The 71919-nt window shown below is 50.7% G+C and overlaps 1 protein-coding gene across 1 annotated transcript; it reads right to left on the reverse strand.

Annotated features, from left to right (window-relative positions):
* Positions 1-22366: 22366 nt before the first annotated feature.
* On the reverse strand, positions 22367-35154 carry LOC119979513 (tubulin beta-4B chain). The gene is made up of 4 exons (XM_038821844.1): positions 35005-35154; positions 32536-32644; positions 27777-27887; positions 22367-23703 (listed from the first exon to the last, which is right to left on the reverse strand). Exons 1-4 carry the CDS (start codon positions 35059-35061, stop codon positions 22643-22645), a joined length of 1338 nt encoding a protein of 445 aa, XP_038677772.1. The 5' UTR covers positions 35062-35154; the 3' UTR covers positions 22367-22642.
* Positions 35155-71919: the final 36765 nt, after the last annotated feature.

Here is a 71919-nt window from a genome sequence, read left to right on the forward strand (position 1 = left end):
GTGCCCGTTGTCATTGTTCGACAGGCCGCGTCCCGCTCTCATGTTATATGAATGGCTGATGGCTCCATCGTGCGAAGGAATCGACGGGCACTGAGCAAAGATGCCTGCCCGCAACCACTTTCTCCTCCATTTCCATATGTTGAATTGCCACCTCCTGATACCTCGCGCCACGAGGCCACCAGTCAGGTTTCCATCCCGCCTGTCAAGGCGCCGTCGTCCCCTCTGCCACCTCTCCGGTCGACCAGGATCAGACACAAGCCTCAGAGACTGGACTTGTGAACGTTTGTTTTGTTTGCTCTGTTCTGTTGTCCTCCGTCAGTCGTTAGACAGACTCATTCACTTGTAAATACATTCACATATGCCAACAAAACACAAAAAAAGGGGAGATGTCATGATATGCAAACATGCAGCTAATGAACACATAGAATAGGACACGACCAATGAGCAGTCAGGATACTTAGGGGTGGTATCTCACTATAAAAGGGATGAGGCACTCACACCCTACCTCTTTCCACAGACCAACATCTACAGAGTGAGACAGGGTGTATCCTCAGCATCACACCCCAGCACGTAGCTTAGAGCAAGATTGGTTCAGTTAGACTGAGTTACTACATTTAGATTAGCAGAGAGTCGAACTCATTGGGAACTGTGCTAATAGTTCAATAAAACACATTGAACTCACTTCAAAGTCTGGAGCATCTTTTACTCAAAACTGCATCAAGTGGCAGCATGTGTTATTCCAAATTACATAACACAACAAGTGAGAGGGGACTGAGAGACACCAGTCAGTGTGCAGATATCTCCTTGAGAGAGTGAGGGGACTGAAAGACACCAGTCAGTGTACAGATATCTCCCTGAGAGAGAGAGAGGGGACTGAGAGACACCAGTCAGTATTCAGATATCTCCCTGAGAGAGAGAGGGGACTGAGAGACACCAGTCAGTGTACAGATATCTCCCTGAGAGAGAGAGGGGACTGAGAGACACCAGTCAGTGTACAGATATCTCCCTGAGAGAGAGAGGGGGGACTGAGAGACACCAGTCAGTGTACAGATATCTCCCTGAGAGAGAGGGGGACTGAGAGACACCAGTCAGTGTGCAGATTCCTTGAGAGAGTGAGGGGACTGAAAGACACCAGTCACTGTACAAATATCTCCCTAAGAGAGAGGGGACTGAGAGACACCAGTCAGTGTACAGATATCTCCCTGAGAGAGAGGGGACTGAGAGACACCAGTCAGTGTACAGATATCTCCCTGAGAGAGAGGGGGGACTGAGAGACACCAGTCAGTGTACAGATATCTCACTGAGAGAGAGAGAGGGGACTGAGAGATACTAGTCAGCGTACAGATATCTACCTGAGAGAGAGGGGATTGAGAGACACCAGTCAGTGTACAGATATCTCCCTGAGAGAGAGGGGACTGAGAGACACCAGTCAGTGTACAGATATCTCCCTGAGAGAGAGAGGGGACTGAGAGACACCAGTCAGTGTACAGATATCTCCCTGAGGGAGAGGACTGAGAGACACCAGTCAGTGTACAGATATCTCCCTGAGAGAGAGATGTACCGGCATTGGAGACAGTCCAGAGAAGGTTCACTCGATCGATCCCGTGTATGGAGGGAATTTCTTAGGAGCGGTTGGGTAGGATGAGCGTGTACTCATTGAAGTTTAGAAGAATGAGAGGCAACATTATTGTGAGTAATAGGATTCTCAGGGGGCTTGACAGTGTGCATGCTGAGAGGTTGTTTCCCCTTGTGGGAGAGTCAAGGATCAGAGGGCGGCAAAATCTCAGAGTAAGTGTTCCATAAGACCATAAGACAGGAACAGAATTAGGCCACTCAGCCCATCGAGTCTGCTCTGCCATTCAATCATGGCTGATATTTTTCTTATCCCCATTCTCCTGCCTTCACCATTTAAGACAGAGATGAGGAGGAATTTATTTCTTCCAGAGGGCAGTGATTCCGTGGAATTCTTTACCGCAGAGGATTGTAGTGTTTGGGTCGTTAAGCGTGTTCAGGCTGAGATAGACAGATTTTTAATCAGTGAGGGAATCGAGGGGTATTGGAATATGGTGGGAAAGTGGGAGTTCAGGATTATCCCATCCGATTGCTCACAATCTCATTGATCGGCGGTGCAGGTTCGATGGGCCAAATGGCCTACTTCTGCTCCAATGCCTTACAGTCTTACGGTAAGACCAGACTGTCACTGCGCTCCCTATGAGCTTCTGAAGGCAAAGTGGTCAGAACCATGGTCGACACTCCTGTGAGGGCTAACCACCATTTGGTACAATTAGATTTAGATTTATTGTCACGTGTACCGAGGTACAGTGAAAGGTATTGTTCTGCGTACAGTGCAGGTAGATCACTCCATACATAGAAAACATTGGACATACGTAAATACACAATGTAAATACATAGACACAGACATTGGTGAGGCATACAGGAGTGTAACACTGCACAGTAGACAAGATGTGTGGAGAGATCATGGAAAAAGAGGGTCATTCAGGAATCTGGTAACAGCGGGGAAGAAGCTGTTTTTGAATCTATTGGTGCCTGTTCTCAAACATTTGTATCTCCTGCCCGATGGAAGAAATTGGAAGAGTGAGTAAGCCGGGTGGGAGGGGTCTTTGATTATGCTGCCCACTTTCCCCAGGCAGTGGGAGGGGTAGACAAAGTCAATGGATGGGAGGCGGGTTCGTGTGATGAACTGGACTGTGTTCACGACTCTTTATAGTTTCTAACGGTCTTGGGCTGAGCAGTTGCCAAACCAGGCTGTGATACAGCCAGAGAGGATGGTTTATATGTTGCATCTGTAAATTTGGTAAGAATTGATGTGGATATGCTGAATTTCCTTACTTTCCTGAGGAAGCATAGGCGCTGTTGTGCTTTCTTGGTCGTAGTGTCAACGTGCGTGGACCAGGACAGATTGTTGGTGATGTTTACACCTAGGAATCTGAAGCTGTCAACCATCTCCACCTCGGCACCATTGATAGGCAGGGGTGTGTACGACACTTCCTGAAGTCGATGACCAGCTCCATAATTTTGCTGATATTGAGGGAGAGATCATCGAGTCATGGAAAAAGGCCCTTTTGTCCATCATGTCTGCATCGGCCCATCAATCACCGATCTATTCCTAATCCCAGTTTCCAGCACTTCGTCCGTAGCCTTGAGTGCGATGGTATTTCAAATGCTCGTCTAAATACTTCTGAAATGTTGTGAGGTGTTCCTGCCTCTACCCCCCCCCCCCCCCTTTCAGGCAGCGAGTTCCAGATTCCCACCTCCCTCTGGGTGAAAAGGTTTCTCCTCAAAATCCCCTCTAAATCATAGAATTTATTTACAATGAGGCCATTTGGCCCATCAAGTCTGCGCCGACCCTTGGAAAGAGCACCCCACCCAAGCCCACACCTCCACCCTGTCCCCCAAACCTAGTAACCCCACCTAACCTTTTTGAGCGCTAAGGGCAATTTAGCATGGCCAATCCACCTAATGTGCACACCTTTGGACTGTGAGAGGAAACCAGGGCACCCGGAGGAAACCCATGCAGACTCCGCACAGAGTGACCCAAGCCGGGAATTGAACCTGGGACCCTGGGGCTGTGGTGCAACAGTGCTAACCACTGTGCTGTCGTGCCGCCCATCTCTAAATCTTCTGTCCCTCATCATTTTGAGCACCTCAATCAGCCCCCCCCCCTCAGCCTTCTCTGCTCAAAGGAAAACAACCCCAGCCTAGCCAGCCTCTCTTCATAGCTGAAACGCTCCAGCCCAGGCAACATCCTGGTGAATCTCCTCTGCACCCTCTCCAGTGCAATTACATTCTTCCTATAGTATGGCAATGAGAACTGCGTACAGTACTCTAGCTGTTGCCTAACTGGTGTGTTATACAGATCCCATCATAACCTCCCTGTCATGTGAGTGTCCCTTTAAGAAATGTTTTTATCTTATTGTAGCCACCTAAGATGGGCTAACAAAATGGAGAACTGCTAAGGCTGTAGGGAGAAAACAGTCTTAGCCAGGACAAGCAGTTTGCAAAGGCTAATTAGCATTCTGCACGTATCGAAACTAGTTTATGGCCAGGTGCAAGATCTCTACCAAAGGTGTAAATAGCAAAACGATTTGCATAGTAATGAGGCGATCCAGATCTGGGCCCACACAATAGAAACATTTGGGTTTGAATGGATACTTTGAGTGGACGCCCAGACGAAACGGCACCAGAAGTATCCATCACAAAAGACCCTAGAGACCGCCCCACCCATCGAGAAGAGACCCTCAGATTGGGGGATTTGTAAGATATCGATTGGGAAATGGCCCAATCGATATATGGCAGGTAAAGGCCCGCCCCGAAGAGGCACGGACATTGGGGGACCTATAAAGGTAGACCCCGCACATGGTTCTGTCTGTTGTGCTCCGGCTCCGTTGCTGTTTTGCTCTGGCCTCGCTGTTGTTTTTGCTCCGGCTCCGCTTCTGACTCCGACTCCAGCCTCCAGATCCTGTCTTCCATCACCAGCCGTTGAGCACCAGCCATCGTTCAGTAAGTGCCAAAAAGACGCTCGCTACGTGAACCCGGCATTGCTTATACATTATCCGACTATTAGAGAACAGAAGGTGCAGCCCAGAAAGGAACAAAGGCCTTGTCCCCTGACCTTGCTGGTTCCTACTTAGATAAGTATTTAGTCGTTTAATAGTAGAAATAAGTATTAGTCTTTAGCGTATGCATGCGTATTTATTATATTTGTATAATAAATATCAATCGTTTGAACTTACTAATCGGTGTATAGTTTTATTACTTTGAACCTGACCTTGAAATACTTGTGAGGTGTCTAAATACGGCACCTGGCGACTCCGAGCTGAAAATACATACACAGAGCTGTAGTAGTGTCAAGCACACGGCCTTTAAATGGAGGCGTGTTAATACACTCCAATAAACGCGTGATACACTCAAGTAAAACGTGCAACATTATCACATGACTTCAGTGATGTCATTGTGTGGGTGGAGCTGTGCTGTGGCTCTGTGAGTTTTTACTTTCCCTTTGAGTTTTGGAGCTGGTTTGAACTGAACAGGTTGAAAGAAATGTTTCTCTGTCTTCATTTTAAAAGCTGTTTTCAGACTGCTTGATAATTTAAAAGAGATAATTGCTTTCTGGAAGGAATTCAAACCGGCTGATGAAAAGGCAAACAAGAGTATCAATAACAACAGTCTGATACCAGTGAGAATGCCTTCTGCTGGGCCACACCTTTGAAAAGGGGTTTCTGCTTTATTTGGATTTTGTTATTGAATTGGAACAGTTAAAGGGGAATTCATTAAGGGTTATACATAGATACCTTTAGCTGTGTGGGGTCTTAATGTTTGTAACTGATAAAAATTCTTACTGTGTGTATTTATACAAATATTAACTAAATTTGTAGAATAAATTTTGTTTTTGATTAAAAGCACCTAAGAACTCTGTTGAATAACACCTGAAAGGCAGGATCTTGTGCTCATCGTACCCAAAATCAATAAACAGTTGTAGGTCAGGTGAACTCCATGATATACTTTGAAGTTATCTAAACCCTGGCCCATAACACTCCCTGCCCTTATGTTCTGTGCCTCGGCTGATAAAGGTGAGTATCCCATATGGCCTCTTAACCACCTTATCTACCTGTCCTGCTGCCTTCAGGGATCTGTGGACATGCACCCCAAGGCCCCTCTGGTCCTCTGTCCTAGCATCCTACTCTTCGTTCTGTATTCCCTAGCTTTGTTAGTCCACCTGAAATGCATCAGCTCATAATTTTCAGGGTTAAATTCCATTTGCCACTGATCTGCCCATTTGACCGACCTGACTGTATTGTACTGTAATCGAAGAACATAACAACTAGGAACAGGAGTAGGCTATCCGGCCCCACAAGCCTGCTCTGCCATTCAATAAGGTCATGGCTCACCTGCCCGCTCACCATAACTCTTAATTCCTTTACTTTTCAAAAATCTATCTTTGTCTTAAAAACATCCAATGAGGTAGCCTTAACCGCTTCACTGGGCCGGGAGTTCCACAGATTTACAACCCTTTGGGTGAAGAGGTTCCTCCTCAACTCAGTCCTCAATAGGTTCCCCCTTATTTTGAGGCTATGCCGCATAATTCTTGTTTCACCCACCAGTGGAAACAACCTCCCTGCTTCTATCTTACCTATTCCCTTCATAATTTTTATGTTTCTATCAGATACCCCCGCATTCTTCTAAATTCCAATGAGTATAGTCCCAATCTACTCAGTCTCTCCTCATAAGCCAACCCCCTCAACTCCGGAATGAACCTAGTGAATCTCCTCTGCACACCCTCCAGTGCCAGTACATCCTTTCTCAGGTAAGGAGACCAAAACTGTACACAGTACTCCAGGTGTGGCCTCACCAGCACCCTATACAGCTGCAACATAACCTCCCTGCTTTTAAACTCCATCCCACTCGCAATGGAGGACAAAATTCCATTTGCTTACTTAATTATCTATTGCATCTGCAAACCAACATTTTGCTATTCATGCACAAGGACACCCAGGTCCCTCTGCACAGCAGCATGTTTTAATATTTTATCATTTAAATAATGGTTCATTTTGCTGTTATTCCTACCAAAATGGATGATCTCGCATTTACCGACATTGTACTCCATCTGCCAGACCCTTGCCTACTCACTTAAATCTATCTACATCCCTCTGCAGAATTTCAGTGTCCTCTGCACACTTTGCTCTACAACTCATCTTAGTGTCATCTGCAAACTTTGACACATTACACTTGGTCCCCAACTCCAAATCATCTACGTAACTTATAAACAATTGCTGTCCCAACACTAATCCCTGAGGCACACCACTAGCCACTGATCATCAACCAGAAAAACACCCATTTATCCACCCTCTGCTTTATGACAGTTAACCAATCCTCTATGCATGCTAATACATTTCCCGCAACGCCATGCATCTTTATCTTATGCAGCAGTCTTTTGTGTGGCACCTTGTCGAATGGCTTCTGGAAATCCAGATACACCACATCCAACGGTTCCCCAATTAGTCAAATATGATGTGCCTTTCATTAACCTATGCTGTGTCTGCCCAATGGGACAATTTCTATCCAGTTGTCTTGCTATTTCTTCCTTGATGAAAGATTCAAGCATTTTCCCCACTACATAACTTAAGATAACTGGCCTATAATTACCCGGCTTTTGTCTACCTCCTTTTTTAAACAGTGGCATTACATCTGCTGTTTTACAATCTACCAAAACCGCCCCAGAGTCCAGCAAATTTTGGTAAATTACGAGCGCATTTGCTATTTACCCCGCCATCTCTTTCAGTGCCCTGGGATGCATTTCATCAGGGCCAGGAGACTGGTCTCCCTTTAGCCCCATTAGCTCCTTAGCGATAATGATCATTTCTAGGTCCTCACCTGCCATAGCCTCCTTGCCATCAATTATTGCCAGGTTATATGTGCCTTCCACTGTAAAGGCCGACACAAAATACTTGTTCAATGCCTCAACCATTTCCTCATTTCCATTTATGAAATCCCCCTTCTCATTCTCTAAAGGACCAATGTGGACCTTAGCCATTCTTCATTTTATATATTTCTAGAGCCCTTTGCTATCTGTTTTTATATTCTGAGCTAGTTTACTCTCATAATCTATCTTACTTTTCTTTATAGCTTTTATCGTGGCTTTCTGTTGACTTTTAAAGATTTCCAATCCTCTAGTTTCCCACTAATCTTTGCCACTTTGTATGCCTTTTCTTTCAATTTGATACCCTCCTTTATTTCCTTAGATATCTATAGCTGATTATCCTTTTTCCTACATTCCTTCCTTTTCACTGGTATATACTTTTGCAGAGCACTGTGAAAAATCACTTTGAAAGTCCTCCACTGTTCCTCAATTGCCCCACCATAAAGTATTTGCTCCCAGTCTACATGAGCCAACTCGTCCCTCATCCCATTGAAGGCGCTTTTGTTTAAGCACAAGACACTGGTTTGGGATTTTACCTTCTCACCCTCCATCTGTTTTGGGGTGTTTTCTAGAGCTGTTGGGGAGGGTTTAAACTAATGTGGCAGGGGGATGGGAACCGATGCAGGAAGTTGGAAGGTAGTAAAACAGGGACAGAAGCAAAAGGAAGTAAGGGGAAAAGTGCAAGGCAGAGAAGACATAGTCAAAAATCTAAAAGGGCGACAGTACAAGGTACAGTGACTGAGGGGAGCACAGTGAATAGGCCCAGTAATAACAAAAGGAATAAAACTGGAGATGTTAAGATTCAAAACAGAGGTAAAAAAACCAACATAAGTGTACTTTACCTGAATGCTCGTAGTATTCGGAATAAAGTAAATGAGTTGATGGCACAAATCATCATAAATGACTATGATTTAGTGGTCATTACTGAAACATGGTTAAAGGATGGTCACGACTGGGAGTTAAATATCCGATGCAGTATCAAACTATTCGGAAGGACAGAGTGGATGGTAAGGGAGGTGGTATTGCTCTGTTATTTAAGGATGACATCCGGGCAATAGTAAGGGATGACATCGGTGCTATGGAGGATAAGGTTGAATCCATTTGGGTGGAAATCAGGAATAGTAAGGCGAAAAAGTCACTGATAGGAGTAGTCTATCGGCCACCAAATAGTAACGATATGGTGGGGCAGGCAATAAACAAAGAAATAACTGATGCATGTAGAAATGGTACAGCAGTTATCATGGGGGATTTTAATCTACATGTCGATTGGTTTAACCAGGTCGGTCAAGGCAACCTTGAGGAGGAGTTTATAGAATGCATCCGCGATAGTTTCCTAGAACAGTATGTAATGGAACCTACGAGGGAACAAGCGGTCCTAGATCTTGTCCTGTGTAATGAGACAGGATTGATTCATGATCTCATAGTTAGGGATCCTCTCGGAAGGAGCGATCACAATATGGTGGAATTTAAAATACAGATGGAGGGTGAGAAAGTAAAATCAAATACTAGTGTTTTGTGTTTAAACAAAAGAGATTATAAGGGGATGAGAGAAGAACTAGCTAAGGTAGACTGGGAGCTAAGACTTTATGGTGGAACAGTTGAGGAACAGTGGAGAACCTTCCAAGCGATTTTTCACAGTGCTCAGCAAAGGTTTATACCAACAAAAAGGAAGGACGGAAGAAAGAGGGAAAATCGACCGTGGATATCTAAGGAAATAAGGGAGGGTATCAAATTGAAGGAAAAAGCATATAAAGTGGCAAAGATTGCTGGGAGATTAGAGGACTGGGAAATCTTTAGGGGGCAACAGAAAACTACTAAAAAAGCTATAAAGAAGAGTAAGATAGAGTATGAGAGTAAACTTGCTCAGAATATAAAAACAGACAGTAAAAGTTTTTACAAATATATAAGACAAAAAACAGTGGCTAAGGTAAATATTGGTCCTTTAGAGGATGAGAAGGGAGTTTTAATAATGGGAAATGAGGAAATGGCTGAGGAACTGTCTGAGGAATGGCTGAGGAAATGTCTGCACGTCCTCCCCGTGTGTGCGTGGGTTTCCTCCGGGTGCTCCGGTTTCCTCCCACAGTCCAAAGATGTGCAGGGTTAGGTGGATTGGCCATGCTAAATTGCCCGTAGTGTCCGAAAAAGTAAGGTTAAGGGGGAGTTGTTGGGTTACGGGTATAGGGTAGATACGTGAGTTTGAGTAGGGTGATCATTGCTCGGCACAACATCGAGGGCTGAAGGGCCTGTTCTGTGCTGTACTGTTCTAAACTGAACACGTTTTTTGGGTCGGTCTTCACAGTGGAAGACACAAATAACATGCCAGCGACTGATAGAAATGAGGCTATGACAGGTGAGGACCTTGAGAGGATTGTTATCACTAAGGAGGGAGTGATGGGTAAGCTAATGGGGCTAAAGGTAGACAAGTCTCCTGGCCCTAATGGAATGCATCTCAGAGTGCTAAAAGAGATGGCTAGGGAAATTGCAGATGCACTAGTTTTTTTTTTTTAAATAATTTTTATTGAAGAAATTTTTCAAAATACAAACATTTTAACCCCCCCTACATTTACATTTAAATTATAACAAAACAAAGTCAAACCCCCCTACTTAACAAGAAAAAGAAAAAAGTCCCCCCCCCCCTACTCGCGCGTCCCCCCACCCCCCCCCCCCCCCCCCCCGCCGGCGAACCGACAGTCAGACCAACTTATCATTTCTAGCAGCGTCCTCGGGCAGGCCTTGCCCGTGCCACCACCGCTACCGTACTTCCTTCGTCTTTGTCCCCCCTCCCCCCCCCCTCCTCCCCCCTCCCTCCCGCCCTCCCCTCCCCTCCCGGGTTGCTGCTGTCACGGCCTCAGTTTCTATCTCTGATCCAAGAGGTCTAGGAAGGGTTGCCATCGCCTGAAAAACCCCTGCACCGACCCTCTCAGGGCGAATTTGATCCTTTCCAATTGGATGAAGTTTGCCATGTCGTTTAAACCAGGTGTTAACACTCGGAGGCCTTTCGTCCCTCCACTGAATCAGGATCCTCCTCCGAGCCACCAAGGACGCAAAGGCTAATATTCCAGCCTCCCTCGCCTCCTGTACCCCCGGTTCCACCCCAACCCCGAAGATCGCAAGTCCCCATCCTGGCTTGACCCTGGACCCCACCACTCTCGACACCGTCCCTGCCACCCCCTTCCAGAACTCCTCCAGTGCCGGACATGCCCAAAACATATGTGCATGATTCGCAGGGCTTCCCGAACATCTAATACACCTGTCTTCACCCCCGAAAAACCGACTCATCCTTGTCCCCGTCATGTGGGCTCTATGCAGTACCTTAAATTGAATGAGACTTAGTCTCGCACATGACGACGACGAGTTGACCCTCTCCAGGGCGTCTGCCCATGTCCCGTCCTCTATCTGTTCCCCCAGCTCTAACTCCCACTTATCTTTCAGCTCCTCTACTGGTACCGTCCTCCACCTCCTGCATAATCTTATAGATGTCCGAGATCTTCCCCTCCCCGACCCAGACCCCTGATAGCACCCTATCACTCACCCCCCTGTCGGGGAGCGCGGGGAACCCCGCTACCTGTCGTCTGGCAAATGCCTTCACTTGGAGGTACCTGAACGTGTTCCCCGGGGGGAGCCCAAATTTCTCCTCCAGCTCTCCCAGGCTCGCAAACCTCCCCTCTATAAACAAGTCCCTCAGTTGTCTAATACCCGCCCTCTGCCAGCTCTGGAATCCCCCTCCTGTGTTTCCCGGCGCAAATCTGTGGTTCCCTCTTAGTGGTGCCCCTATCAGACCTCCCACTTCCCCCCTGTGTCGCCTCCACTGCCCCCAGATCTTGAGGGTGGCCGCCACCACCGGACTCGTGGTATACCTCGTGGGAGGGAGCGGCCATGGTGCCGTTACCAGTGCCCCTAAGCTTATGTTGCCGCAGGACGCCCTCTCCATGCGCTTCCAGGCTGCCCCCTCCCCTTCCATCATCCACTTTCGTACCATCGATGTATTTGCCGCCCAGTAATATCCTGAAAGGTTGGGTAACGCCAGCCCTCCACTATCCCTACTCCGCTCCAAAAAGACCCTTCTAACTCTCGGGGTGCCATGTGCCCACACATACCCCATGATACTACTCGTTACCTTCTTGAAAAAGGCCCTGGGGAGGAAGATGGGCAGACACTGGAACAAAAACAAGAACCTCGGGAGGACCGTCATTTTAACTGACTGCACCCTCCCTGCCAGCGACAGCGGCACCATGTCCCACCTCTTAAACTCCTCCTCCATCTGTTCCACCAGTCTGGAAAAGTTCAACTTGTGGAGGGTCCCCCAGTTCTTTGCCACCTGCACCCCCAAATACCTAAAACTTTTAACTGCTCTTTTGAAGGGGAGCCTCCCAATTCCCTCCCCTTGGTCTCCCGGGTGTATTACAAAGACCTCACTTTTCCCCAGATTTAATTTATATCCCGAAAAGTCCCCGAACTCCGCTAGTATCCCCATTACCTCCGGCATTCCCCCCTCCGGGTCTGCCACATACAACAATAAATCATCCGCATAGAGCGAGACCCGATGTTCCTCCCCTCCCCTTGTCAGTCCTCTCCACCCCCCTGAACCCCTCAGTGCCATCGCCAACGGCTCAATCGCTAATGCAAAGAGTAAGGGAGATAGGGGACATCCCTGCCTAGTACCTCGATGGAGCCCAAAATATTCTGACCTCCTCCCGTTTGTTACCACACTTGCCATCGGAGCTGAATAGAGCAGTTTTACCCACTTGATAAATCCCTCCCCAAACCCAAACCTTTCCAACGTCTCCCACAAGTATTCCCACTCCACCCTGTCAAATGCCTTCTCCGCGTCCAGCGCTACCACTATCTCCGCCTCCCCTTCCACTGCTGGCATCATAATCACATTTAACAATCTCCGGACATTTGTGTTAAGTTGGCGTCCCTTCACGAACCCCGTCTGGTCTTCATGGACTACCCCTGGCACACAGTCCTCTATCCTGGTTGCCAGGACCTTTGCTAACAGCTTGGCGTCAACATTCAGGAGGGAGATGGGCCTGTAGGACCCGCACTGGACCGGGTCCTTGTCCCGCTTCAAAATCAAGGAGATCAGGACCTGCGACATTGTTGGGGGCAGAACCCCCCCCTCTCGCGCCTCATTAAAGGCTCGCACCAGCACTGGACCCACCAAGTCCACAAATTTCCTGTAAAACTCCACCGGGAACCCATCCGGCCCCGGCGCCTTCCCCGCCTGCATCTGGCCTATCCCTTTAATTAGCTCCTGCAGCTCTATCGGCGCCCCCAACCCTTCCACCAGCTCCTCCTGTACCTTTGGGAACCCCAATTTGTCGAGAAAGTTCTTCATTCCCCCTCTCCTCTTCGGCGGTTCAGACCTATACAATTCCCTATAGAAGTCCCTAAAGACCCTATTCACCTCTTGCCCCTTCTGCACTACATCCCCACCCCCCTCTCTCACTCCCCCAATCTCTCTGGCTGCATCTCGCTTACGAAGCTGGTGTGCCAGCATCCTGCTCGCCTTTTCCCCGTACTCATACGCCGCACCCTGCGCCCTTCTCCACTGCATTTCCGCCTTCCTAGTGGTCAGTAGGTCGAACCTGGCCTGCAAGCTACGCCGCTCCCTTAATAGCCCCTCCTCTGGTGCCGCCGCATATTTCCTATCTACTTCTAGGAGCTCCCCCACCAGCCTCTCCCTTTCCTGCCTCTCCTTCCTCTCTCTGTGTGCCCTTATGGAGATCAGCTCTCCTCTAATCACTGCTTTCAAGGCCTCCCAGACCGTCCCCACCTGCACCTCACCTGTGTCATTCGTACCCAGATAGTTCTCAATGCCCGTTCTCACCCTTCTGCACACCTCTTCGTCCGCCAACAGCCCTACATCCAGGCGCCACAACGGGCGTTGGTCCCGCGCCTCCCCCATGTCCACGTCCACCCAATGTGGCGCATGGTCCGATATCGCAATGGCCGAGTACTCCGTGTCCTGCACTCTCGGTATCAGCCCCCTGTTCAATACGAAAAAATCGATCCTAGAGTACACTCTGTGGACGTGGGAGAAAAAAGAATACTCCCTCGCCCTAGGCCTACCAAATCTCCATGGGTCTACCCCTCCCATCTGCTCCATGAACCCCCTTAACACCTCTGCCGCTGCCGGCCTCCTATTCGTCCTGGAACTCGATCTATCCAGCCCAGGGTCTAACACCGTATTAAAGTCCCCTCCCATGATCAGGCCCCCTGCCTCCAGTCCCGGGATGAGGCCCAGCAGGCGCCTCATAAAACCCGCGTCGTCCCAGTTCGGGGCATACACATTTACCAGTACCACATTCTCTCCCTGCAGCCTACCCCTCACCATCACGTACCTGCCCTCCTTGTCTGCCACCACCTCTGCCGCCACAAACGACACCCTCTTTCCCACCAGAATCGCCACCCCCCGGTTCTTGATATCCAAGCCTGAGTGGAACACCTGTCCCACCCACCCCCTTCTCAGGTGGACCTGATCTGCTACCCTCAAATGAGTCTCCTGCAGCATTGCTACATCAGCCTTCAGTCCCTTCAGGTGTGAGAAGACCCTTGATCTTTTGACCGGCCCATTCAGCCCCCTTACGTTCCACGTGATCAATCGGGTCGCAGAGCGACCCGTCCCTACTCCCTGTCGATTAGCCATGTCTTGTCCCTTGCTCGCCCCGGGTCATCCCTTCTTTTCTGACCCGCTTCCCATAGCGATGCCCCCCCCCCCCCCCCCCCCCCCGGCTCTCCCCTTCTCGTCCCTGGTCTTTCCAGCAGCAACCCGGTGTCCCCCCCCAGCCCCCCCCCCCCCCCCCCCTGGCTAGGACCCCTCCTAGCCGCGATGTACCCCACATCGTACTCCCGAGAGTCAGCTGGTCTCCGCTGACCCGGCTGCTCCTGCCACATTCCGACTCCTCCCGGTTCACCCCATCTGCGCCCGTGAAAGATCCCCTTAAAACCCCCGAGAAAGACCCGCATAATCAACCCGCTCCCCCCCGTCCCGTCTCCCCAACTTAACGATATAAATACCCAATGGCAACTAAATACATAAATACTTAACTACATACTTAAATAACAAAATAATTAACTAACTATCAACTAACAGTGTGCCCAACCATCACCCTCCATCAAACAGTATAAATAACCGCAGATAACCATAACCCGAAAAGAAAAAAAGAACAAAAAACCCCCCCAAGCACCCAAAGAAAAAGGGTAAGAGGGGTAAATAACTACGGGAAATTGGAAACGGGAAAAAACACCCCATAGGAAGCCAACGACCCACAATAGAGATTTCAACAGTACAAATATACAGAAACACCCAACAACTCGAAACCTTCAAAATATTCAGAAAAGTCAACCGTTCGAGAAAAAACACCCCAAACAATCCACGAAACTGTTACCCAGTTCCGACCTGGCCTGAAAAAGAAAAGGGCCACTTGCTCAATCAAGAGTCCCCCGGCGGCTACGACCGCCGGTGCTCCCAGGTTTTAGTTCGTGTCCAACTTTTCCTCTTGTACAAAGGTCCAGGCCTCCTCTGGGGACTCGAAATAATGATGTTGGTCCTTGTAGGTGACCCACAAGCGCGCCGGTTGCAGCATTCCAAATTTGATCTTTTTCGCGTGTAGCACCGCCTTTGTCCGGTTGTACCGGGCCCGCCGCTTTGCCACCTCCGCACTCCAGTCCTGGTACACCCTTACCGTCGAGTTCTGCCACTTGCTGCTTTTCTCCCTTTTTGCCCACCTCAGGACTTTCTCTCGATCACTTAGCCGCTGGAACCGCACCAGCACCGCCCTCGGGGGCTCGTTTGCCCTAGGCCTCCTGGCCATGACCCGGTATGCCTCTTCCAATTCCAGGGGCGCCGGACCGGCCCCTTCCCCCATCAGGGAGCTCAACATCTTCGCCACATATCCCGGGAGATCCGACCCCTCCAGGCCTTCTTCCAGGCCCAGGATCCTCAAATTTTTCCTCCTCATCCGAGTGTCCAGCTCCTCGAAGCGGCTCTGCCACTTCATGTGGAGTGCCTCGTGCACCTCCACCTTTGCCCCGATGACTGTGGCCTCCTCCTCCCTCGCGGTCATCTCCTGCTGCAGATCTTTAATCGACGCCTCTTGGATCGCCTGGGCTCCCACCAACCTGGTGGCCGTCGCGTTCATGGACTCTAAGAGCTCCACTTTCATCTCCGTGAAAAAACGGAGGAGAGCGGCCTGCTGCTCCTCCGCCCATTTCTTCCACTCCTCCGATGCACCGCCGGCCGCCATTTTGATTTTCTTCCCCCGCTTTTTTTGGGGAGCTGCTGCTGTTTTTCTTGCCGCTCCACTCCGGGTACCGACCATAAAATCGGTCTAGTTCTCCTCAGGGGACCTTCCCCCACCGGGATTCGTTTTTTCAGCGCCGTTGGGGCCCTCCAATTGGCCCAAAAACACCTTTGTTGCAGGAGCTTCCAAATGTGCGGCTTAGCTAGTCATAGCCGCAACCGGAAGTCCCCTGCAGATGCACTAGTGATAATTTACCGAAATTCACTAGACTCTGGGGTGGTCCCGGTGGATTGGAAATTAGCAAACGTGACGCCACTGTTTAAAAAAGGAGGTAGGCAGAAAGCAGGAAATTATAGGCCAGTGAGCTTAACTTCGGTAGTAGGGAAGATGCTGGAATCTATCATCAAGGAAGAAATTGAGAGGCATCTGGATAGAAATTGTCCCATTGGGCAGACGCAGCATGGGTTCGTAAAGGGCAGGTCATGCCTAACTAATTTAGTGGAATTTTTTGAGGACATTACCAGTGCAGTAGATAACGGGGAGCCGATGGATGTGGTATATCTGGATTTCCAGAAAGCCTTTGACAAGGTGCCACACAAAAGTTTGCTGCATAAGATAAAGATGCATGGCATTAAGGGTAAAGTAGTAGCATGGATAGAGGATTGGTTAATTAATAGAAAGCAAAGAGTTGGGATAAATGGGTGTTTCTTTGGTTGGCAATCAGTAGCTAGTGGTGGCCCTCAGGGATCCGTGTTGGGCCCACAATTGTTCACAATTTACATAGATGATTTGGAGTTGGGGACCAAGGGCAATGTGTCCAAGTTTGCAGATGACACTAAGATGAGTGGTAAAGCGAAAAGTGCAGAGGATACTGGAAGTCTGCAGAGGGATTTGGATAGGTTAAGTGAATGGGCTCGGGTCTGGCAGATGCAATACAATGTTGACAAATGTGAGGTTATCCATTTTGGTAGGAATAACAGCAAACGGGATTATTATTTAAACAATAAAATATTAAAGCATGCCGCTGTTCAGAGAGGCTTGGGTGTGCTAGTGCATGAGTCACAGAAGGTTGGTTTACAAGTGCAACAGGTGATTAAGAAGGCAAATGGAATTTTGTCCTTCATTGCTAGAGGGATGGAGTTTAAGACTAGGGAGGTTATGTTGCAATTGTATAAGGTGTTAGTGCGGCCACACCTGGAGTATTGTGTTCAGTTTTGGTCTCCTTACTTGAGAAAGGACGTACTGGCGCTGGAGGGTGTGCAGAGGAGATTCACTAGGTTAATCCCAGAGCTGAAGGGGTTGGATTATGAGGAGAGGTTGAGTAGACTGGGATTGTACTCGTTGGAATTTAGAAGGATGAGGGGGGATCTTATAGAAACATTTAAAATTATGAAGGGAATAGATAGGATAGATGCGGGCAGATTGTTTCCACTGGCGGGTGACAGCAGAACTAGGGGACAAAGCCTCAAAATAAGGGGAAGTAGGTTTAGGACTGAGTTTAGGAGGAACTTCTTCACCCAGAGGGTTGTGAATGTATGGAATTCCTTGCCCAGTGAAGCAGTTGAGGCTCCTTCATTACATGTTTTTAAGGTAAAGATAGATCGTTTTTTGAAGAATAAAGGGATTAAGGGTTATGGTGTTCGGGCCGGAAAGTGGAGCTGAGTCCACAAAAGATCAGCCATGATCTAATTGAATGGCGGAGCAGGTTCGAGGGGCCAGATGGCCTACTCCTGCTCCTAGTTATGTTCTTATCTGTATTTTAAATTCAGCCACATTGTGACCACTCATTCTGAGAGGATCCATAACAATGAGATCAATAATTATTCCTGTCTCATTACACAGGACCAGATCTAGGACCGCTTGTTCCCTCGTAGGTTCCATTACATACTGTTCTAGGAAACTATCGTTGATACATTCTATAAACTCCTCCTCAAGGCTGCCTTGACCGACCTGGTTTGACCAATCGACATGTGAATTAAAATTCCCCATGATAATTGCCGTACCATTTTTACATGCATCAATTATTTCTTTGTTTATTGCCCACCTCACGGATGTTATTATTTGGTGGCATATAGACTACGGGGACGATTCTCCAAACACCGCGCCGGACCAGAGAATCGCTGCATCACGCCACAATGCCCTGACGCCGGTGCGCGAATCTCCGAGGTGCGGAGAATCGGCGCTATTTGTGCTGGCGTGGCGCTGGTCGTGGGCCTCTGGAATCGGCGGGGTCGCCGATTCTCCAGCCCGGATGTGCCGACAGAGTCCTGCCGGCGCCGTTCACACCTGGTCGCTGCCGGTGGGAACTCTGTGCGAAGGGGTGGGGGGTGCCCTGTGGGGGCGGGGGGGGGGGCTCCTTCACCGGGGGGGGGGGCTCCGATGAGCTCTCGCCCGCGATTGAAGCTCACCGATCGGTGAGTTGGTGCGGCGCCCATTTGGTTCCGGGAAAGGAGGCTGGAGCGGCTTGAACCACTCCAGCGCCATGCTGACCCCTTGTGGGGGCCAGAATGGGTCGTACCCGGGCCTGGTTTGAACCGTTGTGAAATGCGACGGCGTTCACAACAGCGCAAACGCTTGGTCTCCATATTGGTGTATCGCCCCCTACGCCTATCAGTGACCTTTTCCCCTTACTGTTCCTTATTTCCACCCAAATGGATTCAACCTTTTTCTCGAAAGAACCTATATCATTTCTCACAACCGCTCTGATGTCATCCTTAAATATCAGAGCTACACCCCCTCCCTTACCTTCCTATCTGTCCTTCCGAATAGTCTGATATGCCTGGATATTTTACTCCCAGACCTGACCATCCTGCAACCATGTCTCTGTAATGGCCACTAAATCATTCTCATTCGCATTGATTTGTGCCGTCTACTCATTTACCATGTTTCGAATGCTGCGAGCATTCAGGTAAAGTTCCCTTATGTCAGTTCTTCTTCTTTATTGTCTTGGGAGTGTCCCTTCAAGAAAGGCTTTTGTCTTATCACATGGCTTCAGTGATGTCATTGTGTGGGTGGAGCTGGGCTGTGGCTGTGAGGTTTTTGTTTTCATTTTCAGTTTGACTTCTGTGGACTACAGACACGGAGAAAGATGTGTTTTGGCCTGTCTCTCTCTATTTTCATTCCAGTAAAAATCACCTTGGTGATGGCCTCGTGAGGGTTATTAATTGTTGGGAATGACTTCATGTTCCCCAGTGCCTAAGTCAGATTCTTGCGCTTTTTTCAAGAAAATATATTTCATTCCAAATACAAATAACAAACACATACAGCAACCCAAATGAACGTTATTCAAACAGTTTGTCAATTTTCCCCCTTTTTCTCCCTTAAACTACCCAACACGCCTTCCCCCTCCACCCACCCACTGGTGACTAATAGATCTTCAAATAAGGACAGAAAAAGGCCTCCATTATACATAAAACCCGTCCTCCAAGCCCCTAAGAGCGAACTTGACCTTCTCCAGTCTCAAAAATTTGTACCAATCCCCCAAACACACGGCGACTCCCAGCGGCCGACCTTCAACTCAGTAAGATTCACTGCCAGACAATCAGAGAGGCAATGTCGCGCAACACTCCACCCCCCCCCCCCCCCCCATCCACTCCAGCAGATCCCACAGACCCTGACACCCGAAAACTGGTCACCAAAGGGAGGGAGAAGAGAAAATGAGAGAGAGACAGAGGGAACAACAGAGAGTGAGACAGAGAAGGAGAAAGAGGGAGACAGAGAGAAGGAGACAGAGATTCAGAGAGAGAGGGACAAAGAAAGAGAGACAGAGAGAGTGAGACAGAGCAGATTTTCCAGGGAGTTTCCCAGCGGCTCTGCTGCCGGGTTCCCCGCCGCTATTCAAACTCCCTGAAAAAACCGCCACAAATGAACTTAGAAATTTTTCTGGAGAATCGTGCACAGAGTAAAGCTCCCTCTATACTGTCCCCATCAAACACTCTCAGGACAGGTACAGCACGGGGTTAGATACAGAGTAAAGCTCCCTCTACACTGTCCCCATCAAACACTCCCAGGACAGGTACAGCACGGGGTTAGATACAGAGTAAAGCTCACTCTACACTGTCCCCATCAAACACTCCCAGGACAGGTACAGCACAGGGTTAGATACAGAGTAAAGCTCCCTCTACACTGTCCCCATCAAACGCTCCCAGGACAGGTACAGGGTTGCCGAAGGATACATAGATAGGGAGGATGTAGTGGGTTTGCGGAGGTTAAAGAGATAGGGAAGTGCGTAAGGGCTGGAGGAGGTTACAGAGATAGGGAGAGGTATAGGGGTTAGAGGAGGGTTCAGAGACAGGGAGGGTTGCAGGGGCTGTAGGAGGTTGGGGAGGGAGGGAAGGGTGCAGGGGACTGGAAGAAACAAATTTACTCTGACCCCTGTCATTACTAGCCCAAATTCTGAACTGTTGATCCTTCGACCCTGTTCCCCATTCCTTGAACTCATACCTGATGAATTGGGGACTTGACCCATAACACAAGAACAAGAGCATGTCCCATTACAATCCGTTGGGCCCCGCTCCTTAGCAACATGCTGGCCAGAGAACTAAATACAAATGCACGTCTTTAGTGTTCAAAACGCGGCAAGAAAGAAGCCAGAGATCATTAAAAGCAAAAATTCACCTTTATTGAATTGCTTAGGAAACGATTCACTGCATTTGAAAAACTTAAAAAAGGAGACAACCGCCAGCAATTGAATTGTAGTGTCATCCGAGACCATCTGCAGGCTTTGAAGCCTGGTGTAGGCCTCAGGCCCTTAGCAACCATTGCTTAGAAATATGGAGGGGTGCGGATGGGTGGGTGGATGGAGGATGGGTGAAGTGAGCTCAGCTATGAATTGGGTGTCATTTTACACCTCGGTAGGTCCTAGTTCCTCGGCCCTAATGGGTCCTTTGAAAACCCTGTCCAAAAAAGATAAGCCAAGATGGACTTCAGCAACTTGAGGTGAGCAAGCTGGGGCCTACGGCCCAGTTGGCATTGTGGATCGAATCCCCTCTTGGCCCGGACTGGGGAGCGGGGTTAACCTAGAATAGAATAGAATCTCTACAGTGAAGAAGGAGGCAATTTGGCCTATCAAGTTCACACAGACTCTCTGAAAGACCATCCTACCTAGGCTCACTCTCCCACCCTATCCCTGTAACGCCACCTAACCTGCACACCCCTGGAAATTATGGGGCAAATGAGCATGACCAATCCACCTAACCTGCACATCTTTGGACTGTGGGAGGAAACCAGAGCACCCGAAGGAACGAGCACACACGGGGAGAAAGTGCAAACTCAACAGACAGTCACCTGGGGCCAGAATTGAACCCGGGTCACTGGAGCTGTGAGGCAGCAGTGCTAACCACTGTGCCACTGAGGCACCCTCAATTACGACGCGAGAGCGAGGTCGGTAACCAAAAGGCTTTAATCTACAGAGAACTGAACAGTATCCGAGAGAAGTGTGCTCACCACATGGAGCCTTCTCCTATATACCGTTTCCTGGGGGCGTAGCCAGAGGCGGAGTCCCCCAGGGTTCCAAGCATCTTAAAGGGGCAAGGTATTAAAGGTCAGGTACCGTTTACAGCAGCTATTAATACCGTTCATCACAGCCACCATGCTGCCCGCCATGTGCCTCCTTGCCACCTCCGGGAGCTGAATAATCCATGAGGAAAAATATCCCCCCCCCCCCCCCCCCCCCCATCCACGGTTGATCAGTTTGGGCCTGCAAAGGGTCCCAAGCCAGCCCCCTGGGCCTGAGTGGACAGAATCGACCATCCGCCGAGGGAGGGTGAACTGGGGGCAGCTGCCGCTATATCCCCCATCTCGGGGTGGGGGGCTTGAGGGGGCTGAGTCTGGGTGAAGGAGCGGAGAAAGGCTGGGACTGATGTTCAGGCCTCGCCAGCCACGTCATGTGCCAAGGTGTCAGGTACAGACAGCTGCTGCCCCCCCCCCCCCCCACCTCACCTCAGCCCGAAGCGAGCACTGAACAGGCCATTGTCAATAAATCTCAGGTTGTGTAAAAAGGACAGATGCGCGCACACACAGGAAGCAGAGAGATCACGCAAAGTCACGCACAAAATAGTCACTTTGACTTCCAGGTCACAATTGGGGCCCATTTATTTCATCCCCCTCATCGAGAGATGGAGGCAGAGAACGCGAGAGGCAGAAAGAGGGAGAGAGAAAGACAGAGAGAGAGGGGGACAGACAGAGAGGGAGAAAGACAGAGAGACAGAGTGAGAGAGAGACAGAGAGCGAGTGAGAGAGAGAGATAGAGAGCGAGAGAGAAAACAGAGAATGAGAGAGAAAGATAGAGAATGAGACTTGGACAGAGTGCGAGAGAGATGAGTGAAACAGTGCAAGAGAGGCAGAGAGAGACACAGAGAGAAAGGGACAGACAGAGAGAGAAAGACAGATAGACAGAGATTCAGACAGACCGAGAAAGAGACAGACATAGGTGAGACAGACAGACAGAGAGAGACAGCCACAAAGATAATGACAGAGAGAGACAGATAGAGAGTGAGAGACAGAAAGACAGGGAGACAGAAATACAGAGTGAGAGAGAAAGACAGAGAGTGAGAGAGAGACAGAGTGAGAGTGTGACAGAGTGAGAGATACAAAAAGAGAAAGAGAGAGAGGCAGAAAGAGAGAGAGAGAGAGAGAGAGAGAGAGAAAGGAACAGAGACAGTAACAGAGAGAGACAAAGAGAGGCAGACAGAGAGAGATAGAGAGAGAGGCAGACAGAGAGAGAGACAGACAGACAGACAGAGACAGACAGAGAGAGAGAGACAGGGAGAGAGAGAGTGTGAGAGACAAGACAGACAGAGGGAGATGAAAGCACAAGGTTATCTCCTCCAGTCTGTCGGCCCCGTTATCCCTTCCAAAAAAATCCCTTCACCCTCTTCTCTTCCCACCTCCTGGGAAACCCGAGCTCGTTAGAGAGATAGAGAGACAGATAGAGAGAGAGAGTTCCCTCGCGCACTCAGGCTGCGTCCTCGCCCTCCTCCTCCTCGAACTCAGCCTCCTCCTCGGCCGTGGCCTCCTGGTACTGCTGGTACTCAGAAACCAGGTCGTTCATATTGCTCTCGGCCTCGGTGAACTCCATCTCGTCCATGCCCTCGCCCGTGTACCAGTGGAGGAAGGCCTTGCGACGGAACATGGCGGTAAACTGCTCGGAAATGCGTTTGAAGAGCTCCTGGATGGCGGTGCTGTTGCCGATGAAGGTGGCGGCCATCTTGAGGCCTCGGGGTGGAATGTCACAGACGGCCGTCTTCACGTTGTTGGGGATCCATTCCACGAAGTAGCTGCTGTTCTTGTTCTGGACATTGAGCATCTGCTCATCCACCTCCTTCATGGACATGCGGCCCCGGAAGATGGCGGCCACTGTCAGATAGCGGCCGTGTCGGGGGTCGCAGGCCGCCATCATGTTCTTGGCGTCGAACATCTGCTGGGTCAGCTCGGGCACCGTCAGGGCCCGGTACTGCTGGCTGCCCCGGCTGGTCAGGGGTGCAAAGCCGGGCATGAAGAAGTGAAGGCGGGGGAAGGGCACCATGTTGACTGCAAGCTTGCGCAGGTCGGCGTTGAGCTGCCCGGGGAAGCGGAGGCAGGTGGTGACGCCGCTCATGGTGGCCGAGACCAGGTGGTTGAGGTCTCCGTAGGTGGGGGTGGTGAGCTTGAGGGTGCGGAAGCAGATGTCATACAGGGCCTCATTGTCAATGCAGAAGGTCTCGTCCGTGTTTTCTACCAGCTGGTGGACGGAAAGCGTGGCATTGTAGGGTTCTACCACAGTGTCGGACACCTTAGGCGAGGGCACCACACTGAAGGTGTTCATGATGCGGTCCGGGTACTCCTCGCGGATTTTGCTGATCAGCAGGGTGCCCATGCCCGAGCCTGTGCCCCCGCCCAGTGAGTGGGTGAGCTGGAAACCCTGCAGGCAGTCACAGCTCTCCGCCTCCTTGCGTACCACATCCAGCACTGAGTCCACCAGCTCGGCACCCTCAGTGTAGTGACCCTTGGCCCAATTGTTGCCAGCACCACTCTGACCTGGAGAGGGGGAGGGACAGAGATGAAAGAAAGACAGAGAATGGGTGAGAGATAGACAGACAGAGACAGACAGAGAGGAAAGGAGAGACAGGCAATTAGACAGAAAGCGAGAATGAGAGAGGGAAAGAGACAGAGAGGCAGAGAGAGAGACAGAGGGAAGCAAAGAGAAAGAAAAGGAGAGATGCAGGGAGATACAGACAGGAAGAGGGAGAAAGACAGAGAGAGACAGAAAAGGAGAAAGAGAGACAGAAAAGGAAAGAGACAGAGAGAGATATAGAGAGACATATAGACAGAGACAGTAAGAGAGAGAGAGGGAGCAACGGAAAGAGGCAGACAGACAATGAGAGAGTAAGACAGATGTAGAGGGAGAGAATGAGAGGGAGAGACAGACAAAGAGGGGGAATGAGAGAGGGAGAGAGAAGTGTGAGTTCAAACCTTAACGGCAGTAAGCTCTGATATTCTCAGTAACTGAACACAATAGAATGTCCCAGGGAGCTGTGAAGAACAATGACCAAAATTCAAACCGGAGCTGGGAAGTGAAACTCTATCAACAGAAATTAAACTAATGAAAGACAGGGGCCGGGATTCTCCCCTACCCGGCCGGGCGGGGGGTCCCGGCGTAGCGGAGAGGCGAGAACCACTCCGGCGTCGGGCCTCCCCAAAGGTGCGGAATTCTCCCGCCCCGCCGACCAGCGCGAACGGCCTTTGGCGCCCCGCCGACCGGCGCCACAGCTGGCCGAAAGGCCTTCGCCGGCCAGCGTGAGTCCATGCATGCGCCGGAGCGTCAGCGGCCGCTGACGTCACCCCGGAGCATGCACGGTGGAGGGGGTCTTTTCCGCCTCCGCCATGGTGGAGGCCGTGGCGGCGGCGGAATTAAAAGAGTGCCCCACGGCACAGACCCGCCCGCCAATCTGCGGGCCCCAATTGCGGGCCAGGCCACTGTGGGGGCACCCCCCGGGGTCAGATCGCCCCGCGCCCCCCCCCCCCCCCCCCCAGGACCCCGGGGCCAGCTGGTGCCGCCTGCTCCCGCCGGCACCAGAGGTGGTTTAAACCACGCCGGCGGGAGAGGCCTGACAGCGGCGGGACTTCGGCGTATCGCGGGCCGGAGAATCGCCGCAGGGGGCCCGCCTACCGCCGCGAGGGGCCCGCCGACCGGCGCGGTGTGATTCCCGACCCCGCCGATTCCCGGGTGGCGGAGAATTCCGGCCACGGCGGGGGCGGGATTTACGCCGGCCCCTGGTGATTCTCCGACCCTGCGCAGGGTCGGAGAATTCCGCCCAGGGTGACAGAGTCACAGAGTGAGTGAGAGACAGAGAGTGAGTGAGAGACAGAGAGTCAGGACTGAGGCAGCACTGCACTGTGAGAGGGTCACTATTGTGGGAGTGCCGCACTATTGGAGGATCACTACTGAGGGAGTGCTGCACAGTCGGAGGGTCAGTACTTTGGGAGCGTCGCATTGTCGGAGGGTCAGTACCGAGGGAGCAGCGCACTGTCGGAAGGTCAGTACTGAGGCAGCAGCGCACTGTCTGAGGGTCACACCGCACTATTGGATGGTCAGTACTTTGAGAGTGCTGCATTGTCGGAGGGTCAGTAGTAAGGGAGCACTGCACTGTCGGAGGGTCTGTACTGAGGGAGCACCACACTCTCGGAGGGTCTGTACTGAGGGAGCACCGCACAGTCGGAGGGACAGTACTGAGGCAGCGTCGCACTGTCTCAGGGTCACTACTGAGGGAGTGCCGCACTGTCTGAGGGTCACTACTGAGGGAACACCACACTATTGGAGGGTCAGTACTTTGGGAGTGCCACATTGTCGGAGGGTTAGTACCGAGGGAGTGCCGCACTGTCGGAGGGTCAGTATTGAGGGATTGCCACACTCTCGGAGGGACAGAACGGAGGGAGCGCCATACGCTTGGAGGGTCAGTACTGAGGGAGCACGCACTATTGGAGTGTCAGTACTTTGGGAGTGCCGCATTGTCGGAGGGTCAGTACTGAGGGAGCGCCGCACCTTCAGAGGGACAGTCTGTGGATTGCCTCACTGTCAGAGGGTCAGTACTGAGGGAGCACCGCACTGTCGGAGGGTTAGTACTGAGGGAGTGCCGCACTGTCGGAGGGTTAGTACTGAGGGAGCACCGCACTGTCGGAGGGTTAGTAGTGAGGGAACGCCCCATTGTCGGAGGGTCAGTACTGAGGGAGTGCCGCACTCTTGGACGGTCAATACTGAGGGGGTGCCACACTGTCTGAGGATCACTACTGAGGGAAAACTGCACTGTCTGAGGGTGACTACTGAGGGAGTACCGCACTATTGGAGGGTGAGTACTTTGGGAGCATCGCATTATTGGAGGGCCAGTAGTAAAGGAGCACTGCACTGTCGGAGGGTCAGTGCTTTGGGAATGCCGCACTGCCGGATGGTTAGTACTGAGGGAGTGCCGCACTGCCGGATGGTTAGTACTGAGGGAGTGCCGCCCTGCCGGATGGTTAGTACTGAGGGGGCGCCGCCCTGCAGGCGGGTCAGTACTGAGGGAGTGCCGCACTGCAGGGGGTCAGTACTGAGGGAGTGCCGCCCTGCAGGCGGGTCAGTACTGAGGGAGTGCCGCCCTGCCGGATGGTTAGTACTGAGGGGGCGCCGCCCTGCAGGCGGGTCAGTACTGAGGGAGTGTCGCACTCTCGGAGGGTCAGTACTGAGCGAGCACCGCAGAGTCTGTGGGTCACTACTGAGGGAGTGCCGCACTGTCTGAGGGACACGACTGAGGGAGCACCGCACTATTGGAGGGTCAGTACTTTGGGAGTGCCACATTGTTGGAGGGTCAGTAGTATGGGAGCACCGCACTGTCTGAGGGTCACCACTGAGGGAGCACCGCACTATTGGAGGGTCAGTACAGAGGGAGCGCTGCACCGTCAGAGAGTCAGTACTGAGGGAGAGGCAGCACGGTGACACACTGGGTTAGCACTGCGGCCTCACGGCGCTGAGGTCCCAGGTTCGATCCCGGCTCTGGGTCACTGTCCGTGTGGAGTTTGCACATTCTCCCCGTGTTTGCGTGGGTTTCACCCCCACAACCCAAAAACGTGCCAGCTAGGTGGATTGGCCACTCTAAATTGCCCCTTAATTGGAAAAATGATTGGGTACACTAAACTTAAAAAAAAAGTACTGAGGGAGTGCCGCACTGTCGGAGGGTCACTATTGAGGGAGTGCCGCACTGTCAGAGGGTCAGTACTGAGGGAGTGCCGCACTGTCAGAGGGTCAGTACTGAGGGAATGCCGCATTGTTGGAGGGTCAGTACTGAGGGAGTGCCGCCCTGCCGGATGGTTAGTACTGAGGGGGCGCCGCCCTGCAGGCGGGTCAGTACTGAGGCAGTGTCGCACTCTCGGAGGGTCAGTACTGAGCAAGCACCGCAGAGTCTGTGGGTCACTACTGAGGGAGTGCCGCACTGTCTGAGGGACACGACTGAGGGAGCACCGCACTATTGGAGGGTCAGTACTTTGGGAGTGCCACATTGTTGGAGGGTCAGTAGTATGGGAGCACCGCACTGTCTGAGGGTCACCACTGAGGGAGCACCGCACTATTGGAGGGTCAGTACTGAGGGAGCGCTGCACTGTCAGAGGGTCAGTACTGAGGGAGAGCCGCACTGTCAGAGGGTCACTATTGAGGGAGTGCCGCACTGTCAGAGCGTCAGTACTGAGGGAGTGCCGCACTCTCAGAGGGTCAGTACTGAGGGAGTGCCGCACTCTCAGAGGGTCAGTACTGAGGAAGCGCTGCACTGTCAGAGGGTCAGTACTGAGGGAGTACCGCACTTTCGGAGGGTCAGTCTGTGGATTGCCATACGGTCAGAGGGTCAGTACTGAGGGAGAGCCACGGGAGAGAGATCTCATGCCACCCCAACCGTGCCAAGTGTTCATGGACGTGTTTCCCACATTGTTATGCCCCTCACTGTCCCTCCCTCTCTGTTGGTGCTCTCCCTGTGTCTCCCCCACCACCGCGGCCTTTCCTTAACACGTTCACCCACCCCTGCTCCTCAAAGCTCCTCAAAGTCCCTCGCCGCCCTAGAAGCCGCATGCACACGCCCGACCGGACTCACCAAAGACAAAGTTATCGGGCCTGAAGATTTGCCCGAAGGGCCCCGACCTCACTGAATCCATGGTTCCTGGCTCGAGGTCCACCAGCACTGCCCTGGGCACGTACTTGCCCCCTGTGCGAGAGATGGAGCAAGAGAGAGAGATGAGAAGGGAAAAAGGCATGGCATCAGTACCGGGTGATGGAGGATGATCCCGTTCTGGGCAAGAATAAGGAAAAAGGACGTCTGATAACGGCCATGGAGAGAGTTGTCGCACACAGGCAACTCCGGCTCGAAGGTGTTGGTTTGGGGACTTTTTAACCTGTTACCTGAATAGTTCCAGACGAATATTGGTGTGGAAGGTGTAGAAGAAGAGGTTCTCCCCAAGATTGGCATGTCTACTTCCTGTGGCCCTTTGGGTGAGGTATTCAGTATTCAGGGGGGTATGGGGCTGGTGGCACAGGCTAAGAAGGAACTGGTAGGGGGGTGGGGGGCGTTGGGTGTGTGCAAGGGGGGCCTTTGGGTGGGAGTTGCCACACTAGCAAGCAATGATTGCGACATGGCACAGTTGGAGGTTGAGCATGGTCATGGGCGGAGAGGGGCACGATCTTGAATGCCCCCGCTTCAGAGTGGGATTAAGTGGGGCAGGACTGGTGGGGAAGCATGGCAGATGGGAATAGAGGCGTAAGCCTCGGTAAGAGTCATGACAGGGAACGTCCTGGGGCTGAATGGGTCGGTCAAGAGTTCAGGGGTTTTTGTGCACCTGAGGAGTTTGACTGCAAAGGCAATTTTCCTGCAGGGGACGCATCTCTGGGTGAATGAGCAGGTTAGGCTGAGGAAGGGATGGGTAGGACACATGTTTCTCTCGGGATTTGCTTTGAAGTCGAGGTAGCCATTTTGTTGAACAAGAGGACATTCCCCAAGTTGATGGGAAGGTCGAGGAAGGAGAAGGAGTTGGGAGGGTTTAAGGAACGTTGATCTGGGGGACTCAGGAACCCTGGGGTGGGGGGACACGGGGGAGTGCTCCTTCTTCTCGCACGTGTAGAAGATGTATTCCCGAATTGATTTCTTTGCGGTGAGTCGGACGGTGCTGATGGAGGTGGTGGGGGAGCGGGGTATGCGGCAATTGCGATCTTGGTCATGCACCACATAGGCTGGAGGTGAGGCTGAGGGGCAGGTACAGGGGCCGGAGTGGAGACAAGACTCAGGTCTCTTACCGGATGAAGGGTTTTGTGAAAAGGTGAGGCTGGCGATTGGGGACTATGTGGAGCTTAATCAGAACGGGGAGGTGTCAGTAGCCACATTCTGGGAGGCATTGAAGGTGGTGGTTCGAGGGGAGATCATCTCGTTCAAGGTGCACCAGGATAGGAGGAGGAGGAAGGATCATGTTGAATGAGATCGTTGAGGTGGACATAAGATACTCAGTACTAATCTCATTTCAGATTGCAGCATCCGCAGTAATTTGCTTTTACCCACTGAGGAGATGTTGGCAGAGAGGAAGAGGTTGCAGGGGCAATATGACAGGTTGAGGATGGGAAAGGCGGTAAGGTAGGTATGGAGGGCGGGGGGGGGGGGGGGGGGGGGGGGGGGTCAGTGCGGAGAAGGTGACGCGCATGCTGGCCCACCAGCTGCGGAGGCAGGCGGCATCCAGGGAAATTCTGAGGGTGCGGACAGAGAATGGGGAGGTGGTTTCGGAGCCGAGGAGGATAAACGTGGTGTTCAGGGGGCTGGGTGGAGAGGAGGAGGGTATGGGGCGGTTTTTGGATGAGTTGGAGTTCCAAGAGTTGGAGGAAGAGAAGAGGCAGGATGAGAGGACTCGCTGGAGCTGAGGGAGGTGATAGACAGTATATGGGGAATTCAGTCGAGGGAGGCCCCAAGGCCAGACGGCTCTCCGGCTGAGTTTTACAAGGTGTGTGTGGCGGAGTTGGCACCTCACTTGTTGGGGATGTATAGTGAGGTAGTGGAGAAGGGGGAATTGCCAGAGACGCTGACTCGGGCGTCGATTACACTTATCCCAAAAAAGGGGAATGATCCGCTGGAGTATGGGTCGTACAGGCCCATCTCCAAGAACAAAGAAAGAATCTTGTTGTTAAATAAGGAAGTATTAGCTAAGGTGTTGGTGGGGAGGGTGGAGGAATGTGTGCCGGGGGGGTTTCTGAGAATCAAACGGGTTTTGTAAAGGGCAGGCAAGCTCTCCAGCAACATCAGGAGGCTGTTAAACATAGTTCTGACTCCATCAGGGGGGCAGGTAGCGGAGGTTATTGTTTCTATGGATACGGAGATGGTCCTTGATCGGGTGGAGTGGAGGCATTTATTTGAAATTCTGGGAAGATTTGGCTTTGGGCTGAATGTGTGGCGCGGGTGTGTCTGTTGTATATGTGCGCACGAACAAGATAAGTTCAGTAGATTTTGAGTTGCACAGGGGAACGAAGCAGGGGTCCCACTGTCGCCATTGTTATTCGCACTGGCGATTGAACCCTTGGTGATGACCTTTCAGACTGTCTGCGGAGTGGCGAGGGATTGTGAAGGGGTGCAGGGAGCACCGGGTATCGTACGCAGACGACCTGGTGTTGTTTGTGTCAGACCACTGGAGAGTGTGGGCAGGATCATGGGACTGGTAGAGAGGTTTGAGGCCTTCTCCGGGTATAAGGTGAATGTTGAGGAGAGTGAGGTGTTTCCGGTGAATGCGGCGGACGGGGGGCCGATTTGGGGGCGTTGCCGTTTAAGGTAGCAAGAGGGAGGTTTAGGTATTTGGGGATTCTGGTGATGAGAGAGTGGGCAATGATGCACAGGTGGAATCTGACAGTGTTAGTGGAGGAGTTAAGGGGAATTTTAAGAGCTGGGGCACTTTGCACTTGACACTGGCAGGGAGGGTGCAGGTTGTAATGATGAATGTGCTGCCAAGGTTCCTGTTTGTTTCCCAGATCCTCCCGATCTTTTTCCTTAAGGCTTTCTTCCGGAGTGGGGAGACGTTGATCTTGGAGTTTATATGAGCTGGGAAGGTACCGAGAGGGAAGAGGGCTCTGTTGCAGAGGCTGAGGCAGGAAGGGGGGTTGGCACTCCCAAACGTGCTGGGTGGTGAATGTAGAGAAGGTGGTGCACAGGGTACATCTAAATTGGGTGAGGGTGAGTTGGTTATTCCAGGGTGTGGCTCATCGGTGTGAGAAGTGTGGGCGGACCCCATTTGTTCTGGGGCTGCGAGAAGCTGGAGAGATACAGGAAGGCGGTGTTTGGGACGCTATCTAAGAGAATTGGGTGGAGGTCCAGCCGGACCCTATGGTGCTGACCTTAGGGTTTTCATATGCACTGGAGCTGCTAGAGTGGAAGGGGGGCCGATGTTGGGATTTTTTATCCCAATTAAGAGGCAATTTAGTTTGGCCAATCCACCTACCCTGCACATATTTGGGATGTGCAAAGTCTGCACGGACAGTGACCAAGGACTGGGATCAAACCCGGGTCCTCGGCACCGTGAGGCAGCAGTGCTAACTACTGTTGGCTATGTGATTTGTACGACTTTCTCTGGTTGGAGATTACGGGCGGGATTCTGTGATCCCGAGGCTAAAGGTTGACGCCGTCAGAAACACCGTCGCATTTCTCGACGGCATCAACACGGCCTCAGGATCAGCAATTCTGGCCCCTACAGGGGGACAGCACTAGAGCAGTTCACGCCGCTCCAGCTGCCTATCCCGGCGTCAACTGGGCGGCGCTGGGTCCGCGCATGTGCAGTAGCACCAGCGCCAATCTGCACATGCGCAGTGGCTCACTGCATCGCGCCAGCCCTGACGCAACATGGCTCACAGTTACAGGGGCTGGCACGGAAGAACAGAGGACCCCAGCCAGAGAGGCCGGCCCGCCTATCAGTGGGCCCCGATGCGGACCAGGCCACATCGGAGGACCCCCCCCCGGGGTTGGTCCCCCCTCCCCCCGCCACAGGCCGCCCCCTGATCCTTCCACGCCGGGTTCCCACCGGCTGAGAGCATGTGTGGATGGCGCCGACAGGACTCGGCTATTTTACGATGGCCGCTCGGCCCAAGACGTGCCGAGAATCGGCGGGGCGGCCCCTAACCGGCGCCAATCACGTCGGTGACATTCTCCGCTCTGTGGAGAATCGCGTGCCTGCGTCGGCGCAGCGTGGCGTGATTCGCGCAAGTCGCGGGGATTCTCCGGCCTGATCCCGGGCTGAGAGAATCCCGCCCTACTTCAAATTGAGGGAGTCAGAGAAGGGCTTTGAGGTGCGGTGGGGTTGTTCATGATGCTATTTGAGGAATTGTTCGTTGTGGGGAGCGGTGTGGGAGGGGAGGGGACAAAAGGGAAAAAATTGTACAAACTACTGCAATTTTATGGAGTGTGTATTTTATATTTTGCTACCGTTACATGGGCTTAGAATGAAATGAAAATCGCTTATTGTCACGAGTAGGCTTCAATGAAGTTACTGTGAAAAGCCCCTAGTCGCCACATACCGGCACCTGTCCGGGGAGGCTGGTACGGGAATCGAACCGTGCTGCTGGCCTGCTTGGTCTGCTTTAAATGTCAGCGATTTAGCCCAGTGAGCTAAACCAGCAGAACATACCTTTTAAATTTATATATATTTTTTTATGTGCGATGCCTGCTGCAGTTGAATAGCCACATCTGGCGGCCCGGGGGGGGGGGGGGGGGGAGGAGCATGTCACCCATTGCACCTTATGACCCCCTACCAACGTGCCGTCGTGCGTAGAGCATCATGGGTGCCAAGAAGGTGTAGCCAATGAACGCAGGCGTGACTGGGGGAGGGGGTGGTTGTCACCTGATGCCTCATTGTAGTAAACGTTAATCCTCTCCAGCTGCAGGTCGCTGTCCCCATGGTAAGTCCCAGTGGGATCGATGCCGTGTTCGTCACTGATCACTTCCCAGAACTGAGAGAGAAAGGGAGAGAGAGAGAGAGAAAGAAAGAGAGAGAGAGAAAAGGGGAATGTTAACACGAGGGAAGACTGGCCACAATATGCCTGACATTCATCCACCCTCACATCACCCCGTATCCCTCACTCCCACCCTCTACCCGTACCCCTCACTCCCACCGTCTCCCTGTATCCCTCACTCCCACCGTCTCCCCGTATCCCTCACTCCCACCGTCTCCCCGTATCCCTCACTCCCACCACCCCCCCGTATCACTCACTCCCACCGTCTCCCTGTATCCCTCACTCCCACCGTCTACCTGTATCACTCACTCCCACTGTCTCCCCGTATCCCTCACTCCCACTGTCTCCCCGTATCCCTCACTCCCACCGTCTCCCTGTATCCCTCACTCCCACTGCCTCCCCGTAACCCTCACTCCCACCGTCTCCCCATATCCCTCACTCCCACTGTCTCCCTCACTCCCACCGCCTCCAATATCCCTGACTCCCACCATCTCCCCATATCCCTCACTCCCACCGTCTCCCTGTATCCCTCACTCCCACTGCCTCCCCGTAACCCTCACTCCCACTGTCTCCCCATATCCCTCACTCCCACCGTCTCCCCGTATCCCTCACTCCCACCGTCTCCCCATATCCCTCACTCCCACCGTCTCCCCGTATCCCTGACTCCCACCGTCTCCTTCACTCCCACCGTCTCCAATATCCCTAACTCCCACCCTCTAACCGTATCCCTCACTCCCACTGCCTCCCCGTAACCCTCACTCCCACCGTCTCCCTGTATCCCTCACTCCCACCGTCTCCCGTATCCCTCACTCCCACCGTCTCCCCGTATCCCACCGTCTCCCCGTATCCCTCACTCCAACCGTCTCCCCGTATCCCTCACTCCCATCCGTCTCGCTGTATCCCTCACTCCCACCGTCTCCCCGTATCCCTCACTCCCACCGTCTCCCCGTATCCCACCGTCTCCCCGTATCCCACCGTCTCCCCGAATCCATCACTCCCACCGTCTTCCCGTATCCCTCACTCCCATCCGTCTCGCCGTATCCCTCACTCCCACTGTCTCCCTGTATCCCTCACTCCCACCGTCTCCCCGTATCCCTCACTCCCACCGTCTCCCCGTCTCCTCACTCCCACCATCTCCCCGTCTCCCTCACTCCCACCCTCTCCCCGTCTCCCTCACTCCCACCGTCTCCCCGTATCCCTCACTCCCACCGTCTCCCCGTCTTCCTCACTCCCACCCTCTCCCTGTCTCCCTCACTCCCACCGTCTCCCCGTATCCCTCACTCCCACCTTCTCCCCGTCTCCCTCACTCCCCACCTTCTCCCCGTCTCCCTCACTCCCCACCCTCTCCCCGTAACCCTCGCTCCCACCCTCTCCCCGTATCCCTCACTCCCACCCTCTCCCCGTATCCCTCACTCCCACCCTCTCCCTGTATCCCTCACTCCCACCATCTCCCTGTATCCCTCACTCCCCAGTATCTCCCTGTATCCCTCACTCCCCAGTATCTCCCTGTATCCCTCACTCCCCAGTATCTCCCTGTATCCTCACTCCCCAGTATCTCCCTGTATCCCTCACTCCCCAGTATCTCCCTGTATCCCTCACTCCCAGTATCTCCCTGTATCCCTCACTCCCCAGTATCTCCCTGTATCCCTCACTCCCCAGTATCTCCCTGTATCCCTCACTCCCCAGTATCACCCTGTATCCCTCACTCCCCAGTATCTCCCTGTATCCTCACTCCCCAGTATCTCCCTGTATCCCTCACTCCCCAGTATCTCCCTGTATCCCTCACTCCCCAGTATCTCCCTGTATCCCTCACTCCCCAGTATCTCCCTGTATCCTCACTCCCCAGTATCTCCCTGTATCCCTCACTCCCCAGTATCTCCCTGTATCCCTCACTCCCCAGTATCTCCCTGTATCCCTCACTCCCCAGTATCTCCCTGTATCCCTCACTCCCCAGTATCTCCCTGTATCCCTCACTCCCACCGTCTCCCTGTCTCCTTCAACCCCGCTGCCTCCCCCCCCCCCCCCCCCCCCCCCCCCCCCCCCCCCCCCCCCCCCCCCCCCCCCCCCCCCCCCCCCCCCCCCCCCCCCCCCTCGGTGCATTAACTCCGGATTAACCGTAACTTGAGACCCGAACGCACAATGACTTCGCGAGTTAATCTTTGTGCAGCTCCCTCCCTCCCCCCAACGCTCTTTCTTTCTTTCTTTCATTCATTCTCTCTCTCTCTCTCTCTCTCTCACACACACACACTGAGACCCGTTATCGCCCCAAGGCAAGGAGCGCTCCTGCCCTACCCACCCGCCCCGAAGCCCTGGGAGGTGCTTCCCGCCTTCGGCCGCCACCCAACTGCTGCCCCTACCTTGGCGCCAATCTGATTGCCACACTGGCCGGCTTGGAGGTGTACGATTTCCCTCATTGTTGGCACTTTCTACCCTCGCTCTCTCAGTACCAACGACGCTCTCAGCAGGCAACGGTCAAACTGGCATCGTATCCAAGGGGCTGAGTCTCTTCATCCCGTGTCCCCGCCCACCTCCCAAGGCTATTGGAAAGTGCGGCCTCTCCAATTGGATCACTTGTCCAATCACTGGCTCCCGCCTGAGGGGAGCTGCCCTCCCATTGATGGAGGGGGGTGTCAATCACCCCGTGCCCCACCCCCCCCCGGCCCCAACCCCGCCCCAGAAGCGGTTGCCAGGCAAGCCGTCAATCGGCCGAGTGGGTCTCCCCTGGCAACTGAAGTTTGTTTAGCGTTGCCGCGGAGATGCGGGGGGCAGGGACGCCGCATTGTTTGGCAGGAACGGCCAAGTGCACGGGAGGGGCAATGGGGCTTTGTCTGCAGGATGCCGAGGAGTCAGAAAACTGATATCGCCATGGGAACAGGAAACACGACACTCCCTAATCCCAGCGTCAGGACTCAGGACTCAGGGCAGTGGGAGTGGGGGGTAGAGAGCCGGCAAGAGAGAGAACATAAGAACATAAGAACTAGGAGCAGAAGTAGACCGTCCGGCCCTTCGAGCCTGCTCCGCCGTTCTATAAGATCATGGCTGATCTATTCGTGGTCTCAGAACCACTTACCCGCATTCTCGCCATATCCCGTAATTCCTTTATTTTAAAAAAAAACATCTGCCCTATCTTTAAATATATTCAATGAAGTAGCGTCTACTACTCCTTTCGGTAGGGAATTCCATACTTTAACCACCCTCTGAATGAAGAAGTTCCTCCTTGATTCAGTCCTAACCCATGTTATGCTCCTCATGTGCAATGTGGGAGTTCAGGGACGCGGCCGATGCCCCTGACCTCTTCATGTGCGGGAAGTGTGTCCAGCTGCAGCTCCTGTTAAACCGCATGACGGCTCTGGAGCTGCGGATGGACTCACTTTGGAGCATCCGCGATGCTGAGGAGGTCGTGGATAGCACGTTCAATGAGTTGGTCACACCGCAGATTAGGATTGGTGACGGAGACAGGGAATGGGTGACCAAAAGGCAGAGAAAGAGCAGGAAGGCAGTGCAGGTGTCCCCTGCGGTCATCTCCCTCCAAAACAGGTATACCGTTTTGGATACTGTTGGGGGAGATGACTCACCAGGGGAAGGCAGTAGTAGCCAGGTTCATGGCACCGTGGCTAGCTCTGCTGCACAGAAGGGCGGGAAAAAGACTGGCAGGGCTATAGTCATAGGGGATTCAATTGTAAGGGGAGTAGACAGGCGTTTCTGTGGTCGAAAACGAGACTCCCGAATGGTATGTTGCCTCCCGGGTGCTCGGGTCAGGGATGTCTCCGATTGACTGCAGGACATACTGAAGGGGGAGGGTGAACAGCCAGTTGTCGTGGTGCATATAGGCACCAACGATATAGGTAAAAAAAGGCATGAGGTCCTACAATCAGTATTTAGGGAGTTAGGAGATAAGTTAAAAAGTAGGACCTCAAAGGTAGTAATCTCAGGATTGCTACCAGTGCCACGGGACAGTCAGAGCAGAAATTCAAGAATAGTCAGAATGAATACGTGGCTTGAGAGATGGTGCAGGAGGGAGGGGTTCAGATTTTTGGGACATTGGAACCGGTTCTGGGGACGGTGGGACCATTACAAACCGGATGGTCTACACCTGGGCAGGACTGGAACCAATGTCCTAGGGGGTGCTTTTGCTAACACTGTTGGGGAGGTTTTAAACTAATGTGGCAGGGGGATGGGAACCAGATTAGGAAGTTAGAGGTCAGTAAAGAAGCAGCAACTAAAGCCAGTAAGGTACGAGACAATAAACTCAATGTGACTAAGGGGAAGAGTAGACAGGGAAGAGATTATGAACGCAAAGGTGGTCTGAGGTGCATTTGTTTTAATGTGAGAAGTGTAGCAGGTAAGGCAGATGAACTTAGGGCTTGGATCAGTACCTGGGAATATGATGCTATTGGTATTACTGAGACTTGGTTGAGGGAAGGGCAGGACTGGCAACTGAATATCCCAGGGTATAGATGCTTCAGGAGGGATAGAGAGGGAGGTAGAAGGGGTGGAGTTGCATTACTCGTCAGAGATGATATCACAGCTGTGATTAAGGAGGGCATGATGGAGGATTCGAGCACTGAGGCAATATGGGTGGAGCTGAGAAATAGGAAGGGTGCAGTAACATTGTTGGGACTTTACTACAGGCCTCCCAAAAGCGAGCATGAAGTAGAGGTACAAATATGCAGACAGATTATAGAAAAATGTAGGAGCAATAGGGTGGTTGTGATGGGAGGTTTTAACTTCCCCAACATTGAATGGGATTCGTGTCGTGTTGGAGGCGTAGATGGAGCAGAGTTTGTAAGGAGCATCCAGGAGAGTTTTTTAGAGCAGTATGTAAATAGTCCAACTCGGGAAGGGGCCATACTGGACCTGGTATTGGGGAATGATCCCGGCCAGGTGGTTGATGTTTCAGTCGGTGATTACTTTGGGAATAGCGATCACAATTCCGTAAGTTTTAGAATACTCATGGACAAGGACAAGAGGGGTCCGAAAGGAAGAGTACTAAATTGGGGAAAGGCAGAGTATAACAAAACTCGGCAGGAGCTAAGGGTAAATCCACATTTGAAATTTGGAAGTCTTTTAAGGAAAGGTTGATTCGAGTGCAGGACAGACATGTTCCTGTGAAAATGAAAGATAGAAATGGCAAGATTAGGGAACCATGGATGACGGGTGAAATTGTGAGACTAGCTAAAATGAAAAAGGAAGCATACATAGGATCGAGGCAACTCAAAACTGATGAAGCTTTGGAGGAATATCGGGAAAGTAGGACGAATCTCAAACGCGCAATAAAGAGGGCTAAAAGGGGTCATGAAATATCTTTGGCTAACAGGGTTAAGGAAAATCCCAAAGCATTTTATTCGTATGTAAGGAGCAAGAGGGTAACTAGAGAAAGGATTGGCCCACTTAAAGACAAAAGAGGGAATTTATGCGTGGACTCAGAGGAAATGGGTGAGATTCTTAATGAGTACTTTGCATCGGTATTCACAAAGGAGAGGGACAAGACGGATGTTGAGGCTAGGGATGGATGTTTAAATACTCTCGGTCAAGTTGTCATACAGAAGGGGGAAGTTTTGGGTGTTCTAAAAGACATTAAGGTGGACAAGTCCCCAGGACCAGATGGGATCTATCCTAGGTTACTGAGGGAAGCGAGGGTCAAAATAGCTGGGGCCTTAACAGATATCTTTGCAGCATCCTTGAGCACGGGTCAGGTCCCGGAGGACTGGAGAATTGCTAATGTTGTCCCTTTGTTTAAGAAGGGTAGCAGGGATAATCCAGGGAATTATAGACCTGTGAGCTTGACGTCAGTGGTAGGCAAACTGTTGGAGAAGATACTGAGGGATAGGATCTATTCACATCTGGAAGAAAATAGACTTATCAGTGATAGGCAGCATCGTTTTGTGCAGGGAAGGTCATGTCTTACAAACCTAATAGAATTCTTTGAGGAAGTGACAAAGTTAATTGATGAGGGAAGGGCTGTAGATGTCGTATACATGGACTTTAGTAAGGCGTTTGATAAGGTTTCTCATGGCAGGTTGATGGAAAAAGTGAAGTCGTATGGGGTTCAGGGTGTACTAGCTAGATGGATAAAGAACTGGCTGGGCAACAGGAGACAGAGAGTAGTGGTGGAAGGGAGTGTCTCAAAATGGAGAAGGGTGACTAGTGGTGTTCCACAGGGATCCGTGCTCGGACCACTGTTGTTTGTGATCTACATAAATGACCTGGAGGAAGGTATAGGTGGTCTGATTAGCAAGTTTTCAGATGATATTAAGATTGATGGGGTTGCAAATAGCGAGGAGGACTGTCAGAGAATACAACAAAATATAGATAGATTGGAGAGTTAGAACAGAGAAATGTTCTAGAGAGTTGGGCAGAGAAATGGCAGATGGAGTTCAATCCAGACAAATGCGAGGTGATGCATTTTGGAAGATCAAATTCAAGAGCGGACTATATGGTCAATGGAAGGGTCTTTGGGAAAATTGATGTGCAGAGAGATCTGGGAGTTCAGGTCCATTGTACCCTGAAGGTGGCAACGCAGGTTGATAGAGTGGTCAAGAAGGCATACAGCATGCTTGCCTTCATCGGACGGGGTATTGAGTACAAGAGTTGCCAGGTCATGTTACAGTTGTATAGGACTTTGGTTCGGCCACATTTGGAATACTGCGTGCAGTCCTGGTCGCCACATTACCAGAAGGATGTGGATGCCTTGGAGAGGGTGCAGAGGAGGTTCACCAGGATGTTGCCTGGTATGGAGGGTGCTAGCTATGAAGAAAGGTTGAGTAGATTAGGATTGTTTTCGTTGGAAAGACGGAGGTTGAGGGGGGAACCTGATTGAGGTCTACAAAATTATGAGAGGGCAGCAGGGTAGCATGCACGTCCTCCCCCTGTGTGCGTGGGTTTCCTCCGGGTGCTCCGGTTTCCTCCCACAGTCCAAAGATGTGCGGGTTAGGTGGATTGGCCATGCTAAATTGCCCGTAGTGTCCTAATAAAGTAAGGTTAAGGGGGGGGTTGTTGGGTTACGGGTATAGGGTGGATACGTGGGTTTGAGTAGGGTGATCATGGCTCGGCACAACATTGAGGGCCGAAGGGCCTGTTCTGTGCTGTACTGTTCTATGTTCTATGTTGTTCTATGTATGGACAGGGTGGACAGCAACAAGCTTTTCCCAAGAGTGGGGGTGTCAGTTACAAGTGGTCATGATTTCAAGGTGAGAGGGGAAAAGTTTAAGGGAGATGTGCGTGGAAAGTTTTTCACGCAGAGGGTGGTGGGTGCCTGGAACGCTTTACCAGCGGAGGTGGTAGAGGCGGGCACGATAGCATCATTTAAGAAGCATCTAGACAGGTATATGAATGGGCGGGAACAGAGGGAAGTAGACCTTGGAAAATAGGAGACAGGTTTAGATAAAGGATCTGGATCGGCGCAGGCTGGGAGGGCCGAAGGGCCTGTTCCTGTGCTGTAATTTTCTTTGTTCTTTGTTCTTTGTAAATCTGCTCCCCTTAATCTTGAGGCTATGCCCTCTTGTCCTACTTTCACCTACCAGTGGAAACATCCTTTCTACTTCTATCTTATCCATTCCCTTCAAAATGTTATATGTTTCTATTAGATCCCCCCCCCCTCTCAACCTCCTGAATTCCAGTGAATATAATCCCAATCTACTCAGCCTCTCCTCATACGATAACCCCCTCAACTCCGGAATCAGCCTAGTGAACCTCCTCTGCACCCCTCTAGTGCTAGCACATCCTTCCTCAAGTGTGGAGACCAAAACTGCACACAGTACTCCAGGTGTGGCCTCACCAGCACCTTGTACAACTGCAACATTACCTCTCTACTTTTAAACTCAATCCCCTTCGCAATGAAGGACAAAATTCCATTTGCCTTCCTAATTACTTGTTGCACCTGCAGACCAACCTTCTGTGACTCATGCACAAGTACACCCAGGTCCCTCTGCATAGCAGCATGCTGCAGCTTTTTACCATTTAAGTAATCCGTTCTATTGTTACTCCTACCAAAATGCATGGCTTCACACTTATTGACATTATACTCCATCTGCCAGACCTTTGCCCACTCACTCAATGTGTCAATATTCCTCTGTAAGGTTTTACAGTCCTCAGTACACTTTGCTCTGCCACACACCTTCGTGTCATCTGCAAACTTGGATACCTTACACGTAGTTCCCAACTCCAAATCGTCTATATAAATTGTAAACAATTGTCCCAACACCGATCCCTGAGGCAAACCACTCGTCACTGATTGCCAGCCAGAATAGCACTCATTTATTCCCACTCTTTGTTTCCTGTTAGACAACCAATCCTCTATCCATGCTAGTACTCCACCCTTAACACCATGCATCCTTATCTTATGCAGCAGCCTCTTGTGCGGTACCTTGTCAAAGGCCTTTTGGAAATCTAGGTACACCACATCCACTGGGTCCCCTTTGTCTACCTTGCTCGAAATTTCTTCATAGAATTCCAAGAGATTCGTCAAGCATGACCTGCCCTTCATGAATCCATGCTGCGTCCGTTCAATGGGACAATTTCTATCGAGGTGCCCTCCTATCTCTTTCTTGATAATAGACTCAAGCATCTTCCCCACGACAGAGGTTAAGCTAACCGGTCTATAATTCCCCATCTTTTGTCTACTTCCCTTTTTAAACAGTGGCGTCACATTTGCTGTTTTCCAATCCTCTGGGACTGCCCCAGTGTTCAGTGAATTTTGGAAAATTACCGCCAGTGCATCTGCTATTACTCCAGCCATCTCTTTCAGTACCCTGGGATGCATTCCATCAGGGCCAGGAGACTTATCTATCCTGAGCTCCATTAGCTTGCCCAACACTTGCTCTTTCGTGATAGTAATGGTTTCCAGGTCCTCACCTACCTTCTTCTCTCGGTCAATTGCTGGCATGTTATTAGTGTCCTCCACTGTGAAGACCGATACAAAATATTTGTTCAATACCTCCGCCATTTCATCATATCCCATAACTAGAGAGAGTGGGAGGAGAGGGGTGGAGATTAAGAGAGACCGACAGACAGAGCGAGACAGAGACAGAGAAAGAGTCACAGAGAGAGAGACAGCTAGAGAGACGGAGAGAGAAGAAGAAAGACAGAGGGACCGAGAGAGCGAGAGGGGGGAGCGAGGCAGAGAAAGTGAGAGACAGACAGGGACAGACAGAGATAGAGCGACAGAGGAATGAACTGCCTGTCCCTGTTTATTTTTATGTCCCTCTCTGTCTATCCTTGTCTTTCTCTCACTCTCTCTTTCTCACTATCTTTCTCTCACTCATTGTCTCACTCTCTATCTCTGTCGCTCTATGTTTCTCTCTGTCTTTCTCTTGGTCTCTCTCTCTCTCTCTGTCTCTCTCTGTCTGTTTCTTTCTCCGCCCCTCTCTCTCTCTGTCTCCCCCTGTCTCTCTCTCCCCTCTTCTTCTCTCTCTCATTCCCCCTCTGTCCCTCTCTGCATCTCTCTCCCTCTCTCTCTCTCTCTCTCTGTCTCTCTCTCCCTCCCTCTCTCTGTCTCTCTCTCATTCCCCCTCTGTGTCCCTCTCTGCATCTCTCTCTCTCTCCCTCTCTCTCTGTCTCTTGCTCTCCCTCTCTCTGGGCTGGATTCTCCATTTCTGAGACTGTGTTTTTTTTCATTAAATTTAGAGTACCCAATTCATTTTTTCCAATTAAGGGGCAATTTAGCGTGGCCAATCCACCAAGCCTGCACATCTTTGGGTTGTGGGGGCGAAACCCACGCAAACATGGGGAGAATGTGCAAACTCCACACGGACAGTGACCCAGAGCCAGGATCGAACCTGGGACCTCGGCGCCGTGAGACTGCAGGGCTAACCCACTGCGCCACCGTGCTGCCCTTTTCTGAGACTGTGTTGACGCCAATGGAGAATCCGTGGACGTACACGACAGAAGAACTGGTGCCGCAACTGCACTTATTCTACTACTATTGAGGGGCTGACCGGTGACGCGTGGAACACAATTGATTCTAATGAGAAACGGTGCAGGCTTCCCTGGGTCCATGAATGGACACGCGGGAGGCTGACAAGCTGCAGCCGCACACACACATTACACTGCCCACACGCACTCATCCCAGCCAACAAGATGGCACTGATTGTGCTGGAGCGCCACTGACAGGAGGTTTGGGGCCAGAGGACATCCAGGGGAACACCTATACGACCCATGGCACTAAGTTCAAAGCGGTCTGTTAACGGTGTGTGTAGCTGCATGGTCGCCTTGCCGGCTGCGGAAATGGTGTTCCGTGCCCGTCCACGCAGACCAACGGCCAACCTCCTGGCCAACCCCCACTACTCCCCCCAGCCCTGGCAGAAGCCCCCCGGCCAGTGGCATGACTGTCAGTAAACTATGGCGATACTATGGCGCAGGTCTCAATTTTTGCCACTACCGCTGTTCACTGGCCTCGTTACCCTCGAGTGAGAATTGCGCCCTCTGTCTCTTTCTCTCTCGCTGTCCCTGGTCACTGTGGTCAGGCACCGTCTGCCCCCAGTGGAATGGGGCTTCTCGATATGTGGCACCTTGGGCTGAGGCACAGGGTTAACTTTGACCAGGTTCTGATCGCGTTGCTAAACAAGAGCTTTGTCTGCCAAAGTTGGCCTTCCCCTGCCCCCTTGTGGATCCCAAACTATTTGAGAACCAGAATCACTGCCTGTGCAGAGCGCCGAGATAGGCCATTGTGCCCGTCCTGTTTGCGTTGGTCCTCGGAATGAGCAAGTCACCCCAGCCCAGTGCCCCACCTTCCCCCTGTAACCCTGGCTCAACCCTCCTCCCCAAATGACCGTCTAAATCCCCTCTCAGTTCCCTCGATCGAACTGGTTGCCCCCACAGGCAGCTCGCACCACATCCTGACTGCTCGCCATGTCCAAACATTTCTCCCCGTCTCCCCATTGCACCTTTCACCGTTCCCGCTCGAATCTGTGTGTCCCCACTGTTATGACCCCCCGGATTGTGCTCTATGTGATTCCCCCTCTTTCTCAGCTGAGTGTGAACTCCCCCGGTAATTGGGCAGGATTTCCCCTTAACAATGGGGAACCTCTCAATCTAAACCTTCGGGGAGAGGAGATGTAGTGTTGTTATTTGCGGACACCGTAATAAGCCTATTATTCATTCCTATCCTAACGTGCGATCCTGTTGTCTCTCCTGTCGGATTCTGCACCCACCTTTCGTTGTCGCTCTTTCACCTCCCCAAATGGAACACCTGCCTGACTCTCAACTCTCCCAGACCTCCTTCCTTAAGATTTTGACCACCTTGCGCAAACCTTCTCTCTGCCCCAAGGAAAACAAACCCCGACTTTCTCTGATCTCCCCGCATCACCTGGAACCGTTACCCTGACTGCCCTGTGCTCCACTCAACTTGCACCCCTTTTACAGTTAATTAAAATTGAATGAATTAAAACAGCTCTCGCCTTGATTTACAAAACTGGATTGTTGGACATATTCCACATCCAATTCCTGCTTCATGAATGGGAATAATAAGTCAGAAGCTTGTAGTGATATGCATTAACAAGTGTATGTGTAATATATATAGCCTCCGATAAGTAGGTGTCAGGCACGTGACACTGTAACCCGGAGGGAGTCTGGGGGAGGAACTATCGTGGTTAGTCGTGTTTGTATTGTTCCAGTTTGATAGCATTAGTTTCCCACCCAGTTCATTACACTATAATAAAATTAACTAGCCTTGAACTAGATGTCCTTTGTACACCGACTCAGTAATTGTCTCTGTGCAAGAACATAACATGGTACCAGGGGTCGTCAAAAGCTAAAAGATCAGAAGTGTGAAGATTTGAAGGACATAGTCTTCTTGAACAACAGGCTTATAGTCTTCAAATTTTTTGAAACAGTGCTACAAGAACATCAAAGGTAATAGCAATCTTGTCGAAAACAAAATCTCTGAAAATGCAAAACCAATGAAAGTTTACAACCTCCTAAACAACTTTGAATAACCGGTAATGTTGATGGCGATTGGTGCACATTTAAACAACAGTTTACACTGTATGTAGCAGCTCTAAGATTGCAGGCGGAGCCAGACGAAAGAAAGATAGTGTTGTTGCTAACGGTAGCCGGCCCACAGGCGATTGAGATTTATAACACCTTCATATATGAACAAGAGGACAATGGTAAAAGCTTCGATGCCGTCATAAAAAAATTTGATGAGTATTACATGCCGAAAAATAATGAAACTTTTGAGCGAGACCTTTAACAGCTTTCTCACCGACCTCAAGTTAAAAGTGCAAATGTGTAACTTCACGACTTTAAAATCTGCAATGATTCGGGATCAAATTGTCTTTGGAGTAAATGATGATAAGGTGCTTGAACTTCTCTTACAGGAGAATGAGCATCAGTTAGAAGATGCGATTAAGATTTGCCCCGCTAGTGAACTAGCTGCGCAACATATCAGCACATTGAAGAACAAAGTTTTGGAGTGAAAAGTGGGAGCGATGCCGACGCCATAGATGTTGTGATGCACTCAAAAATAAAACATGGTTTCAGCAGCGGTGGCCATTTTAAATTCTCGGCAGAAGCAGCCATTACATGGAAAAGATGTGGAAACTGGCACCTACCGAGGCAATGTCCAACTTAGGGCAAAGTTTGCACAAAGTGTAAAGGAAAAAACATTTTGCTAAACAATGCTTCACAAGCAAAAATGTTAATGCAGGGAAGCCAATCAATACTATTGGTGACATTGACTTGGAAGGCACATTTTTCAGATGAAGACAGGACAAACACAGCCAAAAGGAATAAAATGAATAAAAGGCCTAAAAGAACCAAAAGTAATAAAAATGATTGTGGAATAGTGACAAAGAACAAATGGACAGTTTCTTTGTTGATAAATCGATCGCTTATCACTGTGAAGTTAGATACAGGAGCAAGAGCAAATCTCATAAGCATCTGTGATATCATAGATTTACAGTGCAGAAGGAGGCCATTCGGCCCATCGAGTCTGCACCGGCCCTTGGAAAGAGCGCCCTTCCTAAGCCCATACTTTCACCATATCCCCTCACCTCCACCCTATCCCCATAACCCCACCTATCCTTTTTTTGACACTAAGGGCAATTTAGCATAGCCAATCCACCTAACCTGCACATCTTTGGATTGTGGGAGGAACCCGGAGCACCCGGAGGAAACCCATGCAAACACAGAGAGAACATGTGTTCTCCGCACAGACAGTGACCTAAGCTGGGAATAAAACCTGGGACCCTGGAGCTGTGAAGAAACTGCGCTAACCACTGTGCTACTGTGCTGCCCATGGATCAAAATGGGTCAGCCATGGAGCACGGCTAAGGGCCGCATTGGCAGCTAGAGCTGCAAGCTCTACGCTGCCTCCCAGCTAGCCCCCAGCAAAACGGGGAATCAGCGGCCATTTTACCCCAGTTTTCCTGGCGTAAAACACCACCGTTTTCACTTCGGCATGGGGACTTAGTCTCCAAAATGGAGAATTTAGCCCAATATTTTCCATACAGTGTGTTAAAAGTACAGAGCGTTCTGCTGGACTTATGAGGTTGTAGCTGCCAAATTCCTTTCGAGGCACCTAACTTCGAAAAATGTTTTGCCTGTGCGATCTCTCCTGTAATCTCTTTGTGCTTCGGAATTGGATAGTGCTCTCTTCTGATATGCTTGTTCAGATCTTTTGGGTCTATGCATATTCGGAGATCTCCATTAGGCTTTCGTACACATACCATGGAACTAACCCAATTTGTAGGTTCAGTTATCTTGGATATGATGTTCAGTTTCTGCGTACGATCCAATTCCTGCTTGAGACGTCCTTTAAGAGGAGCTGGTACTCTTCTCAGAGGATATATTATTGGTGTAGCATTTTCTTTAAGCTCAATTTTATAGGTAAATGGTAACATACCTATTCCAGTGAATACATTTGGAAATCCAGCAAGGATGTCCTCTGTCATCTTGCTGTGAACCAACACATCGATTGGCGCTGTGAATCATTTCCACAAGATTCAGCATCAACTCTGAGTAGAGATGATTTATTGCATCAACTGTTTCAAATTACACTGGCAGGTGGATATCATTGTTGCTTACTGATAGACAACACGATCCTCTTGTGCTAATGATGTTGCCATTGTAGTCCTTCAGTTGGCATTTAGTAACTTCTTAATTCGAGGAGGACACTGTATTTTGGAGAGGTCTGATTCAGTGATCAGATTTGCATGAGCTCCAGTATCCAACTTGAAATTTTTTTTTGACCCATTTACTTTTAATGGCATGGTCCAATCTTTCTTTAAATGAACAGACGACATCTGCTTTAAATGTTTCTTGTCAGCAATATCAATCTTGTTGACTGAGTTGTGCTTCAATATCGGAATGAGAAGTTTTTCTCCATTTGATCCGTTTTCTTCTGTTCGTCTGTAGAAAATCTCAGATGATCTGTGGAGACTGGTAGCATATGCTTCTCGAGCCATGGCGTCCACCGAACAGCGCTATGCACAGATTGAAAAGCAATGCCTTGGTCTGGTGATGGGTGTTGAAATATTTCACGATTATGTTTATGGTCGACCTACCTTTGTGATTGAGAACTATCATAGGCTGCTTGTGCGTATAATTCACAAGAGGCTAAATGACAAGTCGCCCAATTGTAAAGAATGCTAATGAGATTCAGAAGATATGATTTTTGTCTAGTATTTCCTCCAGGAAAACATCTGATCCTTGCAGATACTTTATCACGTGCTACTGAACATGAGGCTATATTCCAGATCTTGTGCAGGTGATAGAAGCTCAAGCTGACAAGCTAGTTGATGCACTACCTGTTTCTGATGTCAAATTATGACTCATCAAAGAAGAAACTGCAAAGGATGAAGTTTTTCAGTGAGTGATCCACCACATGACGGATGGATGACCAAATGCAAGCTGTTCCAGCTTCAGATGTGTTAAAGATGACCTCTGTAGTGAATGGATTTTTCCTCAAACTGAATAGAATCGTCATTCCTACAAAGTTGGGAAGACAGATTCTTACCCAGATCCATGAAGGACACCAGGGAATTGCGAAATGTAAGCGACGCGCGAGGCAATCCGTGTATTGGCCTGGCATAAATTCAGACATTGAAAATTATGTTTCTGAATGTGACATTTGTCACAGAAACCAGTCTGCTCAACAGAAAGAGAAATTCACAATGATGGATATTGTTACAATACCATGGTCTAAAGTGGGAATAGATGTTTTCTACTTTTAAGGCAAAGACTATCTCATCGTTATTGACTATTACTCAAATTATCCCGACGTTATTAAACTTACAAACTCGAGTTCGCAGTTAGTCATCAAGGCAACTAAACATGTTTTTTCTAGACATGGGGCGGGATTCTGCAATGATGGAGCTATGTGCCCACGCACGCGAGAAAATGGGTGCGAATCACTCCGGACTTTTTTCTAGAAAGTCCAGGGTGATTCTCCATTTTGAAGGGGGCTAGCAGGGCCCTGGAGTGCTCCACGCAGCTCCGCTGCCAATACGGGGCCCTGCATTCTTTTTTTTTTAATGTTTTTTATTGAGTTTTCATATTTTATATCCAACAAATTACAAATTATTAGAAAAAAAAACATGCAAAAATGAACATGTATATTTACAGGTAAGCACCTTCATAATAACAACTGTGCCCGCCCCCTTTAGCCGGCATACATATTTTACATTCCCCAATATGGCCGAAGCACATGTTTATAGGCATTTATTTACAGTTTGTTTTTGGGCCTTAGCTTGCCATCAAACCCCCATAACGAACCCGTAGCCCTCCCCCCCCCCCCCCCCCCCCCCCCCCCCCGGCTACCTACCCCCGATTCCCATCCATTTTCCCCGGGGCCCTGCACTTCTGGCCGCGGGTCCGCCCATGTGCGCGGCGCCCGCCTGCGGCGCCCACCCCGCACGACACGGTGGACCCACACAGCGGGCCGGCGAGGAACAAGTAGGCCCCCTCCCTGATCGGTGGCCCCCAATCGCGGGCTTGGCCGTCATGGAGGACCTCCCCCTCTGCCCCGGTGACGGATCCCCCCTGCCCCCCCCCCCCCCACCAGGATACCACCGCAGCCGCGACTCCGAGCTCCCGCAGGATGGAACCATGCGGGAACTCGGCCGGTCGTCTGCGGAGAATCGCCGCGGGGGTCTTTAACGGCCCCCGACTGGCGGCGCATCGACTGGCGGTGATTCTCCAGTCGCCAGAGAATCGTGGAGAGGCGTCGCAGGTCCGATGCCCCATTCCCTGACCCCGCGCTGGGCACAATTGCAGAGCGAAGGCTCGGAGAATCCCAGCCACAGGATACCATTGACGGTTGTAATGGACAATGGACCTTGTTTCAATAGTTGGGAATGGACTGAATTTTCTCAGTGCTACAATTTCAACCATGTCCCGTCAAGCCCTCTACATCCCCAGTCCAAGGTTGAGAAAGGTGAGGGTATCATGAAGAAATTGCTGAAGAAACCATATGAGGCGAGACAAGATTTTTTGCTAGCTTTATTAAGTTATCGAGCTACCCCTTTATCGACAGGTCTCTCGCCTGCGCCAGTTCTCATGAATAGACAGCACCATACCACATTACCAAGTCTAACTACCAAATCTTGATGATAAACCAATCGTAAACAAGATGAGACAGCAGCAGTAAAACTCAAAGTGTGTATTATAACAATTCAGCCAAACAGCTGATTCCACTAGTTCCAGGAGATTGTGTAGGTGTACGAGATCCAACAGGTGGATGGTCCGCCACTCCGCCTGTTTTAAGTCAGGCAGCTCCACATTCCTATCTTGTAAAAATGTCAGAAGATTCGATATTTAGAAGAAATTGCCGTGCATTGCTGAAGATGAAGCCATCTCCGACTCCAATTCAACCTCCAATTAAGCCTCAACAATTGTTTTCCAACAGCAGGTTTCCTGAACACTTGTTAAAACTGAGTACATCATCATCTGATACTCAACTGACCGATAACAAGAATCAATCAGAAGAAAGAAGATTCTGACTCAATGACAGGGGGATTGAGAAGATCATGGGCGGGACGGTAGCACAGTGGTTAGCACTGTTGCTTCGCAGCTCCAGGGTCCCAGGTTCAATTCCCGGCTTGGGTCACTGTCTGTGTGGAGTTTGCACGTCCTCCCCGTGTCTATGTACGTTTCCTCCGGGTGCTCCGGTTTCCGCCCACATTCCAAAAACAGATGTGCAGGTTCGGTGAATTGGCCGTGCTAAATTGCCCTTAAGAGTCCAAAACAAGTTTGGTGGGGTTACTGGGTTACGGGGATAGGGTGGGCTTAAGGGCTGGTGCAGACTCGATTGGCCGAATGGCCTCCTTCTGCATTGTAAATTCTATGAAATTCTATGAAATCAACGAATCAAGAAATAAACCTGAGCATCGCAATCTATGAACTATGAAACACTGATTTAACTCGGACTTCCGGTGGTGGCTATAGTGTGAGTGGTCGCACATTTAGTGGCTCCCGCTCATGGTGGAATTTGCGGACCTTTTCCCCAGCTAACGGGTGGATCTTTTGATTTAAAAAGGTGCAGGAGTTGTGGTAGGAGACAGTGTCCCACCGATGGATGGACTCGTGGACAGAAGTGGCCGGAAAAGAAGGGAACAGTTAGGTGATAGCTGGAGTGGTGCCTGCGACACAGGAGAAGATGGCGAAGGGTCAGGGGTCGGCCCTACCCTCTCAGTGGTCGACGGAGCAGCTGGTGGGCTTCACTAATAAGAAGTTCACCCAGCAGAGGAAGGGGAATTTGGGGGACCTAGCCAGGGTGGTGGACCCAATAAAGGCGGGGATCAACCGCAAGGAGACCATGCTGGAGGCCCAGAGCCAGGCGATCCAGAAGGTGCAGGAGACGGTGGGGGAGCACGTGGAGCAGCTTGCCTCGATGGCAGTGAGATGGGGATGATGCGGGATCAACAGAGGCGGCTGCAAGAGAAAGTGGAGGACCTGGAGAATCGGTCTCGCCGGCAAAATCTGAGGATCGTGGGACTGCCGGAGGGCAGCGAGGGAGCAGACGCCGGGGGTATGTTGCTCGAATGTTCGAGAAGCTGCTGGGAGAGGGGGCATTTGTAAGGCCCTTGTATGTGGATGGGGCACACATGGCGCTACTGAGGAAGCCGCAGGGGAACGAGCCGCTGAGGGCGATGGTCGTGTGCCTGCACCTGTTCTTGAGGTGGGCTAGGCAGATGAAGCGCTGTACCTTCCATGCATAAGACTTCCTGATCCAGATCTTCAGCCAGTCACAAAAAAATGTAACATCTACAAAACATTCAGGAGAAATTCTACAATCGACATGTGACACCACTGGATGAACAAGTGAGGATTCATATTCCTGATGGAGGATGGTCTGCTCTAGCTAAGATAATACGTCAAACAGCACCTTTTTCATACATAGAACAGTACAGCACAGAACAGGCCCTTCGGCCCTCAATGTTGTGCCGAGCCATGATCACCCTACTCAAACCCACATATCCACCCTATACCCGTAACCCAACAACCCCCCCCCCCCTTAACCTTACTTTTATTAGGACACTACGGGCAATTTAGCATGGCCAATCCACCTAACCCGCACATCTTTGGACTGTGGGAGGAAACCGGAGCACCCGGAGGAAACCCACGCACACAGGGGGAGGACGTGCAGACTCCACACAGACAGTGACCCAGCCGGGAATCGAACCTGGGACCCTGGAGCTGTGAAGCATTTATGCTAACCACCTTGCTACCCTGCTGCCCCTCCCATCTGAATACATCATTCAGATGAATGACAGTACAATTGTTAGAAGAAATCGCAGACCATTTCTGAAAGTTCAACCTTCCAGTATGTTATTTCCTAATCTTCAACTCCATGAAAGGTTATTTTGTTCTACAATAACATCTTCCAAGATACCAGTTGACTTTCAGAAGACATTCAAGACTTCTACCACTCCACTTACTGAATTAAGAAGATCGTCCAGGATAAGAAAAAAACCAGACAGACATAACTTGTGAAGAAACACAAATGAACTGTTTGCATAATTTCTTCTTACTCACTTGTTAATTTAATATACATATCTATGTATTCTGCACTACTGTTATACATTTTTTTCATTAGTCATTTAGAAAACAAAGTCTCAAAAAAAGGGGGATGTAATGATATGTATAGTGCCAGTGTAGTAAAGGGTTAACATCAGAAACTATGTGTAAATCAAACACTAGATGGCATTACTAAGTTATTGTATATAAGGCAGCATCTCTAAGAATTCTGGGAGAACGTGATGAGAAGCTGATGAGAGCAGACTAAGAATTGATTGTGGAGATATAGCACAAGGTCAAGTTATAGTGTATTTTAATAGATAGAATATTGATTACTGTACGACAGATTCAGTATTATTAGTTTAGTACCTGTTACTCAGGTATGCAAACCTAATCAAGTTTAGTAGTGTGAGATAAATTTGTTTTAATTCAAACTTCTTATTTTTATAATGTGGAGATGCCGGCGTTGGATTGGGGTGAGCACAGTAAAACACCAGGTTAAAGTCCAACAGGTTTGTTTCAAATCACTAGCTTTTGGAGCACAGCTCCTTCCTCAGGTGAAGAAGCACTGCTCACCTGAGGAAGGAGCTGTGCTCCAAAAGCTAGTGATTTGAAACAAACCTGTTGGACTTTAACCTGGTGTTGTAAGACTTCTTACTTATTTTTATATTCTTTGTCAACGCTACATATCTGGCTATCGTGGAGGAAAAGGCAAGGAATATATAACAGGGGAGGATGTCAGCGGTAGCGAAGGAGCTGAGGAGGTTTAAGGAGCACTTGCTGGGGGGGGAGGGGGTGGGGGTTGCATCCGTGGAGGTTTGGGAGGCCGAGGGTGATGGAATTTTCATTTTTCTTGCATCTGCACAGGGTGTACTCCAGAATTGACATTTTGTCTGAGATAGGACGCTGTTGGTGGGGATGGTCAATGTGGAGTACTCGACGTTAGTGGTATCAGATCATAAAATCATAGAATCATAGAATTTACAGTGCAGAAGGAGGCCACTCAGCCCATAGAGACCGCATCGGCCCTTGGAAAGAGCACCCCACTCAAGCCCCCCCCCCCTCCCCCCTCCACCCTATCCTCATAACCCAGTTACCTCACATAACCTTTTGGACACTAAGGGCAATTTAGCACTGCCAATCCACCTAACCTTCACATCTTTGGACTGTGGGAGGAAACCGGAGCACCCGGAGGAAACCTACATAGACACGGGAGAACATGTAGAATCCGCACAGACAGTGACCCAAGCCGGGGATCGAACCTGGGACCCTGGAGCTGTGAGCCAATAGTGCTACCGTGTGTGGTGATCCTTGTGAGTGGTTTCCGGGATGGAAGACTTAGTGATCGCAAAGACACACAAAGATCTTTTGAAGAACTAAACTAATTTTATTCACGCTACTAAATTTGAGTTCAACACTTATTCCGAATAGCAAACATACATGTCAGAATTAAACTACACTCACCAACACTATCTCTATCTACTAACTATAACGATTATATCTGAACTAACTCTGCAATACACTATGGTGGGATTCTCGGTCCTGCCGCGCCACATTTCCGCCCCGACCAGTCGACGGAATTCTCCGTTACGCCAGCCGGTCAATGGGGTTTCCCATTGTGGGGCAGCCCCACGCCGTCGTAAAACCCCGGGCGCCAGTATAACGGGGAATCACAGCGGCAGAGAATCCCGGCATATGAATCTTATCTCTATCAGCTCCAGTCTTAATTCCTCCCCTTAGCTGAAGAACCAGTGCAATTTATAGTACTGTTCCTTAGCTCCCTCTAGTGGATAGGTTTAACATAACATTAACTCTTCACATGCCGTACATTTGTATAATGCCACACCATGCTGGCCCGCATTGGGCGGACTTGGGGGTGAGTAAGTTGGGGGGGGAGGGGGGCAGCGCCCGCAATGGAGGCTAGATGTGGGGCTTTTGTTGAATGAGGAGGTGCGTGAGAGGGTGAGGGAGGCCATTCGGGGGTATGTGGAGATAAACGACACAGGGAAGGTCTTGTCAGCCACGTTGTGGGGAGGATTGATGGTAGTGGTGAGAGGGGAGTTTATTTGGATATTGGCACACAGGGAGAAGGCAGAGTGGGTGGAGATGGAAAGGCTCGTGGAGGAAATTCTGCAGGTGATCAGGAGGTACTCGGAAGCCCCGGAGACGGGGCTGGTGAAGGAACGGCAGAAGCTACAGATAGAGTTTGTGTTGTTATCCACGTGAAGGTGGTTATGCAGCTGAGGAGGGCGAGAGGGGCGGTTTATGAATATGGGGAGAAGGCGACCAGGATGCAGGCGCACCAGTTGAGGAAACAGGAGGCAGTGAGGGGCGTTGGGAAAGTGAAGGACGGGGAGGGGGGAACACGGTTTTGGACCCGATGGGGTTAATGGGGTGTTTAGGGATTTCTACAATAGGTTGTATGAGTCTGAACCCCCGGAGTGGAGGGAATTATGCAGTTTCTGGAGGGGTTGGAGTTCCCGAGGATGGAAGATTGGGTGGAGGGATTGGGTGCCCCATTGGGCTAGGAGAAATGGTGGAGGGGCTGGAGGCCCCCGACAGACTCAATCTGTAATGTTCTTCTTCACCCCCACCGGACTCTTTTTTAAACAGGGGGTGAATGTGGTAAACACCACTTGTAACACATTGCATGTATTACGGTACTGCCCCTGTATTACAGGTACCACAGTAAATCCCTGCCTGCTGGCTCCTCCCAGCAGGCAGAGTATAAAAGTGTGTGCTCTCCTATGCTGCTTCCATTCTGGTTCCAGCTGCAGGAGGCACAACATCTTGTGCAATAAAGCCTCGATTGTTTCACCATTCTCGTCTCGTGGTCATTGACGGTACATCAGTAATCATGCACACAAAAGCAACGTTTGCATGACATGGCATGCCTGTGTTCGTAATGAGTGGTAATTGACCATGCTTCACAGTAAAGAATGGCAGGAAGTTGCACAGCAATATGATTTTAAGCATTAATGTCAAGTCCATTATAACCGCAATCAAATGGCAAAGCAGAAATAGGTGTTAAGATAGTCAAGCAATGACTGAGGAAGGCCATGGACAGTACAGATGATCCATATTTAGCACTGCTCAGTTACCGAACATCTCCATTAAGTTGTAGTTTATCGCCAGCAAAAATGTTGATGAATCATAAACTACGAATAACTCTGCCATGCCAGACCAAGCAAAGGCTGAATGAGAAGATAAGGGATCAGATGGAATCTCAGAAGAAGAAACAAAAGGAATATTATGCCAAGTCTACCAGGAGTCTGAAACCTTTGAAACTGAATGACATGGTGAGAGTGGAGGATCCTGATGACTGGTCAAAACGTGCTAAGGTATTGCAGAAAACAGGTCCAAGGTCCTGTACTGTGATAACTGAGCAAGGACAGGTTTGAAGGGGGAATAGACGAACACTCCTAAAAGTGAAGCAACCTGTTGCTGAACAGCGAGGTGAGGATGGATATGAAAGTTTACATTCATCGAAACTGACACAACCAGTGAACGGTTTAAATGTCAAAGTACAGAATGATGTTCAGAACAATGATACAATCACAGCAGATGGACCTACAGAAGGTCAGAAATATCACACAGATTCACCAGATTTACCAAAGTTGAGATAATCAACAAGAAACAGACAGAAACCGGAATGGTTGGATCTGTGAATGGACATAATGTAAAATACATTGTTATGCATATCACATAATATTTACTGAAATAATGTATTATATGTTTTCTTTGAAATCTCCATTAAAGGGGATGTAGTGATATGCATAAACAAGTGTAAGTGTAAATATGTATAGCCTCCTACCAGTAGGTGTCAGGCAAGTAATTGCACATGACACTGTAGCCTGGGGGAGTCTTGAGGGGAAACCATCATGGTTAGTCAGGTTTGTATTAGTTCCATAGCATTAGATTTCATAGCATTAATTTCTTACCCACAGTTTATTATACTATAATAAAATTGAATAGTCTTGAACTACATTTTCTTTAGTACACCAACTCAGTAGTTGTGTCATAGAACATAGAACGATACAGCGCAGTACAGGCCCTTCGGCCCTCGATGTTGCACCGACATGGAAAAAATCTAAAGGCCATCTAACCACACTATGCCATTATCATCCATATGCTTATCCAATAAATTTTTAAATGCCCTCAATGTTGGCGTGTTCACTACTGTTGCAGGTAGGGCATTCCACGGCCTCACCACTCTTTGCATAAAAAACCCACCTCTGACCTCTGTCCTATATCTATTACCCCTCAATTTAAGGCTATGTCCCCTCGTGCTAGCCACCTCCATCCGCGGGAGAAGGCTCTCGCTGTCCACCCTATCTAACCCTCTGATCATTTTGTATGCCTCTATTAAGTCACCTCTTAACCTTCTTCTCTCTAACGAAAACAACCTCAAGTCCATCAGCCTTTCCTCATAAGATTTTCCCTCCATACCAGGCAACATCCTGGTAAATCTCCTCTGCACCCGTTCCAAAGCTTCCACGTCCTTCCTATAATGAGGCGACCAGAACTGTACGCAATACTCCAAATGCGGCCGTACTAGAGTTTTGTACAACTGCAACATGACCTCATGGCTCCGGAACTCAATCCCTCTACCAATAAAGGCCAACACACCATAGGCCTTCTTCACAACCCTATCAACCTGGGTGGCAACTTTCAGGGATCTATGTACATGGACACCGAGATCCCTCTGCTCATCCACACTACCAAGAATTTTACCATTAGCCAAATATTCCGCATTTCTGTTATTCTTTCCAAAGTGAATCACCTCACACTTCTCCAGATTAAACTCCATTTGCCACCTCTCAGCCCAGCTCTGCAGCTTATCTATGCCCCTCTGTAACCTGCAACATCCTTCCGCACTGTCTACAACTCCACCGACTTTAGTGTCGTCTGCAAATTTACTCACCCATCCTTCTGCGCCCTCCTCTAGGTCATTTATAAAAATGACAAACAGCAACGGCCCCAGAACAGATCCTTGTGGTACGCCACTCGTAACTGAACTCCATTCTGAACATTTCCCATCAACTACCTTTTAGGTCTTATGAGGAAAGGTTGAGGGTGCTAGGCCTTTTCTCATTAGAACGGAGAAGGATGAGGGGCGACTTGATAGAGGTTTATAAGATGATCAGGGGAATAGATAGAGTAGATAGTCAGAGACTTTTTCCCCGGGTGGAACACACCATTACAAGGGGACATAAATTTAAGATAAATGGTGGAAGATATAGAGGGGATGTCAGAGGTAGGTTCTTTACCCAGAGAGTAGTGGGGGCATGGAATGCACTGCCTGTGGTAGTAGTTGAGTCGGAAAATTTATGGACCTTCAAACGGCTATTGGATAGGTACTTGGATTAGGGTAGAATAAGGGAGTGTAGGTTAACTTCTTAAGGGCAGCACGGTAGCATTGTGGATAGCACAATTGCTTCACAGCTCCAGGGTCCCAAGTTCGATTTCGACTTGGGTCACTGTCTGTGTGGAGTCTGCACATCCTCCCCGTGACTGCGTGGGTTTCCTCCGGGTACTCCGGTTTCCTCCCACAGTCCAAAGATGTGCAGGTTGGGTGGATTGGCCATGACAAATTGTCCAAAATTCTATGATTAACCTAGGACAAAAGTTCGGCGCAACATCGTGGGCCGAAGGGCCTGTTCTGTGCTGTATTTCTCTATCTCTATCTCTACCACTCTCTGTCTTCTTTCAACTAGCCAATTTCTGATCCACATCTCTAAATCACCCTCAATCCCCAGCCTCCGTATTTTCTGCAATAGCCGACCGTGGGGAACCTTATCAAACGCTTTACTGAAATCCATATACACCACATCAACTGCTCTACCCTCGTCTACCTGTTCAGTCACCTTCTCAAAGAACTCGATAAGGTTTGTGAGGCATGACCTACCCTTCACAAAACCATGCTGACTGTCCCTAATCATATTATTCCTATCTAGATGATTATAAATCGTATCTTTTATAATCCTCTCCAAGACTTTACCCACCACAGACGTTAGGCTCACCGGCCTATAGTTACCGGGGTTATCTCTAATCCCCTTCTTGAACAAAGGGACCACATTTACTATCCTCCAGTCCTCTGGCACTATTCCTGTAGCCAATGATGACCTAAAAATCAAAGCCAAAGGCTCAGCAATCTCTTCCCTGGCTTCCCAGAGAATCCTAGGATAAATCCCATCCGGCCCCGGGGACTTATCTATTTTCACCTTGTCCAGAATTGCCAACACTTCTTCCCTACGCACCTCAATGCCATCTATTCTAATAGCCTGAGTCTCAGCATTCTCCTCCACAATATTATCTTTTTCTTGAATGAATACTGACGAAAAGTATTCATTTAGTATCTCGCTTATCTCCTCAGCCTCCACACACAACTTCCCACCACTGTCCTTGACTGGCCCTACTCTTACCCTAGTCATTCTTTTATTCCTGACATACCTATAGAAAGCTTTTGGGTTTTCCTTGATCCTACCTGCCAAAGACTTCTCATGTCCCCTCCTTGCTCGTCTCAGCTCTCTCTTTAGATCCTTCCTCGCTTCCTTGTAACTATCAAGCGCCCCAACTGAAACTTCACGCCTCATCTTCACATAGGCCTCCTTCTTCCTCTTAACAAGAGATTCCACTTCTTTGGTAAACCACGGTTCCCTCGCTCGACCCCTTCCTCCCTGCCTGACTGGTACGTACTTATCAAGAACATGCAATAGCTGTTCCTTGAACAAGCTCCACATATCCAGTGTGCCCAACCCTTGCAGCCTACTTCTCCAACCAACACATCCTAAGTCATGTCTAATGGCATCATAATTGCCCTTCCCCCAGCTATAACTCTTGCCCTGCGGGGTATACTTATCCCTTTCCATCACTAACGTAAAGGTCACCGAATTGTGGTCACTGTTTCCAAAGTGCTCACCTACCTCCAGATCTAACACCTGGCCTGGTTCATTACCCAAAACCAAATCCAATGTGGCCTCGCCACTTGTTGGCCTGTCAACATATTGTGTCAGGAAACCCTCCTGCACACATTGTACAAAGAATGACCCATCTAATGTACTCGAACTATATCTTATCCAGTCAATATTTGGAAAGTTAAAGTCTCCCATAACAACTACCCTGTTACTTTCGCTCTTTTCCAGAATCATCTTCGCCATCCTTTCCTCTACATCCCTAGAACTATTAGGTGGCCTATAGAAAACTCCCAACAGGGTGGCCTCTCCTTTCCTGTTTCTAACCTCAGCCCATAGTACCTCAGAAGAAGAGTCCCCATCTAGCATCCTTTCCGCCACCATAATACTGTCCTTGACTAGCAGCGCCACACCTCCCCCTCTTTTGCCCCCTTCTCTGAGCTTACTAAAACACCTAAACCCCGGAACCTGCAACAACCATTCCTGTCCCTGCTCTATCCATGTCTCTGAAATGGCCACAACATCGAAGTCCCAGGTACCAACCCATGCTGCCAGTTCCCCTACCTTATTTCGTATACTCCTGGCATTGAAGTAGACACACTTCAAACCACCTACCTGAACACTGGCACCCTCCTGCGAAGTCAAATCTGTGCTCCTGACCTCTATACTCTCAATCTCCCGTACCCCAAAACTACAATCCAGGTTCCCATGCCCCTGCTGAATTAGTTTAAACCCCCCCAAAGAGCACTAACAAATCTCCCCCCCAGGATATTGGTGCCCCTCAGGTTCAGATGTAGACCATCCTGTCTATAGAGGTCCCACCTTTCCCAGAAAGAGCCCCAGTTATCCAGAAATCTGAATCCCTCCCTCCTGCACCATCCCTGCAGCCACGTGTTTAATTGCTCTCTCTCCCTATTCCTCATCTCACTATCACGTGGCACGGGCAACAACCCAGAGATAACAACTCTGTTTGTTCTCGCTCTGAGCTTCCATCCTAGCTCCCTAAAGGCCTGCCTGACATCCTTGTCCCCTTTCCTACCTATGTCGTTAGTGCCAATGTGGACTACGACTTGGGGCTGCTCCCCCTCCCCCTTAAGGACCCGGAAAACACGATCCGAGACATCACGTACCCTTGCACCTGGGAGGCAACATACCAAACGTGAGTCTCTCTCGCTCCCACAAAATCTTCTATCTGTGCCCCTGACTATTGAGTCCCCAATTACTAATGTTCTACTCCTTTCCCCCCTTCCCTTCTGAGCAACAGGGACAGACTCCGTGCCAGAGGCCCGTACCCCATGGCTTACCCCTGGTAAGTCGTCCCCCCCACAAGTATCCAAAACGGTATACTTGTTACTCAGGGGAACGACCGCAGGGGGTCCCTGCACTGACTGCTTCTTCCCAGTCCCTCTTACAGTTACCCATCTATCTCCAGTCTTTGGTGTAACTACTTCCCTGAAGCTCCTATCTATGACCCCCTCTGCCTCCCGAATGATCCGAAGTTCATCCAGCTCAAGCTCCAGGTCCCTAACACGGTTTTTGAGGAGCTGGAGTTGGGTGCACTTCCCACAGATGAAATCAGCAGGGACACTGACGGCGTCCCTCACCTCAAACATTCTGCAGGAGGAGCATTGTACTGCCTTCCCTGACATCACCTCTAGATTTAAAAAAAAACAAGAAAAAGAAAAAGAAAGGAAGAGCTTACCTGATATTACCTCAAACCCTGCTCCCGCTGAAAGGTAAGCAAATTTAAAGGCACTCACTCACCTTCACGACAGGCCCCTGCTCCCGCTTCCCAACCACCGTGGGGTGGGGGGGTTGGTTAGAGGAGGAGGTAGGGTGGGAAACACTCAAGTGTTTCGGGTTTAACTGTCACTTGCCAACAGCCTCTCCACAAACCACCTTCAACTTAGGCTGACCGCACTTCACGTTTGCAAATTTCCCCAGAACAGCTGATCAGTAGCTCTGCTCTGCTGCCCTCTGCTGGATGATTGCCTTCACTCAAACTCCTCGGGTCTCCTTCGCAGATTCACCTTCAACTTAGGCTGACCGCACTGCACGTATGCAAATTTCCCCAGAACAGCTGATCAGTAGCTCTGCTCTGCTGCCCTCTGCTGGATGATTGCCTTCACTCAAACTCCTCGGGTCTCCTTCGCAGATTCACCTTCAACTTAGGCTGACCGCACTGCACATATGCAAATTTTCCCAGAACAGCTGATCAGTAGCTCTGCTCTGCTGCCCTCTGCTGGATCAAAGTGTCAGTCCAAGAACATAATACTCTCCCTCGGCATCTCTCTCCCCTTCCCTATCTATCTCTCTCTCCCCCTCTCTCTCCCTCTCACTTTCCCCCTCTCTCTCCCTGTAACTGTCTCTCTCTCCCTCTCTCCCTCTGACTGTACCTGTCTCTCACTGCCCCCCTTTCTTCCCCCCACGCTCCTTCTCCCCCCTTTCTCCCTCTCCCCTCTCTCTTCCTTCTCTTCCTCTCCTCATGTCTCTCCCCCTCTCCCTTCCCCCACTTCCCCTCTTCCTCTCCCTCTCTTTTCATTTCTCCCTCCCCCTCTTCCTCCCTTTCTACCTCCCCCTTTCCCTCACGTTCTACCTCCCCCTCTTCCTCCATTTCTCCCTCTCTCACCACCTCCCTCTCCACATCTCTCCCTCCCCCCCCCACCCCCTGTCTCTTGCCATCTTACCATTTCTCCCCATCGCTTGCTTCCCCTCTCCCCTTCTACCTCTCTTTCCCCCCTCTCCCACCTACCCTCACCCTCCTTTTCCCTCCCTCCCTCCCTCTCCAAATCTTTCTCTCTCCCTCTCTGCTCTCACCTTCTTTCCCCCCTCGGTCCTTTAGCCCATCTCTCCCTCTCCATCTCACCCTCTCTCTCTCCCTCTACCCCCCTCCCTCTCTCCCTCTCCCCCTCCCTCTCCATTCCTCTTGTAATGATATGTATAATTGTGGGGGAGTAAAGGGTTAACAGGATGATGATATCAGCACTAGTTGACATCACTGAATAGTGTTCTAAAAGGCTGCATCTCTAAGCATTCTGGGAGAAGCTGTTGGAGAAGTTGATGTAGAAGGATAGTGTGAAGTTGAATTAGACTGTAGGTTATATATTAGAGAGATAATTAATTACTGTATCATAGATTCAATACTATTATTTTGTTGACTGTTACTCAGTAGAGTGTGCGAACCAATTAAAGTAGTATAAAATAAACTAGTTTTGATTTAAACATATAGCTTTATGTTCTTTGTCAACACTACTTCCTTGATTCGGGACCAGATTGTGTTTGGTGTGAATGACAATAAGCTGAGGAAACGGTTGCTGAGGGAATCGGTGCTGTCTTTGGAACAAACAGTTACGATTTGTCAGACTCACGAGCTGGCAGCACAGCATTCTGAAATGTTTCTCAGTAACGGCGGCTTCTTCATGGAGAGAAAACTCCGGTTGCCGCCCTTTTTCCAAAAAGGTGGAAAACTTCAAAAAAAGGTGGGAAAATTCCTGCAGCTCCTCACATACCAACAAACAGATTAAAGATCAGGATTCCTGTGTGAAATATGTGGTCAAAGGCACAAATTATAATTATAATTTATAATTACGGGATACGGCGAGAATGCGGGTAAGTGGTTCTGAGACCACGAAAAGATCAGCCATGATCTTATACAATGGCGGAGCAGGCTCGAAGGGCCGGATGGTCTACTTATGTTCTTATGTTCTTATGTTCTTAATTAAGGCAGTGCCCAGTGTTTGGCAAGTTTTGTTCCAGATGCAAAAACGAAATCAGTTTGCTCAGAATTGTCACTCAAAGCTCAACCCCAGGCCAGTCAGCACAGTGGAAGACACAGTCTCCACTGATGAAACATCATTGTTTATTGTAGTAATAACAGAGAAGAAGAATTTTCTGGAGACATCAAAAAATTCCCCAGCACTTAAAATTGCAAACTGATGCTTCATTTAAAATAAATGTGGTTGATGAGGGCAGCACGGTGGCCTAGTGATTAGCTTCACAGCTCCAGGGTCCCAGGTTCGATTCCCGGCTTGGGTCACTGTCTGTGCAGAGTCTGCACGTTCTCCTCGTGTCTGCGTGGGTTTCCTCTGGGTGCTCCAGTTTCCTCCCACAGTCCAAAGATGTGCAGGTTAGGTGGATTGGCCATGATCAATTGCCCTTAGTGTCCAAAAAGATTAAGTGGGGGTTAGCGGGACAGGGTAGATAAGTGGGCTTGAGTAGGGTGCTCTTTGTAAGGGCCGGTGTAGACTCGATGGGCCGAATGGCCTCCTTCTACACTGTAAACTCCATGACTCCATGAATTTAAAAAAAATTTTGATTACCCAATTATTTTTTCCAATTAAGGGGCAATTTAGTGTGGCCAATCCACCTACTCTGAATATTTTTGGGTTGTGGGGGCGAAACCCACACAGACACGGGGAGAATGTGCAAACTCCACACGGACAGTGACCCAGAGCCAGGATCGAACCTGGGACCTCAGCGCCGTGAGGCGGTTGTGCTAACCACTCGGCCACCTTGCTGCCCTTATGACTCAATGAATGGCTGCAACGACTTGAAGTGAATGGTACATTAGTCCAATTGAAGTTAGACACTGATTCCAAAGCTAACTTAATCTGCATGACTGATTTAAAAAATCTAAAAGCTCAGCTGATTAGAAGAAATCATAAAATACCTCTGAGAGATTATAATGGTTCAAGCATTAAATATTATGGTGCTTGTGACCCGAATGCAGTGATGAAAATTACATTTTATTCCACCCCATCCTGTATTGTATCTGAGGGCTTGGACTCATTATTAGATGATCGGTCCTGTGAAGAATTAGATTTAGTGCAGTTGGTGTATACCAGCCACAAAGGATTGGATCAACGCTCCGACTATTCTGAGAACATTATCAGCAAATTCAGCGATGTGTTCACATGTTTTGGTACAGTACCATTCATCTACATAATACAACTCAAAGAGGATGGCTCTTTGGATGAGGATGACAACTCAGGGGCAGCAGGGTAGCATGGTGGTTAGCATAAATGCTTCACAGCTCCAGGGTCCCAGGTTCGATTCCCGGCTGGGTCACTGTCTGTGTGGAGTCTGCACGTCCTCCCCCTGTGTGCGTGGGTTTTCTCCGGGTGCTCCGGTTTCCTCCCACAGCCCAAAGATGTGCGGGTTAGGTGGATTGGCCATGATAAATTGCCCGTAGTGTCCTAATAAAAGTAAGGTAAGGGGGGGGTTGTTTGGTTACGGGTATAGGGTGGATACGTGGGTTTGAGTAGGGTGATCATGGCTCGGCACAACATTGAGGGCCGAAGGGCCTGTTCTGTGCTGTACTGTTCTATGTTCTATGTTCTATGATGCAAAACCTGTGATACAGCACCAAGAAGAGCACCCACACCTCTCCAGGATTGCCTCAAAACGGAGCTGGACAGAATGACAAAATTCAAAGTAATCATAAAGATAGAAGAACCTAGCGATTGGGTAAGAGTGGGAGAGATAGAAACAGAGAGACGAGGAGAGGGGGGAAGAGAGAGAGGGAGATTTGGAGAGGGAATGAGGGAGAGAGGAGAGAGTGGGAGAAGGGTTTGTGTAAAGAAAAAGAATGGTGATATTTGCATGTGCATGGTTCCTAAAGATCTTAACGAGAATATCAAAAGAGAACACGACCAAATACCAAAGCGTGAGGAAATCTCATCTGAGATGGCTGGTGCACAATTATTTATGAAACTTGACACATCTCAAGGTTTCTGGCAACTAAAGCTAGAGGAACAAAGGAGAAAGTCCTGCACTTTTAATGCGCCTTTTTGAAGGTACTACTTTCTGAGAATGCTGTTTGGCATAATTTCGGCATCAGAAATTTTTCACGGTGCCATGGAGCACATGATCTAAGGCATCGAAGGTGTACGTGTGTACGTGGTTGATACGTGGATGGGCAGCATGGCAGCATAGTGGGTAGCACTGTTGCTTCGCAGCTCCAGGGTCCCAGGTTCGATTCCCGGCTTGGGTCACTGTCTGTGCGGAGTCTGCACATTCTCTCTGTGTCTGCGTGGGTTTTCTCCGGGTACTCCGGTTTCCTCCCACAGTCCAAAGACGTGCTGTTAGGTAATTTGGACATTTTGATTTCTCCCTCTGTGGAACCGGCACCGGAATGGGGCGACTTGGGGCTTTTCACAGTAACTTCATTGCAGTGTTAATGTGAGCCTACTTATGACAATAAAGATGATAAAAGATTATAACAAATATTCTCATGATAATATATTAATTTATTCTTTCAAAGGAAAGGGGATGTAGTGATATCATGATTGTGTTGTAGATACTCGGGCGTCTGTGAACGGAACGGCCGCGTTCAGAAGAGGCTCCCGCCAGTCTACGATCTTTTTCGGAATTTTCGGCAAAAAAGCAACCCCCCCCCCCCCCCCCCCCAGCGGAGAAAGTGCCCCGGAGCGCCTACCCGACCGAGCCCCCCCCCCCCCCCCTCCCCAGCGGAGCAAGTGCGCCGGAGCGTCGGCCCGACCGAGTCCCCCCCCCCCCCCCCCCACCACCACCACCACCACGAGGCAGGTGGCAGAACAAAGGGGCCCCAACCCGACCAGAAGCCTCTCTCTCTCCCGACCCTGGTGAGTGAGGAGAGGAAAAGGGAAAAGATGATTCCCCCCCCCCCAACAAAAAAGACTTTGGAAAGAAGACCTCTGGAAGAAGGGGGGGGAAATAACAAAACAAAAGCAAACAAGAATTCCTCTTTTTGTCCTTCTTTTCCCAACTTTATTTTTCTCCAACCTCTTTTTTTGAAAAACAAAACAAATTTATCTAAAGAAAATGCCAGAGCAGAGGGAGAAGAGGCACCAAAAGCAAACGGGACGATACTATGCGAGCCCGTTCAGACGAGCCAACCGTCACACGAAGCGGGGGGACCAAAGCCACGCTGCAACAAAAAGACCTGGTCAGACAGGAGTATTTCCCCCCTGGGCCAGGGGGGAACTGGGACTGAAAAGCAGCCTTTGCCGAGGCGCTGAGGGAACATCAGCAGGGAAACAAGGCAGAGGCCAGAGCAGACATGGAGGCCGCAGTACAGGCAGCAATGGCCAAGGCCCTGGCAGAGATGCAGCTCGCCCTGGGCAGAGCAGAGAAGAAACTGGAAGCCCAAGAGAAAAAATTGGAAGCCCAGGACAAGAAACTGGAAGCCCAAGGGGCAACCATTAAGGAGCTGGAAAAGGCCGCAACTGACATGAGCGACCGGATCATGGCCCTGGAGAGAGAGGCGGCGAGACTGGGCACAACGCAGGGGAGTCTGAAGGGCAGGGTGGACGACCAGGAAATCCGCTCGAGAAGGCAAAATGTCAGGATAGTGGGCCTACCAGAGGAGATCGAGGGTAGAAACCCCACTGCCTATGTGGCCGAGATGCTGGGAAACTTAATGGGGAGGGAAACTTTCCCCGACCTACCAGAAACAGACAGAGTACACCGGCCGCTACGCCCGAAGCAAAAGGTGGGGGACAGCCCGAGGGCAGTTATAGCTAAACTGCACCGGTACCAAGACAGGGAAACAATCCTGTACTGGGCCAGGGACAACAGAAATTGCAAATGGGAAGGACACGTCATTAGAATTTACGAGGACGTCGGGGCAGACCTCGCCAGGAGACGGGCCAAATTTAATAGAGCGAAAGCAGCTCTTCACAAGAGCAGAGTGCGTTTCGGTATGCTGTACCCAGCGAAACTCCGGGTCACATACCAAAAAAGAATACTTCTTCACAACCCCCGCCGAAGCAAATCAGTTTATCAAGGAACATGGGCTGGAAAAACAGCAGCGAGGGTAGAAATACGGGGCCCCAGGCAAGGGGCAACAGCACGCCGACGGAGGAGGGGGGAGGGGGAGGCAACGCCAGCCCCCCCCCCCTATCAGGACGAGCGCACCCTGATCAAAGAGAAAACCGCTTCCTTGAGGGATCACCACAGGTGGGAGACCAGGCCCCAGCACGAGGGAACGAGAGCAGCGGAGAAGGGAGAGCAAGCGAGGAGAGCGCAGAGTAGGTTGGGGGAAGAGCAGACAGAAAAACGCAGAGGCTGGGCAAAGGAGAAGCGAGACAGAAATTCCCGAGAGGTGGTTCACCGCATTAGCAATAAAGCTAGCACTGGGGACATGCAGCAAAGCAGGGCCGCAGCGCGCCCCCAACAGGGGGGAAGGCGCCAGGCAGGGAGGGGGGGAGACCACTCAACAGAGGAGGGAGAACAAACGGGGATAGGAGCAGGGGAAAGATGGACAAAGGAGGGATATACGGGAGGGGGGGGGAGAAAAGGGGGGACAGGGAGGGACCGGGGAGGAGGGGGCACACGAAGGGAAGGACCCGGGGGGTGGGGAACACAGGGATGGCGGGACAAACAAGGCGAGAAAAGGAACAACAATAGGGCTACAAAGTGCCACAACAGAGGGCTCGGAACAAGGAATGGCTGCAAGCATCCACCCAGTACGGTCGCTGGGCGAAGGGAGGCCCCAGAGCGCAGGGGACTACCCGCGTGGCAGCCGCACAGAGGGCGGCCATGTTAGATGCCCCCTGGGCGAAGGTAAACCCCGGAGCGCAGGGGCCCGGCCGCATGGAGAGAGTAGCGACAGCAGCCATCCTGAACGGCCCCCTAACAAAGGTGAACCCCGGAGGGCAGGGGCGCGTCCACCAGGTAAATATGGTTGACCCCGCAGGAGCGAGGGGACAGAAACCCCCCACCAGGATAGTCACCTGGAACGTAAGGGGACTCAACGGCCCAGTGAAAAGATCCAAAGTCCTCACCCACTTAAGAAATATGAAGGCCGACATAATCTTCCTCCAAGAGACGCACCTGAGAGAGCAGGACCGACTGAGGGTAAGAAAGGGCTGGGTGGGACAGACCTACCATTCCTGCTACAGGACGAGGGCCAGGGGGTTGGCAATACTGATCAGCAAATGGACGATGTTTAAGGCGTCAAAGACGGTTACGGACCCAGGGGGACGGTACGTCATGGTCAGCGGGGCCATGGATGGGGCACCGGTAGTACTAGTTAACGTGTACGCGCCCAACTGGGACGACACGAGCTTCATCAAGAAGACCATGGTGGAAATCCGGACATAGCGACGCATCGACTAATCATGGGGGGGGGGACTTCAACTGTGTACAGGATCCAACGACTGACAGATCAAACCCCAAAACGGGGAAGACTTCAAGCATGGAAAGAGAACTCGGTCACTTTATGGAGCAGGTGGGAGCGGTGGACCCCCGGAGGTTCGCCCACCCGGAGGAGAAGCAATTCTCCTTCTTCTCCCCAGTACACAACGTATACACCAGAATTGACTTCTTTGTGGTGGGGAAAACGGTGCTTCCAGGGATAGACAAAGTGGAATACTCCGCAATTGTGATATCAGATCACACCCCACACTACATGGACGTGAGGCTGGAGACGGGCAGGGCCCAACGCCCCACATGGAGGTTGGACGTTGCCCTACTAGCAGACAAGTCCTTCAATGAAAAGATATCGCAGGCCATAGCGGAGTACACGAAGAACAACCAGAACGGGGAGGTCTCACCCTCTACGTTCTGGGAAGCACTAAAGGCCATAATAAGAGGGGAAATCATCCCTTTCAAAGCGCAAAGAGATAGGGAGGAAAGGGCAGCTAGGCAGCAGCTGGTCAACTCCATACTGGAGGTAGACCACTAATACTCCGAGGCCCCGACCATAGAGCTCCTGGCGGAGAGGAAAGAACTACAAAGGAACTTCGATCTGCTCTCCACCAGGAAAGCAGTGCATCAACTCCGCCAGGCACATGGGACCCTATACGAACACGGAGACAAAGCCAGCCGCCTGCTGGCACACCAGCTGAGAAAGCAGGCAGCCACCAGAGAAATTGCGCAAATCAGGGACACTCGGGGCACATTAGAAACGGAACCAGAAAAGATCAACAAAACCTTCAAGGCCTTCTACCAAGAGCTGTACACCTCAGAGCCCCCAAGGGGGGAGTCCGGGATGAAACGGTTCCTTGATGGACTGGACATTCCAGTCATGGGGGAGGGCAGAAAACTGGGCCTGGAAGCACCACTAGCACTGGGAGAGATCATGGACAGCATTAGCTCCATGCAGGCGGGGAAGGCGCCGGGACCAGACGGGTTCCCGGCGGACTTCTACAAAAAATTCACGACAGCACTGGCCACGCACCTGCGGGAGATGTTCACAGACTCGCTAGCTAGGGGCACACTGCCAACTACGCTAGCACAGGCCTCAATCTCGCTGATACCTAAGAAAGACAAAGACCCAACGGAATGTGGATCATACAGACCAATCTCACTTCTCAACGCGGATGCCAAAATACTGGCCAAGATCCTAGCCAAAAGGCTGGAAGACTGCGTGCCAGAGGTGGTAGCAGAAGACCAGACGGGCTTTGTCAAAAGTAGACAGCTTACTTCGAACATTAAGCGCTTGCTGAACTTGATAATGACCCCATCCGGGGAGAGAACACAAGAGGTGACCGTCTCCCTGGACGCAGAAAAGGCCTTCGACAGGGTTGAATGGAAATACCTCATAGAGGTACTGGAGCAGTTCGGGCTTGGAACAGGGTTCACCGCTTGGGTAAAGCTCCTATATAGCGCTCCCATGGCGAGCGTATGGACAAACAACACCAACTCCCGATACTTCCAGCTGCACAGGGGCACCAGACAAGGATGCCCACTGTCCCCGCTGCTGTTCGCACTAGCAATCGAACCGCTAGCAATCGCGCTCAGGGCAGCAAAATGTTGGAGGGGGATCCGAATGGGGGGGCAGAGAGCACTAAAGGGCCTGTCGTTCAAACAAGCCAGACACAAATTCCGCTACCTGGGGATCCAAATAGGCCATGACTGGAAAGGGATCCACAAATGGAACCTGACCAGTCTGACAGAGGAAGTAAAAAAGGATCTGCAAAGATGGAACACACTCCCACTCTCCCTCGCGGGGAGAGTCCAGACGATCAAAATGAACGTACTGCCCAGGTTCCTCTTCCTGTTTAGATCCATTCCGATCTACATCCCCAAGGCCTTTTTCAAAGCGCTGGACAAACTAATCATGGCGTTTGTATGGGGTGGGGGGGAAGAATGCTAGGATCCCAAAGAAGGTCTTGCAAAAAACAAAATCCAGGGGGGGGCTTGCTCTCCCAAACCTACAATTCTACCACTGGGCGGCGACGGCTGAGCATGTAAGGGGATTGATCAAAGAGCCAGAAGCCGAGTGGGTGCGTGCGGAGGAGGCCTCCTGCATGGGGACCTCCCTCCGGGCCCTCGCCACGGCAGCACTCCCATCCCCACCCAAAAAACACTCCAGCAGCCCAGTGGTGACAGCCACCCTCCAATCCTGGAACCAACTCTGGCAGCAATTTGGCCTGACCAAAATGTCAGGTAAAGCTGCCCCTGTGTGCGTGGGTTTCCTCCGGGTGCTCCGGTTTCCTCCCACAGTCCAAAGATGTGCGGGTTAGGTGGATTGGCCATGATAAATTGCCCGTAGTGTCCTAATAAAAGTAAGGTTAAGGGGGGGGTTGTTGGGTTACGGGTATAGGGTGGATATGTGGGTTTGAGTAGGGTGATCATGGCTCGGCACAACATTGAGGGCTGAAGGGCCTGTTCTGTGCTGTACTGTTCTATGTTCTAGAGAGACACACACACACACGGACAGACAGAGAGAGAGACACACACACACACACAGACAGACAGACAGAGAGAGAGAGAGAGATGGTGAGATTCTCCGGTCTCATGACACTCTCACTTTAACGAAACGTGGCCGGTGAATAGCGGGAGAGGCCGAAAACGGGAACCGCGCTACTCCCCCGACACTGTATGTATCTGCGCTGGTGGATGGCTGTGATGACAGCAGTGACGATTCGATCGTGTCTTCCTCAGATTTCCCTCTGAGGTGTTTTCCTGGGAGGCTGGAGAGGGGACCCCCGGGATGGGCCGGTGCCATCGGCTGGAGGACCTGCGGGAGAATGGACATGTGGGAGGGATGGGTCAGTCAGTACTCACGATTGACAGGTCCTCCGGGTGGGGCCCGGTGTTTCCTCACCTCTGCGGTGTGTCCCCCCTTCGCACAGCCACCCCACTCACCTCCACGGCCCACTCCTCGAAGATGGTGATGATTCTTATGTTCAGCACCTCTCCACCAGTCTGGGCCCTCTCCTGCTGATTGTGGGAGAGCTTTTCCTGAGGAGTCACTGAGAGGGCATCGTTAGCCGCACGCCTGGTTAGAATGTACAGTGCAGAAGGAGGCCATTCGGCCCATTGAGTCGCAGTGGAAGGTGGGGGGATGGGTGTGAAGGGAGGGTTGGGGGGGGATTTGGCGGGGGAAGTGGGATGGAGAGAGTTTGGGGGGTGGATGCTTGCATGGGGAGGGGGGGGGGGGTTAGGCCTCGGCGGAGAGGGGGAGAGGGGGTGGGGGGAGGCATTGTTGACTACTCATTTGTGCTGCCCGGTGTAGATGGTTGACCTTTTTTCGACACTGGAGGCCAGCCCTCCTGGCCACACTGCCCGAGCTGACAGCTGTCGCCACCTCATCCCAGGCAGCACTGGCTGCCCGATGGCTCACCCTCCAGGATATCCCTCCCGGCCTCCACAGTGTCTAGGAGCCTCCCCAGGTCAGCATCTCTGAATCTTGGATCTGGTCTCCTCGGAGAGAGTCAGAGAGAGGAAGACAGAGAGAGGGAGGGAGAGAAAGAGAGAGAGAGAAACAGAGAGAGAGATGGAGAGAGACAGAGGGAGAGAGAGACAGAGAGAGGGAGAGAGAGGTACAGAGGGCGGCTGGTAGATGCCGGGAGATTGTTCTTCCAGGATCTACCCCTCTCCCTACGCCTCGTGAGATTGAAAGCGATATCCAGGGAAGTCGCAATCTGAATCCTGCCATTGTGGACGAGTTCGCTGTTTTGCAAATCTGCATATTAGAGCGAGTACCTAGTCTCACTCTAATGTCCGCTCCCTAGATCAAACCAAGGATTGGGATCTAACCCTTGGTGACTTCGGGCGCGTGCCGTTCAGTGCTGGTCTCCACAAACGGGGACGACAAAATGGCACTTGTGGGTCTCCCAGGGTATAAGAAGCACCCAGGTGCTTGCCTTCTCAGCAGCGTGGCACCCTGGAACTGCTGGTGCCAACCTGACACTGACCAGATGGTACTGCCAGGGTGCCAGGCTGGTGGTGCCATGATGGGGATTGGGCCTAGGGGTGCCCTGCATATGTGGGGGGTTAGGGAGGGAAACGAGAGATCGGGGTGTTGAGGATGCCATTTAAAAATAAAAACACCGAGCTAAACGTGCTTGTTACAGAACTCTTCCACTTTGGTCAGATCCACCCAGACCGACAGAGACATACAGAGATCAGAGATAGAGAGAAAGAGTGAGAGAGAGACAGAGAGAGAAAGACAGAGAGAAAGAGAGAGAC

Source organism: Scyliorhinus canicula, chromosome 16, assembly GCF_902713615.1.
Source record: "Scyliorhinus canicula chromosome 16, sScyCan1.1, whole genome shotgun sequence".
NCBI classification, from domain to species: domain Eukaryota; kingdom Metazoa; phylum Chordata; class Chondrichthyes; order Carcharhiniformes; family Scyliorhinidae; genus Scyliorhinus; species Scyliorhinus canicula.

Coding starts and splice junctions, on each gene's coding strand:
- LOC119979513 (XM_038821844.1), bottom strand. CDS start 35,061: ATGAGGGAAATCGTACACCTCCAAGCCGGCCAGTGTGGCAATCAGATT. Junction 32,645..35,004: donor GCAATCAGATTGGCGCCAAG/GTAGGGGCAGCA, acceptor TTTCTCTCTCAG/TTCTGGGAAGTGATCAGTGA. Junction 27,888..32,535: donor TTACTACAATGAGGCATCAG/GTGACAACCACC, acceptor TCTCTCGCACAG/GGGGCAAGTACGTGCCCAGG.